This window comes from Oncorhynchus mykiss, chromosome 10, assembly GCF_013265735.2.
Source record: "Oncorhynchus mykiss isolate Arlee chromosome 10, USDA_OmykA_1.1, whole genome shotgun sequence".
NCBI lineage: Eukaryota > Metazoa > Chordata > Actinopteri > Salmoniformes > Salmonidae > Oncorhynchus > Oncorhynchus mykiss.
Window position 1 is genome coordinate 73,402,014 of NC_048574.1, and position 71,278 is coordinate 73,473,291.

At 42.0% G+C, this 71,278-nt stretch overlaps 5 protein-coding genes across 7 annotated transcripts; 2 read left to right on the forward strand and 3 right to left on the reverse strand.

Annotated features, from left to right (window-relative positions):
• Positions 1 to 5,602: 5,602 nt before the first annotated feature.
• LOC118936754 (ecto-ADP-ribosyltransferase 5-like) lies at positions 5,603 to 16,509 on the forward strand. Of its 3 annotated transcripts, XM_036933940.1 has the most exons (5): positions 5,603 to 6,211; positions 7,411 to 7,547; positions 13,763 to 13,815; positions 13,907 to 13,989; positions 14,574 to 16,509. In XM_036933940.1, exons 3-5 carry the CDS (start codon positions 13,788 to 13,790, stop codon positions 15,354 to 15,356), a joined length of 894 nt encoding a protein of 297 aa, XP_036789835.1. In that variant the 5' UTR covers positions 5,603 to 6,211; positions 7,411 to 7,547; positions 13,763 to 13,787; the 3' UTR covers positions 15,357 to 16,509. The 3 variants fall into 3 exon arrangements, with proteins under 3 accessions (XP_036789835.1, XP_036789834.1, XP_036789836.1); XM_036933939.1 differs by lacking the exon at positions 5,603 to 6,211 and having other exon boundaries at positions 7,316 to 7,547; XM_036933941.1 differs by lacking the exons at positions 5,603 to 6,211; positions 13,763 to 13,815 and having other exon boundaries at positions 7,316 to 7,547.
• Positions 16,510 to 27,975: 11,466 nt separating this feature from the next.
• On the forward strand, positions 27,976 to 29,822 carry LOC110534784 (ecto-ADP-ribosyltransferase 5). The gene is made up of 2 exons (XM_021619734.2): positions 27,976 to 28,199; positions 28,831 to 29,822. Exons 1-2 carry the CDS (start codon positions 28,122 to 28,124, stop codon positions 29,575 to 29,577), a joined length of 825 nt encoding a protein of 274 aa, XP_021475409.2. The 5' UTR covers positions 27,976 to 28,121; the 3' UTR covers positions 29,578 to 29,822.
• A 12,117-nt stretch (positions 29,823 to 41,939) lies between these two features.
• Positions 41,940 to 44,876, reverse strand: LOC110534778 (CD209 antigen-like protein E). The gene is made up of 6 exons (XM_036933942.1): positions 44,637 to 44,876; positions 43,443 to 43,541; positions 43,095 to 43,340; positions 42,833 to 42,975; positions 42,632 to 42,732; positions 41,940 to 42,325 (listed from the first exon to the last, which is right to left on the reverse strand). The coding sequence occupies exons 1-6, from the start codon at positions 44,776 to 44,778 to the stop codon at positions 42,184 to 42,186; spliced, it is 873 nt and encodes a 290-aa protein (XP_036789837.1). The 5' UTR covers positions 44,779 to 44,876; the 3' UTR covers positions 41,940 to 42,183.
• A 6,555-nt stretch (positions 44,877 to 51,431) lies between these two features.
• On the reverse strand, positions 51,432 to 54,713 carry LOC110534518 (C-type lectin domain family 4 member E-like). Its single transcript, XM_036933956.1, has 5 exons — positions 54,536 to 54,713; positions 54,210 to 54,431; positions 53,966 to 54,108; positions 53,741 to 53,844; positions 51,432 to 51,740 (listed from the first exon to the last, which is right to left on the reverse strand). The coding sequence occupies exons 2-5, from the start codon at positions 54,367 to 54,369 to the stop codon at positions 51,590 to 51,592; spliced, it is 558 nt and encodes a 185-aa protein (XP_036789851.1). The 5' UTR covers positions 54,370 to 54,431; positions 54,536 to 54,713; the 3' UTR covers positions 51,432 to 51,589.
• Positions 54,714 to 61,474: 6,761 nt separating this feature from the next.
• Positions 61,475 to 64,182, reverse strand: LOC118936758 (CD209 antigen-like protein C). Its single transcript, XM_036933952.1, has 4 exons — positions 63,810 to 64,182; positions 63,566 to 63,708; positions 63,341 to 63,444; positions 61,475 to 61,888 (listed from the first exon to the last, which is right to left on the reverse strand). Exons 1-4 carry the CDS (start codon positions 64,141 to 64,143, stop codon positions 61,738 to 61,740), a joined length of 732 nt encoding a protein of 243 aa, XP_036789847.1. The 5' UTR covers positions 64,144 to 64,182; the 3' UTR covers positions 61,475 to 61,737.
• Positions 64,183 to 71,278: the final 7,096 nt, after the last annotated feature.

Here is a 71,278-nt window from a genome sequence, read left to right on the forward strand (position 1 = left end):
AAATAAACTGTAACAAACAGATTATTAATATTCAAAAACAGAATACAGTGTGTCTTCCAAATGAAGGTACCTTACTTCACAAAGGAAAATTGTTAAAATTACATACTTGTGGAAATGAATACATGAAATGTTAAGTACTACATCTCCTAAATGAAACGTTGTTCCTTTAAGACGAGAATTTAAATGATCTGAAATGTTCGAGGCTCTGTATTTTAGGATGTTTACTAACTGCTGAAACATTCATTATCATGTTCATAAAGTTCTATGTAACTCGCTACTGTGTATTTCCAACCTGGTCTCAGAGCATTTTGTATTTTCCTGTATGTAAATCTGAGACACCCATTTAGTATGATATGTTTCTTTTCATATGGTATGTATCAATTTGTGGATGCCCATCATCCATTTTGTATAATATGTTATGAATTACAATGTGTCTGATATGTTAACAATTACAATATGTCTGATATGTTACGAATTTGCTGAACTTACAAAATGTTGTGAATTTGCTAAAAATATGATATGGCATGAATTCTACTTACTTTAACTAAATGGAAAACGGTGGCAAGGCTAGGGGTTAACTGTAACTGGCCACTATATTTCCTGTTAATGTGAGAAGCTGTATCTTTAACAACTACAAGTCACTCTCAACAGGAAGAGAGATGGGGTGAGAAAACATCACTTTAAATACAGCTCTTCTTCCTCCATTTACAGATGAAACAACAGAGATGCTTCAAACTTTGGGATCATTTGGGGTGAATCCTATCTTCCACTTAAGTCAAATTTAGACAGTGTTTTAACCCTGTAGGTTCTGGTATTAACTACGATATCTGACTGTTATTAACCCATAGGTTCTGGTATTACCTACGATATCTGACTGTTATTAACCCTGTAGGTACTGGTATTAACCATGATATCTGACTGTTATTAACCCTGTAGGTACTGGTATTAACCATGATATCTGACTGTTATTAACTCTGTAGGTACTGGTATTAACCATGATATCTGACTGTTATTAACCCTGTAGGTTCTGGTATTAACCATTAACCACTGTTGTTAACCCTGTAGGTACTGGTATTAACCATGATATCTGACTGTTGTTAACCCTGTAGGTACTGGTATTAACCATGATATCTGACTGTTTTAACCCTGTAGGTACTGGTATAAACCATTAACCACTGTTGTTAACCCTGTAGGTACTGGTATTAACCATGATATCTGACTGTTGTTAACCCTGTAGGTACTGGTATTAACCATGATATCTGACTGTTGTTAACCCTGTAGGTACTGGTATTAACCATGATATCTGACTGTTGTTAACCCTGTAGGTACTGATATTAACCATGATATCTGACTGTCTTTAACCCTGTAGGTACTGGTATTAACCATGATATCTGACTGTTTTAACCCTGTAGGTTCTGGTATTAACCATGATATCTGACTGTTATTAACCCTGTAGGTACTGGTATTAACCATTAACCACTGTTGTTAACCCTGTAGGTACTGGTATTAACCATGCTATCTGACTGTTGTTAACCCTGTAGGTACTGGTATTAACCATGATATCTGACTGTTGTTAACCCTGTAGGTTCTGGTATTAACCATGATATCTGACTGTTATTAACCCTGCAGGTACTGGTATTAACCATTAACCACTGTTGTTAACCCTGTAGGTACTGGTATTAACCATGATATCTGACTGTTGTTAACCCTGTAGGTACTGATATTAACCATGATATCTGACTGTCTTTAACCCTGTAGGTTCTGGTATTAACCATGATACCTGACTGTTTTTAACCCTGTAGGTACTGGTATTAACCATGATATCTGACTGTCTTTAACCCTGTAGGTACTGGTATTAACCATGATATCTGACTGTTTTTAACCCTGTAGGTACTGGTATTAACCATGATATCTGACTGTTTTAACCCTGTAGGTTCTGGTATTAACCATGATATCTGACTGTTATTAACCCTGTAGGTACTGGTATTAACCATTAACCACTGTTTTTAACCCTGTAGGTACTGGTATTAACCATGCTATCTGACTGTTGTTAACCCTGTAGGTACTGGTATTAACCATGATATCTGACTGTTGTTAACCCTGTAGGTTCTGGTATTAACCATGATATCTGACTGTTATTAACCCTGCAGGTACTGGTATTAACCATTAACCACTGTTGTTAACCGTGGAGGTACTGGTATTAACCATGATATCTGACTGTTGTTAACCCTGTAGGTACTGATATTAACCATGATATCTGACTGTCTTTAACCCTGTAGGGTCTGGTATTAACCATGATACCTGACTGTTTTTAACCCTGTAGGTACTGGTATTAACCATGATATCTGACTGTCTTTAACCCTGTAGGTACTGGTATTAACCATGATATCTGACTGTTTTTAACCCTGTAGGTACTGTTATTAACCATGATATCTGACTGTTTTTAACCCTGTAGGTACTGGTATTAACCATGATATCTGACTGTTTTAACCCTGTAGGTACAGGTATTAACCATGATATCTGACTGTTTTTAACCCTGTAGGTACTGGTATTAACCATGATATCTGACTGTTTTTAACCCTGTAGGTACTGGTACACAAAGACCAGAGTCCTCTAAAGATATGTCATGTGACTGGAAGCTCAACTGGATTTGTGAGAAAAGAAATGTAATGTGAACATGACAACATACTGTAACATATACAGTAGCCTACAGTGCACATAACTTCCTCCTTAATTTCTCTCTCTCTCTCTCTCTCTCTCTCTCTCTCTCTCTCTCTCTCTCTCTCTCTCTCTCTCTGCACTGATGTAGATCTGTATCTACAGTATCTGCACTGACATAGATATCCACAATCCTCTCCTCCATCTCACCTCTGTCAAACTTGACCTTCTTGTTCATATCTGTCTCAGCATAGATGACCTTTGACATCTTTAAAAATGCCTTCGTCTTTCTTTCTATGTATGTCTACTATACATTAATTCTCTTATTCTAGAATTAATGTGGTCGTCTTCCAACATGGCTGCCCGGAGGCGTCGTACATCAACTGCAGGCCCTCTATACGTTAAGTCTCTGCTTCTAGTGATATCTCTGTCTCTGAGTCATGTGTGTGTCTCTGTCTGTGTGACTAATGTAGGTGTTAACTCTAGCGAAGTATGAACAAAATGACTCAGGTAGTGGTGGCCATGCTAATACAAAAAACAGAAGAAGTTTGCATACTTGTGTATATGTGTGCGTGTGTGTGAGAGAGCTTGTTTCAGTGGTTATTGTTAAACCATTTTCTGAAGCACAATATAAATCATGCCCTGTCTCTACATGGTCACCTTGTCCAAAGTATATCTCAACACAGTCCTCCTGTCCAGGGAACAGTGATGAAGGACAGAACACTATCATACCTGGATGATATAAGATACAGGAACAGAGTCAAAGGTGGCCCTCTGGTGGATGCAATACTAACTACAGGTACAGCTGTAGTGTTGGTGACAGAGACCTGGGTGGATGTAGTACTAACTACAGATACAGCTGTAGTGTTGGTGACAGAGACCTGGGTGGATGTAGTACTAACTACAGGTACAACTGTAGTGTTGGTGACAGAGACCTGGGTGGAAGTAGTACTAACTACAGGTACAGCTGTAGTGTTGGTGACAGAGACCTGGGTGGATGTAGTACTAACTACAGGTACAGCTGTAATGTTGGTGACAGACCTGGGTGGATATAGTACTAACTACAGGTACAACTGTAGTGTTGGTGACAGAGACCTGGGTGGATGTAGTACTAACTACAGGTACAGCTGTAGTGTTGGTGACAGAGACCTGGGTGGATGTAGTACTAACTACAGGTACAGCTGTAGTGTTGGTGACAGACACCTGGGCTGCAGAGTTCCCAACCACCCCACCGAGTCCTTCACTGAGCCCAGACACACACCCACGTTGCCTGCCCTGTCCACTACCACAGCTCTACCTTCTTTGAACAACAGTTGGCGCTGTAGGCTACCCGGGTCACGTTCTTGTCCCTGGGGCCCACCACCGTAGAAGTTTTCAGGGTCTCATTGCCCTGGCATATTGTGACTTGGTCGATGCCCTTCCCGTTGCTACCATCGGTGAGGTTGGCAGATGCTGCCAGTAAGAGGCACTACAGTCATCCGGGCAGTTGGACGAGACACTGATGACCCCGCACTGGGGGGGAGACAGTGGAAGAGGGAGTGAATGAGTAAGAGAGTGAGAGAGTGAGAGAAAGAGAAGAGCATAGTCAGACATCAGAGGTAGTGGTGGTAGTGGTGGTGGTGGTAGTGGTGGTGTTTGTGGTAGTTGTGGTAGTGGTGGTAGTGCTGGTAGTGGTGGTAGTGGTGGTTGTGGTTAGGGTAGTAGTGGTGGTAGTGGTGGTACTGGTGGCGGTATTAGTGGTGGTGGTTGTAGTGGTAGTGGTGGTTGTGGTGGTACTGGTGGTGGTAGTGGTGGTATTATTGGTGGTGGTTGTGGTAGGGGTAGTTGTGGTAGTGGTGGTAGTGGTGGTGGTAGTGGTGGTATTAGTGGTGGTGGTTGTTGTGGTAGTGGTAGTGGTGGTATTAGTGGTGGTGGTTGTGGTGGTTGTGGTAGTGGTGGTTGTGGTGGTACTGGTGGTGGTTGTGGTGGTACTGGTGTTCGTAGTCGTGGTATTAGTGGTGGTGGTTGTGGTAGTGGTGGTAGTGGTGGTAGTGGTGGTAGTGGTGGTACTGGTGGTGGTTGTGGTGGTACTGGTGTTCGTAGTCGTGGTATTAGTGGTGGTGGTTGTGGTAGTGGTGGTAGTGGTGGTAGTGGTGGTAGTGGTGGTAGTGGTGGTACTGGTGGTGGTTGTGGTGGTACTGGTGGTGGTTGTGGTGGTACTGGTGTTCGTAGTCGTGGTATTAGTGGTGGTAGTGGTGGTAGTGGTGGTGGTAGTGGTGTTAGCAGTAGCACCATCTCTGACCAGTAGAGCAGGTATCTTACACAAACCAAGTCCTTTCAAATCAGTGACCAGAGAGACGATATGTGGAAAGGAGGCCTTTTTTTTATTTTTTATTTTGGATCATAAACTTTAAAAAGGAAGGAGGACCAAGGCACTCTTCATATACTAATTAAAATGCCTTTATTCGTATGGCATGTACAATAGCAACAACGTTTTAAAATCCGACTCTTTTCGGCTGCATGGTCTTCTCCCCTCAGACGCACCACAAACTCCCACTGCAGGACCCTGGCCATGGTAACCAGGAAGTCGCCGCCACCGGTGCCACCTAGCGACTGCAGGGTTCCGTTGACTTCTACCCCTGACCCCGAGGCCTTTGTAGGTCAATTTCTTCAACAAATGATCAGGTCTATATAATTATCAAACATACATTAGTAATGGAAAGGAAACACAGCCTCTTTGTTTAAGTATTAAAAAATGCTCCTCTAGTAATAAACTTGTAGGCAGAAGTTGGTAAAGAGTGTAGTATAACAGCATATGATAGCTCTCCCCAGGTTCTGCATAATGTCTAAGACATCCTGTAACTCATATAGCCTCCCCAATTCCCCTGACGTAACGTTCCCTGACAACAACATTTTAATAAATCCAACCTCCCCTGACAGCAGGAACCATCTTATCAGCAAGAAAAAACTCAGAAGTGGGTTTGACCAAAACCTTTCATCACAGGTACAGGGTCCTAACAAGGTGAACAAGTGTAAGCATCTTCTGACAGGGGGCTGGTTTCATCAGGTCTGTGGCAGCCTTCTCTTGTCAGAAAACCAGATAACCACGGTGGGATCCGGACAGGAGGAGTCTGAACGTAGAAGCCTTCTGATAGTGTCTGAAGGTCACAACACTCAGAACAGGTTTTAACACACACACAGAGGTCTCCTGAAGAGGAGACCTTACAGCTTATCATAAGATCATATATTAACACTATAAGGCCTTGGTTTAACCCTCTTTACCTCGACCAGGGCCAAGATGAAGTTACTTCTGGGATTTTTTGTTTCCTGTTAGAGGACGGCCCTCTTTGACCACTGAGCTGGAGGACATTGGTCAATACCCTGTAAGTCAAGACAGTACCATATCTGTGCTGCAGCAGAGGTGTCCTCGATGACGCTGGTGGACCGGGGCAGATCCTCCTTGGTGACCTCAATGGCCTGATGTCAATGTCCTGACTCCATCCACAGAATGCCTACGACAACGGCAACTGGAGCGTGGTTATTATTCAACATGAAGGTCACCTGAGGAGGAAAGGTAGAGACAGGAGAGGCAGAGAGAGGAAATGAGAGGTAGGGAGAGGAGAGGTAGAAAGAGTAGAGGAGCTGTAGAGTGAGGAAAGGTAGAGCGAGGAAACGAGAGGTAGAGAGGAGAGGTAGAGGAGGAGAGGTAGAGAGAGTAGAGGAGAAGGAGAGGTAGAGAGGGGAGAGGTAGAGAGAGGAGAGGTAGAGAGAGAGGAGAGGTAGAGAGGGCACAGGTAGAGAGGTCAGAGGTAGAGAGGTCAGAGGTAGAGAGGTCAGAGGTAGAGAGGTCAGAGATAGAGAGAGGAGAGGAGAGGAGAGGAGAGGAGAGGAGAGGAGAGGAGAGGAGAGGAGAGGAGAGGAGAGGTGGATAGGTAGAGAGAGGAGAGGTAGAGAGAGGAGAGGTAGAGAGGGCAGAGTTAGAGGGGAGAGGAGAGAGGTAGAGAGGAGAGGTGGAGAGAGGAGAGGTAGAGAGAGGAGTGGAGAGGTGGAGAGAGGAGAGGAGAGATACAGATATAATAGGAGAGGTAGAGTGGAGAGGAGGTAGAGGGAGGAAAGGAGTGGTAGAGAGAGGAGAGGAGAGGTAGAGAGAGGAGAGGTAGAGATAGTGATAGGAGGTAGAGAGAGGAAAGGAGTGGTAGAGAGAGGAGAGGAGAGGAGAGGAGAGGAGAGGAGAGGAGAGGAGAGGAGAGGAGAGGAGAGGAGAGGAGAGGAGAGGAGAGGAGAGGAGAGGAGAGGAGAGGAGAGGAGAGGAGGAGAGGAGAGGAGAGGTAGAGAAATGTTCATGACAGAATAAAGGATGGATGTGTAGGATAGTAATGAAAATATGAGAGAATGGAAAGAAGATACATAGAAATGCAGACAGCGAGCGAGAGAGATAAAGAGAGAGAGAGAGAGAGAGAGGGAGAGAGATACAGTGAGAAAGATAAAGGAAAGATAGAGAGATACACAGTAGTGAAAGCCCAAGCAACCACAGACTTGGTTCTCTCAATGAGGCTGGTGACAGTCAGTGGAGGATGGTGGGAGGAGCTATAGGAGGATGGGCTCGTTGTAATGGGGTTTCCATATATTTTATGTGTTTGGTACTGTTCCATTTATTCCATTCCAGCCATTACAATGAACCTGCCCTCCTATAGCATGTCAGACCAGCCTCCAGTGGTCTGTGTGTGTGTGTGTGTGTGTGTGTGTGTGTGTGTGTGTGTGTGTGTGCTCCAGTGCATTGTCTTTAGCAGGAGCATCAGTGAACACGTAGATCTCAGAGGAGGGTGGCGCCACCGTGAGGGCCAGCTGGGAATTACAACACACACATCAGAGAGTCAGACCACACTGGGATCAAGTACTGGAACTCTATGGTAAATAACATGTTCAGTCTAACTAACCAGCTCTGGCAGAGTTACTAAAACAGGCAAACACATTTCAAAAGCAGCCGTTCAAATCCAGCCTTCATATTGGGAATGTGAAAGTAACATTTGCTCTTCAAATCAAATGTATTTATTTTGCCCTTCTTACATCAGCTGATATATCAACGTGCTGTACAGAAACCCAGCCTAAAACCCCAAACAGCAAGCAATGCAGGTGTAGAAGCACGGTGGCTAGGAAAAGCTCCCTAGAAAGGCCAAAACCTAGGAAGAAACCTAGAGAGGAACCAGGCTATGAGGGGTAGCCAGTCCTCTTCTGGCTGTGCCGGGTTGAGATTATAACAGAACATGCCAAGATGTTCAAATGTTCATAAATTACCAGCTTGGTCAAATAATAGTAATCACAGTGAACAGGTCAGGGTTCCATAGCCGCAGGTAGAACAGTTGAGAGTTGAGAGAGTGGAACCGGCCAGGCAGAGACAACAAGGGTGGTTCGTTGCTCCAGTGCCTTTCACCTTCACACCCCTGGGCCAGACTACACTCAATCATAGGACCTACTGAAGAGATCAGTCTTCAATAAAGACTTAAAGGTTGAGACCGAGTCTGCGTCTCTTCACATGGGTAGGCAGACCATTCCATAAAAATGGAGCTCTATAAGAGAAAGCCCTGCCCCCAGCTGTTTGTTTAGAAATTCTAGGGACAATTAGGAGGCCTGCGTCTTGTGACCGTAGCGTACGTGTAGGTATGTACGGCAGGACCAAATCAGTGAGATAGGTAGGAGCAAGCCCATGTAATGCTTTGTAGGTTAGCAGTAAAACCTTGAAATCAGCCATTGCCTTAACAGGAAGCCAGTGTAGGGAGGCTCATGACATCGCCTGAACACACACACACACACACACACACACACACACACAACCACACACACACACGCACACGCACACACACACGCATACGCACACGCACACACACACACACACACACACACACACACACACACACACACACACACACACACACACACACACACACCTGTAGTCCTGACAGACACAGCTCTCCTCCTCCTGTTGCTGTCGCAGAGTTAACAAACACTGTTTGAAAATGTCTGCATTTGTTGTGATGATCAGAGGCCCAAATCCTGCACACACACACACACACACACACACACACACACACACACACACACACACACACACACACACACACACACACACACACACACACACACACAAACACACACCTCAAAGGACTGATTGTGTAAGATTTGATCAGAAGTAAAAATATATTCCACACAAGTAAAATTACTTTGGGTTAAAACAGTTATCCGGCTCCAATTTCAGGGAAGCATTTGTCATGTGATGTAACAATAATGTTGGTGTTGGACAGCACTAACAGATCTGGGACCAGGCTAACACCCACCTGTGTCCTTGAGGGGACCAGGATGTATGTTCCTGCTGATCTGGGAACAGGCTAACACCTACCTGGGTCTGTGAAGGGGACCAGGATGTATGTTCCTGCTGATCTGGGAACAGGCTAACACCCATCGGGGTCATTGAAGGGGACCAGGATGTATGATGAAGGTTCCTGCTGGGTTCCTCTCTTACTGTCCATGATGGAGAAGGACACTCTCTTAGCCTCAGTGATGTCATCACTCATACTGCCTGTGGTGTTGTTGACAAAACACAACACTGATGACTGGGTGATGTCCATTAACCTGGGAGGGAGGGAGGGAGGGAGGGAGGGAGGGAGGGGGATGATAGAGAGTTGTAAAGAGGGAGGGAGAGAGAGAGAGAGAGGTATGACAGAAGAGATAATGAACGTGTGAATGAAGGTTAGTCATAGCTGCTGTATATTTCATACAATCTGTATATTTTGGTATCGAGGTATCTGCTGTCTTCTCAGAGGTGGTGATGACAGACACTACATATTGTTTGGGTATGGAGGTATCTGCTGTCTACTCAGAGGTGGTGATGAAAGACACTTCATGTTGTTTGCGTATGGAGGTATCTGCTGTCTACTCAGAGGTGGTGATGACAGACACTTCATATTGTTTGGTTATGGAGGTATCTGCTGTCTACTCAGAGGTGGTGATGACAGACACTTCATGTTGTTTTGGTATGGAGGTATCTGCTGTCTACTTAGAGGTGGTGATGACAGACACTTCATATTGTTTGGGTATGGAGGTATCTGCTGTCTACTCAGAGGTGGTGATGACAGACACTTCATGTTGTTTGGGTATGGAGGTATCTGCTGTCTACTCAGAGGTGGTGATGACAGACACTTCATGTTGTTTGGGTATGGAGGTATCTGCTGTCTACTCAGAGGTGGTGATGACAGACACTTCATATTGTTTGGGTATGGAGGTATCTGCTGTCTACTCAGAGGTGGTGATGACAGACACTTCATGTTGTTTTGGTGTGGAGGTATCTGCTGTCTACTCAGAGGTGGTGATGACAGACACTTCATGTAGTTTGGGTATGGAGGTATCTGCTGTCTACTCAGAGGTGGTGATGACAGACACTTCATGTTGTTTGGGTATGGAGGTATCTGCTGTCTACTCAGAGGTGGTGATGACAGACACTTCATGTTGTTTTGGTATGGAGGTATCTGCTGTCTACTCAGAGGTGGTGATGACAGACACTTCATATTGTGCATGAGTCAGAGCATTCAGAACATACTTCCCCAGTCCTGGAACAATACATAAACAACCAGACTAACTGTCACGTAAAGACCATGGAACAACACAGTCCACAACCAGACTAACAAGAATAACCTGTAGAAATAAATTTTAACTATAATTAAATACACAAATAGACTACCAGTTACAGGAACAGAGTGGAGAATCAGGGCTGTAGCCTGACAACACAACATCAGGAACAGAGTGGAGAATCATGGCTGTAGCCTGACAACACAACATCAGGAACAGAGTGGAGAATCATGGCTGTATCCTGACAACACAACATCAGGAACAGAGTGGAGAATCATGGCTGTATCCTGACAACACAACATCAGGAACAGAGTGGAGAATCATGGCTGTATCCTGACAACACAACATCAGGAACAGAGTGGAGAATCATGGCTGTAGCCTGACAACACAACATCAGGAACAGAGAGGAGAATCATGGCTGTAGCCTGACAACACAACATCAGGAACAGAGTGGAGAATCATGGCTGTATCCTGACAACACAACATCAGGAACAGAGTGGAGAATCATGGCTGTAGCCTGACAACACAACATCAGGAACAGAGAGGAGAATCATGGCTGTATCCTGACAACACAACGTCTTACAATACCTTTTTGCATAGTATCACATGGAAGTTAAACATGTCTTCTAACTAGGTGATATACAGTATTGTTACATACTGTACTCTACACACTGTGATTTCATCAGGACTGATACTGTAGCTGAAAATACGTCATTTTTTCATGATACCTTTTAACGGAAGTCTGTTATTAACATAACAATTTTAGCAACCTCTTTAATACAAAGTGATTTACAGTACAGTGAATGTATACATTTTGAGTTTAGGATATGTGACTCCAGCGGGAATCAAACCCACCTCCCTTACATTGCTAGGACCACGCTGTTATCAACTAATCCAAACCGGACCTCAATTCTCAACCCAGGAAGCACCGTCAATGTGTTTCACCTTTGCTAGATTACACGGCACCAGCAACACTGTATGACTTGTATGACTACAACATCAGTTACTGTAACTTTAGTGACCCAGGTCAGATGTACAACAATGGAACCATTTTATCCAAACACATCAGAATGTTTGCTGAACGTTGCTGGAATGCAGACATCCAACATTCTGTTCTCCAGAATTCTTGAGAGAACATTGACCCCCACTTCAGAATCTGTAGAAATATGTGATTGTGTGTCAATGTATCCTCCTTCTCAAGGCGTTTGCTGTTATGACACAATCACCCACAGGGACAACTGTTAACATCCACTCAATGTGCATACGTGTTTGGGTGTGTCCAGTGTGTTGGCATTCTGAACGACAGAATGTTATGTTATGGAGACAAAAGAAAGAGAGTGTGTGTGTGTGTGTGTGTGTGTGTGTGTGTGTGTGTGTGTGTGTGTGTGTCTGTATGTGTGTGTGTGTGTGTGTGTGCGTGTGTGTGTGTGTGCGTGTGTGTGTGTGTTAGAATGTGAGCTGTATTTATCTGTGCAAACAGACATCACTGTACATATACAGTGTAGTTGTTGGATTAGGTGCTGCCTCTGCAGTGGCTGGACGCCAGCTTTAACTACACAGTCAGCCGCTGTGATTCCAAACACACGTAGGTCACGTCCCAATCTGATTCATTCCTTTCCTTGTCCTCTTTCCTTGTCTCCGTCATCGTTCCTTTGTAACCACCACAGATCTGAAAGACCTTGCCATATGAAAGCAATATGATGGAGATGAAATAGAATGTAATGAGTCTCTGTGTGGAAAACATCTGGGTCTCACACTGAGAATAACAAGGTAAAGGAAACAACAATAGGAAGCTGTAAAAGAGTCATTGGGATTCTGCCTAAATCATCGTCTTGACATGAAGCACTGTGGGCACAAGAGATCAGAATCTCACCAGCTGAGAACATGATTGGCAGACGAAGCTTAGAGACAACTGACACTCCCTGCCAATGTAGTTACCCTGGTAACCTTTGACAATTCCCCCTCTGGCTACATACAAATACAATAATACTCTGAGCAAAATTATGTCTAGTATGACTATAACTCACTATCACACAGGTAGTAGTTGTGGAATTGTTAGGTTAGATTACTTGTTGGTTATTACTGCATTGTCGGAACTAGAAGCACAAGCATTTCGCTACACTCGCATTAACATCTGCTAACCATGTGTATGTCACAAATATAATTTGATTTGATTTGAATATATTACATTGTAATGAAGAAAATGAAGTTAAAGATTTATCCAAATTGAAAGAGAAAGTAACTTTAAGGTTGTCTTTCAGTCGAGACCTCAACGTCACCGTGGGGTGGATCATCATTATCACAGCTATTTAATGAAACACATTACTGGGATGACAGAGAGAACTGATCCACCGTAAGAAGAGTTTGATTGAAGAGATCCTTGCATCACCAGTCACAGTACTAGTAAAAAGTACAGGTAATGATTCTCCATTTGACAGGATGTAGTACAGAGTACAGGTGATGATTCTCCATTTGACAGGATGTAGTACAGAGTACAGGTGATGATTCTCCATTTGACAGGATGTAGTACAGAGTACAGGTGATGATTCTCCATTTGACAGGATGTAGTACAGAGTACAGGTGATGATTCTCCATTTGACAGGATGTAGTACAGAGTACAGGTGATGATTCTCCATTTGACAGGATGTAGTACAGAGTACAGGTGATGATTCTCCATTTGACAGGATGTAGTACAGAGTACAGGTGATGATTCTCCATTTGACAGGATGTAGTACAGAGTACAGGTGATGATTCTCCATTTGACAGGATGTAGTACAGAGTACAGGTGATGATTCTCCATTTGACAGGATGTAGTAAAAAGTACAGGTGATGATTCTCCATTTGACAGGATGTAGTACAGAGTACAGGTGATGATTCTCCATTTGACAGGATGTAGTAAAAAGTACAGGTAATGATTCTCCATTTGACAGGATGTAGTACAGAGTACAGGTGATGATTCTCCATTTGACAGGATGTGATACAGAGTACAGGTGATGATTCTCCATTTGACAGGATGTGATACAGAGTACATGTGATGATTCTCCATTTGACAGGATGTGATACAGAGTACAGGTGATGATTCTCCATTTGACAGGATGTAGTACAGAGTACAGGTGATGATTCTCCATTTGACAGGATGTAGTACAGAGTACAGGTGATATTCTCCATTTGACAGGATGTAGTACAGAGTACAGGTGATGATTCTCCATTTGACAGGATGTAGTACAGAGAACAGGTGATGATTCTCCATTTGACAGGATGTGATACAGAGTACAGGTGATGATTATCCATTTGACAGGATGTAGTACAGAGTACAGGTGATGATTCTCCATTTGACAGGATGTAGTACAGAGAACAGGTGATGATTCTCCATTTGACAGGATGTGATATTTTATTCCAGTCTTACGAACAGGGATCACTTATTGTTGTTGTGTCACTTGGGTTGTTGAATTAAGAGTTAATTTCATTATTTTTTATGTTTTATTATACTTTGAACATGCTGTAGATTTGAGGTCAACAACTTCTGCAACATGGGTGGTGGAAATCTCTTAATTGATGGTGAGATGTTTTAATAATGTTTTATGATGACAACAGTTGTGTATGTATCTGTAACTTTGCATCCTTTCACTGGTTTTGTTCTCATCTTTAGATGTGACGAGCACTGAGAAGAAGACAAACAGAATCTTTGTCTTGATGTTGATTCTCTGTCTTCACTTTGGACTGGTGAAACAGGTACACTAAGAAAAATATAACCTCACACTTAATATTTCATTTACCTAGTTTAGTTTATTTACCCTGATTATAATACATTATTTCAAATCAGGAAATCAAGTTGAGTAAACCAAAAGCCAATAAAATATTTATTCATAGAACCTTACATTTAACACCAGCAGTGTTCATAAATAAAAAAAGTTGAACATGTACTCCTTTTACAGAGACATAAGAAGAGAAGATAGTGTCCCACTACTGTTGTTTCTAACAAGAAAAGAGAGTCCTTAAATGTTATGGGCAATGCCTGTGAATAGTCTTCATGTTGTTTTGACTACGCCCTGAGCTATGCAGAAAAAACTATTGTGGCTCATATCTTCGGCATCCTGCTTCAGGACTTGGGCGGTGGCTTTATGTTGTACTTTCATTGTGCACATTGACATAAAACAACAGACCAACACACAAGACTTAATACTCGTTTTCCTCACATTTAGCCTCACAAACAGGAAACTGCGTCCAATAAGGGATTGGTAAACAACTCATCACCCAAGTAGGAACCTGTTAGGTCTGTATCAGGAGAATGTCACTAAAGAATGTTACTGTTACAGAACAAGATTTTCCCACTGGACATGGCACCTGATTCCGTTGATGACAAATACGATGGCTGCAGAGACGAAGCCTTTCAGAGGGTGGATGACTACTACCTCCCACATGAGAAAAACACCACCACTAACTTCAGAAGAGCCTGGGACATGGCAGAGAAACATGCATCCATTCCAACAGATGGTCTGCAGAAAGTGCATTCCGTCTCTATGTATTTGTACACAAATAACAAACCCCAACCTCCTTTTGAATCCATCTACATAGACTTCAACAAAGCAGTTAGACAAGGCAGGTATGGTTATGGAACATCATTCCAGTACCATTCCCTGCACTTCTATCTGACTGACGCCATGCAGATTCTCAAACAAAGTCAAACAACATGTTGGACCACCTACCGTAGAACCAATGTAACTTTTGATCAGGATGTTGTCAACAAAGAAATGCGCTTTGGTTATTTTGTCTCAAGTTCTTTACATAAGACTTTATACGATTTTGGAGACACATCCTGCTTTGAGATCAACACATGTTTTGGTGTTGACTTGACATATTACTCTGCCTATGCAAACGAGGGGGAAGTTTTGATTCCTCCCTATGAGGTATTCAAAGTGACCAACATCCAGACAAAGTCAGCAGTCAGTAACCTGTGGTGTGAAGTCGTCTACACTCTAAAGAGCACTGGGAAATGGAAGAGTGACCTGAATTGTAAAGCAATAGATACAGGCTACTGCTACATGAAGCTACTAACTATGTTCATTGTCACAATAGTGTTCATATATTTACAACACTAAAATAGTTATTTTGTCAGACAGTATAGGCAGCAGCTCTATAGAGATGAGATGATGACATGGAATGACATACTGAAGTCATAAAATAAAACCAATGTAACAGAAATATTTAATTAAAGTAATGTGAATAAATGTTGGTTAAAACGTATTAAGTGATAACAAGTAATGGTCAGTCACTACCATCATGGGACTTTTACTAAGAGTTTTATCATGTGTTACATCATTTAACCTACATAACGCATAGTGTATTGTTTAAAAAATAATACAACTATTTTTTATTGTCAAACTGAAACCAAACCAACCTCAAAAAGCACTAATCGCTCAGCACTACCTCCTATCGTGGAACCAAAGTGTATTTTGAGCAGTACAAAATATCACTTTCGGTACCTTCACTTTGAGCACTATAGGCAAGAAAATAGGCAGAGATTCATTTGGAGCGACATCCTGCTTGAAGATCTCCACGTGTTTTGGAGCTGACATATCACATTACTCTGTATTTACAGGAGAGAGAGAAGTCATAATTCCTCCCTATGAGGTATTCACAGTGACCAACATCCAGAAGAAGTCACCAGAGAATAACCTGTGGTGTGAAGTTGTCTACACACTAGTGGCCACTGTAGTTTGGAAGAATTGAACAGCTCATACAGGCAACATAACGCTCTTTAATTATGTTCTGTAAAGTACTGATCATCCCATCACCAATGTACAACGGGAAGTCATCTGAAACAAAGATATCTTTCTCAGCTCTCAGGTGTAATGATCCTGTTAAATGGTTAATCTCGCATTACTTCCTCAGATTAAGAATACGATTATTTTTGTGAAATAAAAAATTGAATGTGATTTGTAATTTGATTATATTTTCAGCATGTGCCCTCCAGCTTTTGATAAATAAATAAAAAAATTGAGCATGATTAAATCCCATGTCCTATGTATCCACTACCTGTACATCAATTATAAAGATATGAATTTCATCTCACTTCAAGAAAATGTGTCTGTTCTTAGGTCATAATTAGAATGAACTACAAATATATTTAGATTTAAGGAAAGATTCAATGATATAGACAAAGGTAACCTGAAGCTTCATTGACTGTGCAGTTGGGCATCAGATTGCTATAGCATATTGATGTGGTTAGCTGATTTATGTTCCATATCTATCCAGGAGTTGTGAGATCTGGCAGGCGACTTCAATGTAGTCAGCGGGGTTGGACCTCATTAGCGGGGTTGGATGAGGGATGGGAAGGGACTCAGTTACCAAGAAGCTTTCAGCAGCCATCATGTTGACTAGCAGAGACAACAGAGGTCATAGGGTGGCAGTGAACTGTCATAACATCTACTGTCTATTCACAGGTTAACTGTCATAACTACCTACTGACTAAACGGGTTCTTTTGACAACTGTTTGCACTGAACTCAGCCTGATGATGACTGTGTCACACCTTCAAGACAGCCTCAGCCTTGATAGCAGGGGGTTTCTGAAGGTGGAAGATCACAAAAGTTACCTTGTTAGTGGGAAAGATATGAACAGAAGTCAGAAGTCACTCTGATGATTGACTGATGACTGGTATCGTTCCACATGTTATCAAATTAATAATATTTCATGAAATATTTAAATGGACAATAAAGATATTCTATTACATTCTATTGTGTGTACTTGTGTGTTTGTGCGTGCCTGGGGCTTTAGTGTTTGTGGTTTGAAGGGCACACTACTGTATGTGCACAAATAACTAACCCAAACCCATCTACCTACACTATATTTGAACAAAGATAACTAATCCAAACCCAGCTCCCTAGACTGTGTTGGAACACAGATACCTAACCGAACCCCATCTACCTAGACTGTGTTGGAACACACAACTAAACCCATCTATCTAGACTGTATTAGAACACACAACTAAACCCATCTACCTTGACTGTATTTGAACACAAATAACTAACCCAAACCCATCTACCTTTACTATATTTTAACACAGATAACTAACCTAAATCCATCTACCTAGACTGTATTTGAAGGCAGATAACTAACCCAAACCCATCTACCTAGACTGTATTAGAACACATAACAAAACCCATCTACCTAGACTGTATTAGAACACATAACTAAACTCATCTACCTATGTCACGTTCTGACCATCGTTCGTGTGTGTTTTCCTTGTTTTAGTGTTGGTCAGGACGTGAGCTGGGTGGGCATTCTATGTTGTGTGTCTGGTTTGTCTATTTCTATGTTTGGCCTGATATGGTTCTCAATCAGAGGCAGGTGTTAGTCATTGTCTCTGATTGGGAACCATATTTAGGTAGCCTGTTTGGTGTTGGGTTTGGTGGGTGATTGTTTCTGTCTTTGTGTTTGTGGCACCAGATAGGACTGTTTAGTTTTTTTTTCCTACATTTCTTGTTTTGTAGATTGTTGTATTTTCATCTTTATTAAAGATGTACAAAACTAACCACACTGCATTTTGGTCCGCCTCTCTTTCACCAGAAGAAAACTGTTACAACCTAGACTGTATTAGAACAGAGATAACTGTTGTGTCTTTACTATCATTAAATTAAAGACAGTTTTATCAAAGATTCCCTGTAATTAGTATAACGCGATCATGTAACTGTAATTAACTAGGAAATAGGGGTAACCAAGGAAAGTTTTCAGATTACAAAGTTATAATTTCCCAATATAACCTTTCAGATATTTTCATATCTGATCAACAGTCTTCTGATTAATGATTTATTTATTTTATCTCACGTTAGTCTCATTCCAAACATCGTAAATTGTTGGTTATCTGCACGAATCCAGTCTTGACTATGAGTCATCCATACATCAATAGTCTTAAATAATTGATTTATTATTAAGTAATTCACAGAAATGCATAAACAAACAGTAAATATGGTTACATGAAATGATAGAATGTGCCCGGTTGTCGTTCTTCGCGTTCAATGATGCCGAATTCCTAGCTGCAGACTAGTAATTAGTATGGAAAGACTTATTCTTATTCTGTCGGTATCGATAGTCTAAGAGTTTTTACCACGTGGTATGGTTAAAAGATTCAGCAATGGTCTACAACCTTTGTCCTCTTCCTAATGGAGAAAAACATGGTCTACTGATAATTTCTCAAAGTGTGGTTTTATCCAGAATGGCAGAAGAGGGCTGTCCCAGGATGTCTGACCCTAACTGGCCTAGGGGGAGTCCTCTGATTTAGTTCAAATCAAAAGGGAATTGTATTTTACTTCATTAAACAGTTCTCAATAATCTTACACCATTATTCAACCAGTATCATCCTCACTCATTCATCTTATACAACAATTAGATGTAAACCTCTTATCTGAGACTATTATATAAACAGCGTTATGGTAATGTGGCCACACCGTTTCTCATGAGCTTCCCAAAATGTGACAAACGCACCAGTTCGTAGCTGGATTCTTCACCGATCTTTTATACTTTCTCTGGAACATGAAATGTGTTCGTACCTCACGTTCTGTGAGGTGGAAGGATTTCCTTTGTCTCCATGAAAACCACTCTCTATAACTGTGTGTCCATGAGGCAGGGTCTTCCTTAGGAATTTACAACCTCACTCTGCCCACAGCAGTCTGGTTGTAGAAGCAGAGAGTGGGGGATGGTGCTCGATGTACTCAAAGAGGGCAACATCATGACATAACTAACACAAACACATCTACCTAGACTGTATTAGAACACATAACTAAACCCATCTACCTAGTCAAATGCTCCCTAAACCAGTTATGCGAGCAGGCCTTTCTAATTGACCTGGCCCGGGTATCCTGGAAGGATTATTGACCTCATGCTGTCAGTAGAGGATGCCTGGTTGTTCTTTATAAGTAATTTCCTCACCATCTAAAATAAGCATGCCCCTTTCAGTAAATTTAGAACTAAGAACAGATATAGCCCTTGCTTCACTCCAGACCTGACTGCCCTCGACTAGCACAAAAACATCCTGTGGCGTAATGCACTAGCATCGAATAGTCCGCGCGATACGCAACTTTTCAGGGAAGTCAGGAACCAATACACACGGCGAGTTAGGAAAGCAAAGGCTAACTAGCTTTTTCAAACAGAAATTTGGGTACTGTAGCTCTAACACCAAAAAGTTTTGTGACACTGTAAAGTCCATGGAGAATAAGAGCACCTCCTGCCCACTGCACTGAGGCTAGGAAACACTGTCACCATCGATAAATCCACGATAATCGAGAATTTCAATAAGCATTTCTCTACGGCTGGCCATGCTTTTCTCCTGGCTACCCCAACCCCGGCCAACAGCTCCGCACCCCCCGCAGCTACTTGCCCAAGCCTCCTTCGCCCAAATCCCGATAGCTGATGTTCTGAAAGTGCTGCAAAGCTGCAAAGAGCTGCAAAACCTGGACCTGTACAAATCAGCTGGGCTAGACAATCTGGACCCTCTATTTTTGTTGCAACCTCTCTTTGGTATCATGCGAGATTCCTAAAGATTGGAAGGCTGCCCCTGTCATTCCCCTCTTCAAAGGGGGTGACACTCAATACTAAAACTGTTAAAAAATCTATATCCATCCTGCCCTTCTTCGAAAGTCTTCGAAAGCCAAGTTAATAAACAGATCAATGACCATTTCGAATCCCACCGTACCTTCTCCGCTGTGCAATCCAGTTTCCGAGCTGGTCATGGGTGCACCTCAAGGTACTAAACGATATCATAACCGCCATCAATAAAAGACAGTACTGTGCAGCCGTCTTCATCGACCTGGCCAAGGCTTTCGACTTTGTCAATTACCGTATTCTTATCGGCAGACTCAACAGCCTTGGTTTTTCAGATGACTGCCTCGCCTGGTTCACCAACTACATCTCAGATAGAGTTCAGTGTGTCAGAGCCGGTTGTCCGGACCTCTGGCAGTCTCTATGAGGGTACGACAGGGTTAAATTCTCGGGCGGACTCTTTTCTCTGTATAAATCAATGATGTCGCTCTTGCTGCGGGCGATTCATTCATCCACCTCTACTCAGACAACACCATTCTGTATACATCTGGCCCTTCTTTGGACACTGTGTTAACAAACCTCCAAACGAGCTTCAATGCCATACAACGCTCCTTTTGTGGGCTCCAACTGCTCTTAAATGCTAGTAAAACTAAATGCATGCTCTTCAACCAATGTTGACGTTCCTACTCGCACAAACGTGTTGGAACATGACATTAATGTTGGAAATGCTACACCTATCAATAACACCCACATCGTATCAAAGCTTCCAAGAGGAAGATAATGAGGGATGAGGTGAAATATTTGTTGGAGAATGACCTGGCTACGCCAAATTCAAGCCCATGGAGTTCTCCTTGCATTCTGGTTCCTAAACCTGATGGTACATCCAGGTTATGTACGGATTATCGAAAGGTAAATTCTGTCACAATGCCAGATTCGTTCCCGTTACCCAGACTGGACGACTGTATCGACACTATTGGTGCTGCTAAGTATGTAACTAAGTTGGACCTCTTAAAATGTTACTGGCAGGTTCCGTTAACTTCACGTGCTTCTGAGATTTCTGCCTTTGTGACCCCAGACAACTACCCACAGTACACAGTCATGGCTTTTGGGATGTGAAATGCACCAGCCACTTTCCAACGACTAGTTAACTCCGTATTAGCTGGCGTTCCTAATTGTAGTGCATACCTTGATGACCTAGTGATTTATTCGTCTGAGTGGTCAGATCATGTTGACTCTCTAAGGGTAGTATGTGAACGGTTGGCAGCTGCTTCTCTAACCCTGAACTTGGCAAAGTGCAAGTTTGGGAAGGCTACTGTTACCTATCTAGCACGCAGGTATATCTTACTGGTCATCCCCAAAGTCACCTTCCTTACAGTTCTCTGCTGCCAATGATTGGAGTGAATTGCAAAAATCGCTGAAGTTGGAGACTTATATCTCCCTCACTAACTTTAAGCATCAGCTATCTGAGCAGCTTACTGATCACTGCAACTGTACCGCAGCCCATCTGTAAATAGCCCATCCAACTACCTACAATTTGTTAGGTACGCTATCCTTACTAATCAAATAGCATATCATTACAGCAGTTGGTTGTATGTACTGGTATGTTAGCTGGCTACCGAACATTAGTTGGCTACTAATACGTCAAACTTGACAGTATATTAGCTATATGCTATCTAACTAACTACCCAACATTTATTGACTTTATTATTCACGTCATGCTTAGCTTAGCTACGTGGTATAGTCATTGTGTGTTCTCAATGGACATTGTTAATGAAGTTGTAAGATGTCTAGCTAGTTATTTGTTAGCTATGCTAACAAGTTGGCAAGAAGTTGCCAAGAAACTGCATCAACTTCTAATAGACAAGCGAAGCGTTAGTACACTCAACTGAAAAGATACCGTTCGTTTACAGTATACCAAAATGAAATTATAGTATGTAGTATGTACTCATTAAGTATGTAGTATACAGTATGTAAGTATGGGTATTCGAACACAGCACTGGTTTCTTATTGAAATGAACTGTAACCTTCTACTTCCTTCTTTCAAGACGGAAATGAATAACATCGATAAAAAGAAGGCAATCACCTTTTCTGTTATTTTTCTACTAGTTTTGATGGTAATCTTTGCTTTGATCTTAGGCATTCCCCATTCAAATGTGAGATATTTTACATTTTAATTAAATAAAAAAAATATTTAAAAAAATGAATTGTTTGCTCCTACAGTAGATCAGTGTTCCCAAACTGTACTACGGGCTGCCATAAGTCTTATACATGGAAACCTTTCTAAAAAAAGAACTGTTACAGGATGGAGAAACTCAGAATGGAGGGATTCAAGATGGAGGGATTCAAGATGGAGGGATTCAAGATGGAGGGATTCAAGATGGAGGGATTCAAGATGGAGGGATTCAAGATGGAAGGATGCAAGAGATTCTACCTCTAGACATGGTTCGTTCTTCTGTTGATGACAAATATGATGGTAAAGAGGTTTAATGTTATGGGCGGTTGAAAACATGTACCTCTACGATGAGTTAAACACTAATCCTCAATTCAATACATCCTGGAACATAGCAAAACCACACGTTATACCACATGGAGACAGTTTGAATACAGAGCATTCTATTGCGTTCTATTTGTATACAAAAAACAAACCAGGAACAAATTCCAAATCGATCTATCTGGACTACAACAAAGCAGTTTAAGAGGGCCATTCTGCATATATGACATCATCATTCAAGTACCATGCACTGCATTTCTACCTGACTGACGCCATTCAGATTCTTAGAGAAAGACAAGAGACATGTAAGGAAACCTTTCACAGAACCAACAAGAAGTTTGATCAGTGTTCTCAACCACGAGATCCGTTTCGGCACCTTCGCCACAATCTCTTTAAGATCTGACTTAACCAACTTTGGGAATGTGTCTTGCTTTGAGGTCCACACTTGCTTTGGAGCTGAGCTAACTTCTTACTCAGCCTTTCCTGAAGAGAGAGAAGTTTTTATTCTGCCATATGAGATTTTTGAAGTCACCAAAATCCAGACAAAGTCACCAGTGAATAACCTGTTGTGTGAAGTCATCTACACACTAAAGAGCAAGGGAGTAGACAGTGATCTGAAATGCAAATAGGGTTAAAGTGGAGGAGAATCAAACATCATCAGAGCATCAGATACAGGCTACATTATTATGTTGATAACTACTGTATATTACTGATCACTACCACGACATCTACCAATGAGTGGGAGCCTGATCTGACACAGCAGCTGCACCAGCCCTAGCTTCACAGTAGAGATCCTGGCCTTGTCCCAGGTCAGCTACATTGCAGACGCATGCCTAATCTCACGCCTAGATAGGCTTTTACCAAATCAACTACCCACAGCATTTAGAAATCTGATGCCCTACAGTGATGTCGATGACCTGGCACACAACGCTTGATTGATGCAATGCAATGTATTCCGCCTTCACTGCAAGCCCTGTTAAGGCTTGATTTAACCTGCAATGATTGAAAATCCTTAAAATCACCACATATTCTTGACTGTCATGCCTTATGGCTGTACAAAGAAATGACACGTTAGTACTGGCTTTAAAGCTTGCTTCACATTACATGGTTTACAAAATCCTTCTTGACAGGTCTTGACAGGATTGCATGTGTCCCATCATGTCTAATCTGTAATGAATTATATCAGACAAACTCAATTGAACCTAAGGTCAGTTCGTAACGGGTTGTAAGAATAACAAGAGTGAGGAGAAAAACCAACTTGGAGAGCTCTCTGAGGCTGAGTGAGAGGGTTGGGTGAGAGAGCACTGAGAAGGGTTAGTCGTTAACTTTGAGAGCTCTCTGAGGCTGAGAGAGAGGGTTGGGTGAGAGAGCACTGAGAAGGGTTAGTCGTTAAGTTTGAGAGCTCTCTGAGGCTGAGTGAGAGGGTTGGGTGCGAGAGCACTGAGAAGGGTTAGTCGTTAACTTTGAGAGCTCTCTGAGGCTGAGAGAGAGGGTTGGGTGAGAGAGCACTGAGAAGGGTTAGTCGTTAACTTTGAGAGCTCTCTGAGGCTGAGTGAGAGGGTTGGGTGAGAGAGCACTGAGAAGGGTTAGTCGTTAACTTTGAGAGCTCTCTGAGGCTGAGAGAGAGGGTTGGGTGAGAGAGCACTGAGAAGGGTTAGTCGTTAACTTTGAGAGCTCTCTGAGGCTGAGTGAGAGGGTTGGGTGAGAGAGCACTGAGAAGGGTTAGTCGTTAACTTTGAGAGCTCTCTGAGGCTGAGAGAGAGGGTTGGGTGAGAGAGCACTGAGAAGGGTTAGTCGTTAACTTTGAGAGCTCTCTGAGGCTGAGTGAGAGGGTTGGGTGAGAGAGCACTGAGAAGGGTTAGTCGTTAACTTTGAGAGCTCTCTGAGGCTGAGAGAGAGGGTTGGGTGAGAGAGCACTGAGAAGGGTTAGTCGTTTCCTGTGTTTTTGAGGTCACTGGCCGTACCCCTCTCAGAGTAGGAGTGCTGATCTAGGATCAGTTTGGCCTTTTAGATCATAATGAATATGGTTATATGGACAAGGGATCCTAGATCAGCCCCTGAGCTCCGTACTGCTCAATCAACCAATCACAACCAGCAGAGAGAGTGGGAGGAGTGGGAGGAGGACACAAAACATAGATGAATGATACAGCTACAGTAACAATCCTAAATACCATGCAGCCTTTTCATGGGGGGTGATATTCTGTCGGTTTCATTAAGTACATTGTTCATCTGACAAAACTGGTTTGAGAGACTCAGTCAAGCATAACCGACACACGTTGATAACACTATAGTCTGGTATGTGATTCTACCATGACACTAAACACACTGGCCATGTCCGACTCCCCATACTAACTAGTAGGCTGATGAAGATGAGGAAATACAATGTTTTACACTATGTGAAGAGTCAGTCATTTCAGCCTTTTAATGTTTTTATTTTATTTATTTCTCCTTTATTTAACCAGGTAGGCTAGTTGAGAACAAGTTCTCATTTACAACTGCAACCTGGCCAAGATAAAGCAAAGCAGTACGACACAAACAACAACACAGAGTTACACATGGAATAAACAAACATACAGTCAATAATACAATAGAAAAAGTCTATTTACAGTGTTTGCAAATGAGGCAGGATAAGGGAGGGAAGGCAATAAATAGGCCATATTGGCAAAATAATTACAATATAGCAATTAAGATTCTTAATGCTATTGAGGAAGATAATTGTCACATCAGACCCAGATTATAATTAGCTGATAATAAGATAAGTGGATAGACTGTAGAAGACACATTCTCATTAGCATGCTGTACTAGGCTCACCCATACTATTTGTTGCTTATTGCATACATTTTATCTAGACTACATTGTAAATAGCGTAGTCATAACCAGACAGATAACCATGTAGCGTAATATTAATGTAAGAGATCCAGCCGGCTCACCAGGCTCTATTCTAAATAGTGTGTAGTATGATCTGTACACAGTAGTTATAGTCAGTTGTAGTCAAGACAGATGTCAGACATGGTCTAGGTGGTTTGTCTAAGAGATCCAGCCGGCTCACCAGGCTCCATTCTAAATAGTATGTAGTATGATCAGAACACAGTAGTTATAGTCAGTAGTAGTCAAGACAGATGTCAGACATGGTCTAAGTGGTTTGCCTAAGAGATCCGGCCGGCTCACCAGGCTCCATTCTAAATAGTGTGTAGATCAGAACACAGTAGTTTTAGTCAGTTGTAGTCAAGACAGATGTCAGACATGGTCTAAGTGGTTTGTCTAAGAGGCAGGTTGACAATAAACATCAAATAGTACAACAATCAAGGATATATTTTAGTCATTGACCTTTTATTAATTGATCTGATAAAGGGGTTTTCATATTCATATGACTGTCTCACACCTGCAAATGGGCCACACACTTATTTAGAAGTTGGATTCTGGGGGAACAAATGTTTTAAATAGATGGTTGACAGATCCTTCAGTTTAGGTAGGCTGCAGTGACATGGAGCATTGTTCACAGTTACCAGAAGAGGGAAGCATTTCACTTAACCAGCTAAAGGCCTGATTGACAGAGAAAGCTCAGACTAGGGTTATTCAAATCCAGTCTCACACAGTGGGGATCAGTATGCCGACAAAGGTGTTCCATAGGGATCAGTTCAGTGATTTGCCTAAATTCAACACATCTGTTCTTCCAGGTCGGTTAAATTAAAAACATGCCTGCTCCAGGACCACGGTTGCCTACAAGGTGCAGTACTTCCCAACCCTCTCCTCTGGGTTCACCAGACAGGCACACCTGCATCAATTAGTCAAGGGTTTGATGGTTAGTAGAATGAATCAGGTGTGTCAGATTAGGACCACTGAAAACCTAACACACACTAATGTACCCAGAGGCCTTTAGTTAAAAGACACAGCTCATTCTGCACAACAGCCAGAAGAGGGCAGTGTTTCACTCCACAAGCTAAAGGAATGATTGGCAGACTAAGCTCTGACTAGACAAACCTCTTTCTGCAGCACTCCAGGACCAGGGTTTTCTACTACACTGTAGGTGCAGTACTTTCCAACCCTCTCCGCTGGGTTCACCAGACAGGCACACCTGCATTAATTTGATGCACTACAGGGTTTGATGGTTAGTAGACTGAATCAGGTGTGCCAGTTAAGTGCTAAAACCAAAATGTGAAATGTCTGATGGTCCCTGAGGAGAGGGTTGGGAAACCCTGGACTGGGGGCCTCAATCTTCACTTTAGTGCTGCTTTCCATTATTCTGGGTGATTGATTGATTAAAGTTTTATATTGGCTATTAGTATTCTAGACCTGAATCAGTCCCTGATTAGAGGAGAAGGATGATGATGAGGTTTAAGGGTCTTTCTGTACTGTTACTATAGGAAACCTTTTCTCAGTATCAGCAGTGGTGTTGCTGGTGCTGGTCATGTCCACAAATAGATCTGTATGAAAGAAGTGTGAACAAACCATTCTCAGAAGCCATGTGGTGTTTCCTGCCTGTGTGGGTGTGTGTGTATATGTGTTAAAATGTGACCTCTATTGATCTGTGTGAACACACATCCCTCTACAGATATGTCTGCTGGATTAGATGCTACAGTATCTATATAGTGGCTGGACTCCAGCAGCTATGTTCCCAAACAGTAAGGTCACCTCCAATTAGTCTCAATCTGTTCCCTTACTTTACTTGTCTCATTTCCTTGTCTCCTTTGCTTTGTTAAAATCAAAGATCTGAAAGACCTCACCATATGAATGCAATGTGATGGAACTCTATTCATCTTCCAGGTCTCTCACATCTCAGTCTTAACAAAGGAATGGAACCCTGTCAACCTACCAGGCCTCTCACAGCTCAGTCATAACAAAGGAATGGAACCCTGTCAACCTACCAGGTCTCTCACATCTCAGTCATAACAAAGGAATGGAACCCTGTCAACCTACCAGGCCTCTCACATCTCAGTCATAACAAAGGAATGGAATCCTGTCAACCTACCAGGTCTCTCACATCTCAGTCATAACAAAGGAACGGAAACAACCATAACCAGCAGTATTAGAATATTGGGAAACTGTCTAAATCATACCCTGGACACTGGCATGAGAGACCACTGAAAACCAAACACACACTGATGTACCCAGAGGCCTTTAGTTATTTGACACGTTTCATTCTGCACGGCAGCCAGAAGAGGGCAGTATTGAACTCCACAAGCTGTAGGTGCAGTACTTTCCAACCCTCTCCACTGGGTTCACCAGACAGGCACACCTGCATCAATTAGTCAAGGGTTTGAGGGTTAGTAGACTGAATCAGGTGTGTCAGATTAGAGATAAAACAAACATGTTGGGAAACCCTGGACTGGGGGCCTCAAGGTTCACTGTAGCACTGCTTCCCTTTATTCTGGGTGATTGATTTATTAAAGTGGTATATTGGCTATTAGTATCCCAGACATAAATCAGTCCCTGATTAGAGGAGAAGGATGATGATGAGGTTTAATAAGGGTGTCTCTGTACTGTTACTATGGGAACCTTTTCTCAGTATCAGCAGTGTTGTTGCTGGTGTTGGTCATGTTCACACATAGATCAGCATTAAATACGTGTGAACAAACCATTCTCAAAAAGTCATTTGGTGTTGTGGGTGTGTGTGTGTGTGCGTGTGCGTGTGTGTGTTCACTGTGCTATGGTGTTTGAGGGGTACTTGTATCTGTATTTGCCTGTTGTCAGCAAGAGAGGAGGGACTGTGAACATAACCACAAGAGCTCTGTTATAACAAGGCCCCCTGAAAGTTGAACATTTGAATGCTGATTCTGTATCTTAAAAGACAATTCCTCTCCATTACAAGTTGACATTGGACCAATACATTTTGACATCATGGCAAGACACAAGATCCTAACCTTTACTGTGATGTTATTTGTCCTGGCTTGGATTTTGGGTGTGGACTCCAAGATGGTAAGCTGCTACACTATTTTGAGAGAGAGAGAGTCAAAGAGGAAAATAACAGGCAACATTTTATTATGGACAAAGTTAAGTGTCACGTGACTCGTCTGAAGGTAACAGATATCGGTTTTAAACCGAAGTATGAAGGTAGTTTTGTGCCTACCCCAAAAAAGGCATTATATACAGTATGTGTAAAGAAATATATATATATATATATATATATATACATTTCCTGAGTTTTCTTATATCTCCTAGCTTTAGGACAGACACTTCAAAACCTTGTTTTTTCTGATTCATTTTTTGACTGTCCTTTCTGCATTTGATGAATGTCTTATCCAATGAGTTTCTATAGGGTTAGAAGGAAAGGCCAAAAGCATTACATTTTTCATCAAATTATTATTACTAATTATTATATATTTTTTGATTCCTAAAGGGAACCAAAATTCAAAATCAAATAGATATATGATCCATAGTATGACCATCTTAAAACAATTCTATGTCAACTCAGAACCTCCCACCCACCCCAACATCTTAAACTCAAAATAAATAACTAACAGACTTACAGCTGTCTCTCATCATAATAATATTATCTGCATTTTCTTGTTTCACACCTGTTTCTCTATTTCTCTTCCATTCACTAAAGGTCAGTCTCCCTCTGCGTGATCCAAAATCCAACTTCCCCTTAGACATGGCTCCAGACTCTGTTGATGACTCCTACAAGGGCTGTGAGGAGAAGATGCTCAGGAAGGTGCATGACTATTACCTGCCAAAAGAGAGAGGAGAGAACAAAGATTTCAACCAGGCTTGGACCGCTGCTGAGGACCATTACACAAAAAAAGGAAAACTGTCTAAAAACTATTCCCTGGCAATCCAGGTGTATGTGAATGCAACATCCAACGTTTACAAGTCATTCAACGCTGCCACTCGTACCCAAAAGGAGAGCTACAAAACTGCGTTCAAGTACCACTCCCTGCACTTCTTTTTGGCCAATGCCTTACGAATGCTGAACAAGAACAAGAACAACAAGAATAAGACTTTCCAAACCTTCCGTGGATCTAAAGACTCTTTCGAGGGTGTCCAATATGATGAAATGCGATTCGGACAGTTCACGTCGAGCTCTTTAGACAAGAAAATCACTAAACACTTTGGAAATCGCTCCTGTTTTGAGATCACCACTTACCTTGGTGCCCCACTGGGGGAGTACGCATCTCAGATGGCTCATGAGAAGGAGGTGCTGATTCCTCCCTACGAGGTGTTCAGAATTACAGAGGTGCTGAAGAGAAAAGACAAGAAAGACCTCTGGTGTGATGTCGTTTACAAACTGCAGAGTACTAAGAAAGAAAAAAGTGACCTGAATTGCAGTTTGTTTAAGCAACTCCAAGGAGAATAAAATTAAACCAACAACACAGCTTTTCTGCATGCTGTCAAATTATGACATGTTGTGTTCTATTGTAGATAACCCTTAGTTTCCCCATCCATTGTTGCTCCCTCCCACAAATGCAGGAAATATGATTGTCAGATCTGTCCTGATATAAATGTTGGCCACATTGTTTGCTTAGATTGTTAAGATATCTTCTGCCAGTGAATTGGCGTGTGTGCATTGCAGCTTTTGTTAAAACCAATAAAGAAAAGCATTCAGCAATATTACATTTCCTGTCCTATTTATCCACTTCCTGTACATCTGTTATAGAGATCAATTTCAGCTCACTTGAAGAAAATGTGTTCTCAGTTTGATAATTAGAAGTGGATACAAAGGTATTTAGATTTCGACGAAGATAAATAAATAGTTGTAGAAATAAATTACACTTATCAACGGCTTCAAAATAAACTTTATGCATGGAGGGATGGAGAGCGGTAGCAGGGTTAGTAGTTTCCTGTGTCTGTGAGGTCAGAGCCCTGTACTGCACAATCTATCAACCACAAGAAGGACAGAACGGTCTCATTCCAGGCCAACTATATTGCAGTTGAGTTGCACGCAGCAACCAATGGGCAAAAGATTCCTATACCACACGATATGGTTAACGGATGTGTTAAACACCTGAGCTCAGCACTGCTCAATCTATCAACCTCAATGAGGAGAGAGCGGTCTCGTTCCAGGCCGACTATATTGCAGTCAGGCTGCACACAGCAACCAATGGGCATTCGTTTGCTATATCAAATGATGTGGTTCGCTGATATGTTAAACACCTATCCAGGTGTTGTGAGTTCTGGAAGGCGACTTCCATGTAGTCAGCCTGGAACATGGTCAACGTCATGAGGGGGGTTGGAAGAGAGATGGGAAGGGACTCAGTTATCAAGAAGCTTTCAGCAGCCATCATGTTGACTACCAGAGACAACAGAGGCCATAGGGTTTGCAGTGAACTGTCATAACTACGTACTGACTAAACTGGTGCTTTGACACTACTATAAAACACAATATATTTAAGAGATGGGAATGATAATGAATATCTTATAAGGTAATGATAACACCTGCACAGTTACTGAATGACATTTATCGTGGTCAGGTTGTTTGTGTTGTGGTTGTGGTTTGCATTAAACTCAGTCTGATGATGACTGTCACACCTTTGAGAGGGCCTCAAACTTTAGTGTTGGTTCTTGCCACCTCCTATGTTATTGTCACACCCTGATCTGTTGCACCTGTCTTTGTGATTGTCTCCAACCCCCTCCAGGTGTCACCCATGTACCCCATTATCCCCTGTGTATTTATACCTGTGATCTCTGTTTGTCCATTGCCAGTTGGTTTTGTTCATCATACCTACCAGCGGTTTTCACCTTGCCTATAGGTCCTGTATTTCTATTTTTCCCGGTTTTGACCTTTATGTCTGACCTGACCCTGAGCCTGTCTGCCGTCCTGTACCCTTGCCCCACTACTCTGGATTACCAACCTCTGCCTGACCCTGAGCCTGTCTGCCGTCCTGTACCTTTGCCTGCCAGTGTTCGATTTAATACACTTTTGTTACTTCAACACTGTCTGTACCTGGGTCTTAACTCCAAACGTGATAGTTATTGTTTGGTGTGAAAATGGCATACAATTGTCAAGACAGCACAAACAGATCTGGGACTGAGGCTTGGAAAGAGCTAAACAGCAGTGAGAAGTTATGAGTGAAGTCACCCTGGTGACTGACTGGTATCATTCCATATTTAGTTAATGTGATATATTTTAATAAACAATGAAGATGTTCTATTTTATTATATTCTGTTTGATTCAAAATGCTAAAATGAAACTGTGGTGTGAAGTCGTCTACACAGTAGTGAGCACTGCAGTTCAGAGTGACGTTAAGAGAGAAAATGTCTGCTCCAAGCTGTTGCGCATGCAAAACGCTGCTGGCACCCAGTCATACAATGACGCGATGTGATCTTTCTCGCTAATTTTTCAAAATAAAAGCCTGAAACTATGTCTAAAGACTGTTCACACCATGGGAAAGCCATAGGAAAAGGAATCTGGTTGATATCCCTTTAAATGGAGCGAAGGCAGGCAATGGAACAGAGAGCTTTCAGGAAAAACAGCACTTCAGGGTTGGATTTTCCTCAGGTTTTCGCCCGCAATATCAGTTCTATTATACACACAGACAATATCTTTACAGTTATGGAAACTTTAGAGTGTTTTCTATCCTAATCTGACAATTATATGCATATTCTAGATTCTGGGCCTGAGAAATAGGCAGTTTAATTTGGGTATGTTTTTCAACCAAACATCAAAGTACTGCCCCCTACACTCAACAGGTTAAATTACTATACAATATTCTTGCAACTAATAGAATGTTTTATATATATATATATATGGGGGATACAATCTTCTCAGATATGCAGATTTTGCTATGAGGAGGCAGAGTCATTAGATCATTTATTATGGTACTGTTCATATGTAGCTCGTTTTTGGTCACAGGTCCAGGAATGGCTGAAGAATTGCAACATTTGCCTAGAACTAACGCTGCAGATAGCAATACTGGGTGATTTGAAAAGCCATAGTCAATTAATCAATAATATAATAATTATTTTAGCAAAAATGTTTAACTTAATTTACAATCTGTAGAAGCTATTTGAATAGAAATATTCAGTACTTTTGTGAAACATCACAGCACAGTTGAAAAATATATGGCACATAGAAATCCAAAATGGATGGTGTTAAGAGATAGATGGGAGGGGTTGAATGGAGCTGAAGGGTGGGACTAATAACAAGATAAGGTCGCAGTTGTAAATCATAACTTGTTCTCAACTGGCCAACCTGGTTGAATAAAGGTGAAATAACAAAAGAAAAGAACCAATGTAAAACATACGGGTCTGTAAAATGTATATAGGTTCAGAGATTTTAGCACAGTTACAAATATAAATCAAACTGGATGGACATCATAAATAGAGAAAGGACAAAAAAATATATATAACTATTGTAAAATAGACTGTGTCTTTAAAATGTGTATAATATTGTGGCGAAATTATCCACGGAGCCGTCACTGTGCGCTGCCACTTTAAGAGCGCATGAGCAGTAAGGAAGGAGGAAATAAAGTAGTTTATAAAGTATTAAACTCAATCATCGTTGTGATCGCTCTACGTCGTGGTTATTTTTGTTTGGGGCCGCGCCGGTTGTGGATCGCATGGATTAGTAGCAACATTGTTGTGAAGCTTTAACCTACAAACCAACAAACCATCGGACAGTCAGACAGTACACCGTCATGCCTGAACACCACAGCTAAGATCTCTCTTGTTTCCTTTCTTTCTTTCTCTTCCCTCTATCGTTCCAGTGCTTTACCCTGCAACATAATCTCTATTTTCCTAATGCACTTCCCATTGAAGATCATTGGAGCTGGACTATTATTGCGCTGCCAGAAGTATTTGGGTGGACATTTTAGTTAAAAGGGGGGTTGCTTGCAAGTTGTGTATTGTTATTTGAACTGTATTGAGGTGGGGTGTACTAAGGACATGTGGCCGAGAAGATTGTGGACATTTTTTAAGGCCTTTGTGTCTATGAACACCCCCCACATTCATACCCTCTGCACTCCTCCACTGGAAGATAATACAGATTATTGAAAATCCTATGACTGGGTTCTTTCTGGTATGAAGTTGCTGTTCAATTGCTCTGCCATTATTATTATTATTGTATGAGGTATTCTTGGTGGGGTTACCCCTGTGATGTGGGTTTTATAGGGTGTGTATTCTCTTTTCTCTCCACTGGCTATCTGGTAAACAGGCTACACTCTAGGCAGTCTCTTCTGCTGATGTGTGTGGGTCTGGTAGTGGTACTCTCTCTATTCTACTCTTTTCCTATGGTTAATACCTGCCTGGCGCCCGAACAAAGTCCTTCTTTACCCCTCTCTAATAAATAACGATACAATATGTAGAAGCCTAAGTGTTATTGTTTGTTTACTCCAATTGGGGGAAGGGTGGTAGGGTTTGCGGGGAATAGAGGTATATTAAAAATATATATATATCTATATACTGTTACATTGGTGCCGTGACCTGGATCACTGGTTGCTGCAGAAAAGGAGGAGGTCAAAAGGGGGGTGAGTGTAACGGATGTGAAACAGTTAGCTGTGGTGCGCATTAAATAGCGTTTCAATCGGTGATGTCACTTGCTCTGAGACCTTGAAGTAGTGGTTCCCCTTGCTCTGCAAGGGCCGTGGCTTTTGTGGAGCGATGGGTAACGATGCTTCGTGGGTGACTGTTGTTGATGTGTGCAGAGGGTCCCTGGTTCGCGCCCAGGTATGGGCGAGGGGACGGTCTAAAGTTATACTGTTACATATGGGTATGAATACTTTCTGACGGCACTGAAGACCTTTTAAACAAATGTTTCAAGTGAGAATAAAGCAGGTCTGATTCTGAAAAATAAATACATTTTTGCAAAAAAAGTTATGTAGTTCCAGTAGTTAGCTACATGACAAACAAGTAATTAACGACTAAAAACACTACAAAGCTTTGAATTTTGTTAGACTACCACCAACCCAATGGGCACAGATGTTAGTTCAACCTCTAGTTGACAACTCAACCAAATGTAAATCAAAACTAACAGTGAATTCAATGTGAAATCAACAACAAATGTCATTGGATTTAGGTTAAAAGCTGGGTGATAAAAATATGAAACGCCCTTACGTTGATTACTTTTTGTAAATCCAATCAGTTATCCACGTTGATTCAACGTCATCACATATTTTTTTGTTTTGAAATCACGTGGAAACAAAGTTGATTCAACCAGTTTTTGCCCAGTGGGGAACAATTGCTAAATTTTGTTCAGAATGGAAACAGCACCTATAAATATGTTTAACCATTTACTAAAGAATGAATAATTCAAGTCTTGGTGATAATAATAAATAGTTAATCACTGTCTGTTGCCCACAACAAATGACAGGATGTTTCAAGGCTATCCACTAATAAGAAGGAGACTTGAATTGTGTCTTTAATGGCACCCTATTCTATATATAGTGCACTACATGGGGAAACAGGGTGTAATTTGTGACACACTCTTGTAGACCAGACAGTTTGGTGTAACATCCTCTTCATCCCTTGTTCATTCCGTTCCGTGATATTTATTATTTTATTCAGTGTTATTGTCCTAGAAATATAAGTGATTTGTCAACCCAAACACAAGTCATATTTGAATAAATGAATTAAGCTGATGCTGTGTTTGTTTGTTTATTAATTTGGGTTGAGTCATTGTGTGTTTAATTATACTTTTACATACTGTTCTCTAAATCTTAACAGAACTATAATTGGTTTCCCTTTTTGTTCTCTCTCTCTGATATTACCTTAATTTTCTTCTTCCTCTGCTATGGCTCATTCTGAATCCTAGATTCAATCCATAGAGCAGAAGATCTGCGCTATAGTGCTATTGAAATGTAAAGTTAATTTTCAATGAAGCTGACATATGTAGAGTTTACTGTGAATGCAGTCTTCACAAATGCAGGAACATTGCCTTTGTGTTGCGTTATAGCGCAGATCTTCTGCACTATGGACTGAATCTAGTACGTGTGAGAGAGTGGAGGAAGTTGTGTGCACTGTAGGCTGCTGTGTTTTACTGAATGTTGTCATGGTGATGTTAAACCACTTTCTCACAAATCCAGTTGAGTTTCCTGTCACATGACAAGTCATTCCTTTAGAGGACTCTGATCTTCCCTTATCTCAACACAGTCCTCCTCACCATTTTTCTGCTTGGCCCCCACAATTAGCAGGCTGTGGTTTATTTATACCAGTACCTACAGGGTTAAAAATCATCAGATATCATGGTTAATACTAGTACCTACAGGGTTAATTAAAAACAGTCAGATATCATGGTTAATACCAGTACCTACAGAGTTAAAACCAGTCAGATATCATGACTAATACCAGGACCTACAGGGTTAATAACAGTCAGATATCATGGTTAATACCAGAACCTACATGGTTAACAACAGTCAGATATCATGGTTTACCTGTTACTTTATAGCCCTAATCTAAAATGTATTAAATACAAAATTGTCCTTATCAATCTACACAAAAAAAAACATAATGACTAATCGAAAACAGGTTCTGAGAAATATTTGTAAATGTATTGAAAATAAAAAAACAAATACTTTATTTACATAGCTATTCAGACCCTTTGCTATGAGACCCGGAATTTAGCTCCGCTGCATCCTGTTTCTATTGATCATCCTTGAGATGTTTTTTTAAACTTGATTGGAGTCTACCTGTGGTAAACTCAATTGATTTGGAAAGGCAAACACCTGTCTATATAAGGTGTCATAGTTGACAGTGCATGTCAGAGCAAAAACCAAGCCATGAGGTCAAAGGAACTGTCCGTAGAGCTCTGAGACAGGATTGTGTCGAGGCACAGATCTGGGGAAGGGTACCAACAACTTCTGCATTATTGAAGGTCCCCAAGAGCACTGTGGCCTCCATCATTCTTAAAGAAACTTCCTAGAGATGGCCACCCGGCCAAAATGAGCAACAGGTGAAGGGCCTTGGTCAGGGAGGTGACCAAGAAACCAATGGTCACTCTGACAGAGCTCCAGAGTTCCTCTGTGTAGATGGGAGAACCTTCCAGAAGGACAACCATCTCTGCAGCACTCCACCAATTAGGGCTTTATGGTAGAGTGGCCAGACGGAAGCCACTCCTCAGTAAAAAGGCACATGACAGGCCGATTGGAGTTTGCCAAAATGCACCTAAACGACTCTCAGGCAATGAGAAACAAGATTCTCTGGTCTGATGAAAACAAGATTGAACTCTGTGGCCTGATTTCCAAGCGTCATGTCTGGAGGAAACCTGGCACCATCCCCATGGTGAAGCATGGTGTTGGCAGCATCATGCTGTGGGGATGTTTTTCAGTGGCAGGGACTGGAAGACTAGTCAGAATCGAGGCAAAGATGAATGGAGCAAAGTACAGAGGTCCTTGATGAAAACCTCAGACTGGGGAGAAGGTTCAACTCTCAACAGGACAACAACCCTAAACGCACAGCCATGGCAATGCAGGAGTGGCTTCGGGACAAGTCTCTGAATGTACTTGAGTGGCCCTGCCAGAGCCCAGACTTGAACCCGATTGAACATCTCCTAATAGAACTAAAAAAGCTGTGCAGCGACGCTCCCCATTCAACCTGACAGAGCTTGAGAGGATCTGCAGAGAAGAATGGGAGAAACTCCCCATCCAACCTGACAGAGCTTGAGAGGATCTGCAGAGAAGAATGGGAGAAACTCCCCATCCAACCTGACAGAGCTTGAGAGGATCTGCAGAGAAGAATGGGAGAAACTCCCCATCCAACCTGACAGAGCTTGAGAGGATCTGCAGAGAAGAATGGGAGAAACTCCCCAAATACAGGTGTGCCAAGCTTGTAGCGTAATACCCAAGAAGATTCAAGAATGTAATCCCTGCCTAAGGTGCTTCAACAAAGTAGTGAGTAAAGGGTCTTAATACTTATGTAAATGTGATATATTTCAGTATTGTATCTTGATTGATTAGGGAAAAACCATTATAACCAATTTTAGAATTAGGCTGTAACGTAAATGTAAATGTTGGAACAAGTTAAGGGGTCTGCACTGTATATCACTCAATAGCCATTGTCAATGTTAAGATTTATAGTTCACTATGTAGCATAGCATGTAGGCTGTACACTAATATCCAATCCTAAACACACATCAGCCGGCCTGTAGAGTCTTGGTCTTCCATCTGCAGAAGAACACACACCCACACACACGCACGCACGCATGCACACACGCACGCACACACACATACTTACATCACTAATGCTGACAACTGAACCAAGTGTAAATCTCAACTAGATGTTGAACTGATGTATGTGCCCAGTGGGATGATTTTACCAACTGAGAGACTCTGTCAAAACTTCACTAGTGTTGTTTTATTATATGGTATTAGTGTTTGTATGGTTGTGTGTGTGTGTGTCACAGGAGGTTGGTGGCACCTTCATTGGGGAGGATGTGCTTGTGTTAATGACTGGAGCAAACAGGTGGACAACAGCAGAATGAAGGGTTGGATCATAAATAACCTTCCAAAAAGATTAAAAGAGGAAGAAAGATGTCAGGAAACAGAATGAACAAGGGATGGAGACGTTATACACAACAGTCTGGTCTTTAAGGGTGCATCCCAAGTGGCATCCTATTTCCCTATGTAGTGCACTATATAGAGAATAGGGTGCCATTAAGGACACATGTCAAGTCTCCTTCTTATTGGTGGATAGAGCCTTGACACATCCTGTCACCTGCTGTGGTCCACAGACAGAGAACAGAGAGGGAGAGGGTGTTGACCCCATTCATTACACACCATGCATGAGTGTGTAACAGTCAGGTCCTCTGGTGCTTTTGTGTTGCCATTGGTTACCTACACGTTGTCCATTGTACAGTGAAGGTTGTGAGTCATTCTCACCTTTCATTAGCATTGTTTTTGTGTGTGTGTGTGCCCTCTCAGTATCCAATCACATTCAATCAGGAAGCTGGTAGACCTTGTTAATAAAAGACAATTGTTCCTTTTTTTTATTCAAAAGTGACTTTGTTATTCATATCACTGAAGTGATAAGCATTGGTTCATAATTGGTCCCACTTTTTTTTACTAAGCATAAGTCTATGGCAAATCACATGACATGTTTCTAATAAAACCAATGAAGAATCATTTTACAGAGTACAGTATGTCTACATACTCTCCTCTAAATCTAAACACAACAATTATTCATATTATGTTTGCGCTCTTCCTCACTCTCTTAATTGTCTTCCTCCTCTATGTCTCTCTCTGACACTAAGGCTATATCTCAATTATTTTTTCCTAGATTCCTCTCCTACCTCCTCTCCTCCTTTCAACCCTATTAGAGAAGGTCCAAGGTCAGTCTCCTTGGATTCTGTTCTCCAATGTGTTTTGAGACAGTCTCAATTTCACCTCTATGTTGAGTTCATCTCTCACTTTAACCAGAAGGTGGAATAATCACTTCTTCAGGCTAGGGTCTTTTTTTCTGAATTTCCGCCTGACTGACGTGCCCAAAGTAAACTGTTACTCCGGCCCAGAAGCCAGGCTAAGCATATAATTGGTACCATTGGATGGAGAACACTTTGAAGTTTGTAGAAATGTTAAAATAATGTATGAGAGTATCAAATCAAATCAAATCAAATCAAATTTTATTTGTCACATACACATGGTTAGCAGATGTTACTGCGAGTGTAGCGAAATGCTTGTGCTTCTAGTTCCGACAATGCAGTAATAACAAGTAATCTAACTAACAATTCCAAAACTACTGTCTTGTACACAGTGTAAGGGGATAAAGAATATGTACATAAGGATATATGAATGAGTGATGGTACAGAGCAGCATAGGCAAGATACAGTAGATGGTATCGAGTACAGTATGTACAAATGAGATGAGTATGTAAATAAAGTGGCATAGTTTAAAGTGGCTAGTGATACATGTATTACATAAGGATACAGTCGTTGATATAGAGTACAGTATATACGTATGCATATGAGATGAATAATGCAGGGTAAGTAACATTATATAAGGTAGCATTGTTTAAAGTGGCTAGTGATATATTTACATAATTTCCCATCAATTCCCATTATTAAAGTGGCTGGAGTTGAGTCAGTGTCAGTGTGTTGGCAGCAGCCACTCAGTGTTAGTGGTGGCTGTTTAACAGTCTGATGGCCTTGAGATAGAAGCTGTTTTTCAGTCTCTCGGTCCCAGCTTTGATGCACCTGTACTGACCTCGCCTTCTGGATGATAGCGGGGTGAACAGGCAGTGGCTCGGGTGGTTGATGTCCTTGATGATCTTTATGGCCTTCCTGTGACATCGGGTGGTGTAGGTGTCCTGGAGGGCAGGTAGTTTGCCCCCGGTGATGCGTTGTGCAGACCTCACTACCCTCTGGAGAGCCTTACGGTTGAGGGCGGTGCAGTTGCCATACCAGGTGGTGATACAGCCCGCCAGGATGCTCTCGATTGTGCATCTGTAGAAGTTTGTGAGTGCTTTTGGTGACAAGCCAAATTTCTTCAGCCTCCTGAGGTTGAAGAGGCGCTGCTGCGCCTTCTTCACGATGCTGTCTGTGTGAGTGGACCAATTCAGTTTGTCTGTGATGTGTATGCCGAGGAACTTAAAACTTGCTACCCTCTCCACTACTGTTCCATCGATGTGGATAGGGGGGTGTATAACACAATAGATATGGTAGGAGAAAATCCAAAGAAAAACCAAACAGAATGTCTTTTTTTTTGAGAGCCCATGCTCTTACAATGGAAGGTATAGGGTCATATACAAATCCAGCTCATAGATTGCAATTCCTATGGCTTCCACTAGATATCAACAGTCGTTGTTCAAGGTTTCAGTTTTGTTTCTTCCCAAACAAGGAATAATTTTGAGTTGTAGTACTGGGAGTCAGAGTTGGAAATCAGTCTGGTGCGTGACGAAGAGGACGCGGACCTGCTAATTATGCTTTTCTATTGGACATACTACTTTCCCTATGAAATGTTAGAGTTGAATTACATTTTAGGGTATCTGAGGATTCAATAGAAACGTATTTGGACTTGTTTTATCAAAGTTTAGCCGTAGCTTTTAGGATTCCTTTCTCTGCATGTTGAACGAGTGGATTACTCAAATCGATGGTTCCAACTAAACTGACTTTTTGGGATATAAAGAAGGATTTTTATCTTGCATAACGACCATACATGTTGTAGTTGGGACCCTTTGGATTGCAAATCAGAGGAAGATTTTTTAAAAGTAAGTTAATATTTAACCGATATTTGTGATTTTACAAAGCCTGTGCTGGTTGAAAAATATTTTGATGTGGGGCGCCGTCCTCAAACAATTGCATGGCATGCTTTCGCTGTAAAGCCTATTGTAAATCAGACAATGCAGTTAGATTAACAACAATTTAAGCTTTTAACCGTTATAAGATACTTGTATGTACCTAAATGTTTAATATCCATAATTTTGATGATTATTTATTTGAAATGCGCACCCTCCAATTTCCCCCGGAAGTTGTCGACAGGTGTCCAGCTAGCGGGATGCTTAGCTTTAAGTGATAACCATTCAGGACCAATTCCAACTATTAAAATAATAACTATATATGTGTGTGTGAGTGAGAGAGAGACTAGATCTTCTGCACAGATTCTGACAGTAAATCTCAGAAAGACCAAAATAATGGTGTTCCAAAAAAAGGTCCAGTTGCCAGAACCACAAATACAAATTCCATCTTGACACAGTTGACCTAGAGTACACAAACAACTATACATACCTTGGCCTAAACATCAGTGCCACAGTTGACTTCGACAAAGCTGTGAATGTTCTGAGAGACAAGGCAAGGAGGGCATTCTCTGCCATCAAAACGAACATAAAATTCGACATACCAGTTAAGATCTGGTTAAAAAGACTTGAATCAGTTATAGAACCCATTGCCCTTTATGGTTGTGAGGTCTGGGGTCCACTCACCAACCAAGAATTCACAAAACGGGACAAACACCAAATTGAGACAATGCATGCAGAATTCTGCAAAAATATCCTCCTTGTACAACGGAAAACACCAAATAATGCATGCAGAGCAGAATTAAGCCGATACCCGCTAACGATCAAAATCTAGAAATTATCCATTAGAATCTACAACCACCTAAAGCGAAGCAATTCCCAAACCTTCCATAAAGCCATCACCTACAAATAAATTCATCTGGAGAAGGATCCCCTAAGCAAGCTGGTTCTGGGGCTCTGTTCACAAACACAAACAGACCCCACAAAGCTCCAGGACAACAACACAATTAGACCCAACCAAATCATAACAAAACAAAAAGATAATTACCTGAGACACAGGAAAGAATTATCAAAAAAACAGAGCAAACCAGAATGCTATTTGGCCCTAAACAGAGAGTACACAGTGGCAGAATACCTGACCACTGTGACTGAACTAAACTTAAGGAAAGCTTTGACTATGTACAGACTCAGTGAGCATAGCCATGCAATTGAGAAAGGCCGCCGTAGGCAGACCTGGCTCTCAAGAGAAGACAGGCTATGTGCACACTGCCCAAAAAATGAGGTGGAAACTGAGTTGCACTTTCTAACATCCTGTAAATGTATGACCATATTAGAGACACATTTCCCTCAGATTACACAGATCCACAAAGAATTTGAAAACAAACCAGATTTTGATAAACTCTCATATCTACTGGATGAAATACCACAATGTGCCATCACAGTAGCAAGATGTCTTGTGGCAACAGGTCACACAAGGGCAACTAGTGAAGAACAAACACCATTGTAAATATAACCCATATTTATGTTTATTTATTTTCCCTTTTGTACTTTAATAATTTGCACATTGTTACAACACTGTATATACATAATATGACATTTGATATGGCTTTATTCTTTTGGAACCTCTGTGAGTGTAATGTTTACTGTTCATTTTTATTGTTTATTTCACTTCTGTATATTATCTACTTCACTTGCATTGGCAATGTTAGCATGTTTCCCATGCCAATAAAGCCCTTGAATTGAATTGAGAGAGAGAGACACAGAGAGAGACACAGAGAGAGAGAGTGTTTGTTACTGTGGGTTATTGTTATACCACTTTCTCACATATCCAGTCATGATATTTGTGACAATTTTCATCATTCCATGTCTTTACAGGGTCATCTTGTCCATAGTATATCTCAACACAGTCCTCTTCCCCATAATCATCAGGCTGTCCTTTCCCCCAGTACCTAAACAACACAGAGAACCAGACAGTCAGACACTGTGGTACCAACATTCTCCTCAATTATAGACATAGTCCTATGTTTTAAAGACACACTCTGTAAGATGATCATACCATTATCAAGAATGGGCTATCAACACATTTCGAGTACCTTTTCATATGTAAATATTGCCTGGTTTCTATAATACATCTATAGTTCTCATGAATGACATTCATGAGTGGAAACATACCTTTTTATGAACATGATTGGAAGCAATATATCTTTGTTGTTTTTTATCAACTTATCACAAGGTAAAATGGTCAAATCTCTCACCCTGTGGTCAGTGGGGTGCCGTCCACCCACTTCCAGATCCCCTCAGTAACAGAGTCAGTCAGACCAATCCAGGCTCTCAGGTGGAGGTTGAAGAGAAATGTCTGTTGTTGAAAAAGATAAAAAACAAACTTTTTAAATATATTTATAAAAAACTGCACACACATTAGTTTACTGATGAAAAGTATTCTCTCACTCACTCACCTGTTCCTCTCTGCTGTTTATGATCACCAGGTCTGCTCCTCTCCCCTGACAGTCCTGTCTGCTCTCCTCCCAGGTTTTCTTCTCAGTAGACAGGAAGTACAAACTGGAGTCAAAGTATCTCCATCCCTCCTGACAATGCTGCTCTGTTGAAGAGCAAAGGTGAACACATTGAGAAACTTAGCCAGTATCTTTATACTCATAAACCCAATGATATATAATTATTGTTGATTTTACTTCTAATTTATCACAGTTTATATATCACCTATCACAAAAAGCTTTAGCTGAATATGGCCTTTCTCTTCAGTCAGGTTGTTGTATCTGGTCTGTAGCTGGTCTCTCTCTTCAGTCAGGTTGTTGTATCTGGTCTGTAGCTGGTCTCTCTCTTCAGTCAGGTTGTTGTATCTGGTCTGTAGCTGGTCTCTCTCTGCAGTTGCGTTAGTCTTATAAAGGGAACAACTCTGTGACAAGTTGTTCCTTTTATCCTCAGAATCTTTGATGGCTCTGTTATCTACAAGGTATAAACACATAGTTACTAGGTAAAACACCAGTTAAATAGGCTTAGTAACCTACACTTCTTACAATTAAGCAATGAACTTGGAGACAAACTCACAGTAGACAGACAGGCCTGTTATCCCAGCCAGTAGAACACACAGCAGCCCCAGAAACACTGCAGCAACTAGGAAGAGTCTCTTCACTGAGCTATCAGGTTCTGTGGACACATACAATATACTGTTATGTTTTGTGTGTGTGTGTGTGTGTGTTTTACCTGAGTGCTGGTCTCCTGGTCCATTATTTTGAGCAGTGTCTGCTGTCTCTTCTCTCTTGGTGATGGTCTCACCGTCTCTCAGGGTGTCTGCACTGACGTAGATATCCACAATCCTCTCCTCCATCTCACCTGTCAAACTTGACCTTCTTGTTCATATCTGGTTCAGTATAGATGACCTTTGACATCTTTAACAATGCCTGGGTCTTTCTTTCTGTGTAGGTCTACTATACATGAAGTCTCTGCTTCTAGAAATAATGTGGTGGTCTTCCAACATGGCCACCAGGAGGCGTCGTACGTCAACTGTAAGACCTCTATACGTTAAGTCTCTGCTTCTAGTGATGTCTCTGTCTCTGAGTCATCTGTGTGTCTCTGTCTGTGTCACTGCTGTAGCTGTTAACTCTAGGGAAGTATCAACAGAATTACACGGGAAGTTGTGGCTATGCTAACACAAAAATGTTTACAAGTTTGAAAATGTGTGTGCTTAGTTGTGTGCGTAGTTGTGTGAGAGATTGTTACAGTGGTTATTGTGAAAGCATTTTCTGCGGCACATTTTAAACCATGTCATGTCTCTACATGGTCATCTTGTCCAGAGTACATCTAAACACAGTCCTCCTGCTCAGGGAACAGGACTTGCTATTTGTGATGATGGACAGGACACCCTCATACCAGGAAGATATAGATCATAGAGGGGAAGTGAAGAAAAAAGGCTAACTGTTAACATAAATTAAATATCATATGTAACAGTCAAACATGAGCATTTGATGTTGTGTTTATATGTAACTTGACAACAAAGACTGACTGTCAAAGATTATTAGAACACACAGCAGCCCCAGACACACTGCAGCAACTCCAGAGGGTCTCTTCCACCACTGAACATGCACTGAATAACACATTATTAAAGTAAGATCTTTAGTAATGTGTATTACTGTATCATCTAGGATTGGGACAAATAAAGGTATAGAAATACTGGGTAATCTCACCTGTTTAATATATTGTGTGTGTGTGTGTGTGTGTGTGTGTGTGTTCGTGGAATCGTACCTGAAGCAACAATTCCATCTCTTGGACTAGGCTTGAAGGCTCCTACATTGGAATATAATTGGCCATCGATGTCTGTGTTCTTCATAGCATCAGGCTCATCGTCATTAAATCCATCTGGGATTTCATAGACTCCCTTTGACATCTTAACACACTTGTGGTCAAATACAGTAACTTCTACTTCTTACCTCAACTCTAATGTGCATCTAGCTGTGTTGTCTCCCTGTGCTGTTCTGCGTCTGTGTGACTTTAGGTAGTGAAACTCCTTATCAGTCAACCACAGAGGATGACAAATTGTGAAATCAACACAACACTGGCCACCATGTGACTTCCACCAGCCTTAGTTTGATAATATACATTATGTGACTCTATATCATGATATGTGATGTATGTGTGAATTCACAGGGTCACAATTTTTCAAGTTCTAAAATCCTTGTTAATTGACATATGCACTACATATATCCTGACTGAGTTTACTGCAACCCCAGCCTTCACATGGAGAACACATTATGGCTCTCACTCTGTGACTGGAGGTGTAGAGGGGAGTTGCCCTTAGATGCTGATCTTGTTCCGTTTTATATTTATTCCACAAATGGTTAAGGTTGGGATTGAGGGAAAGTAACCTGATCCTAGATCTGTACTTAGGGGAAACTTCCCCCTGTGTTGTGACCGGCCACCAATGGCCATGTAGGGGTCTATGCTCTATCTATGCTGACTGTGAAGAGTTACTCAGAATGAAAAAGCAGAAGATCTGACAATATCTCCATAGTTTCAGTTTGACAGATTTAAGAGGAAGAAGAATAAAAACCCTTCACATGTTTTATGATAAAACGTTCATATTTCCACCCTGTCTTTCAAATCAAATCAAATCAAATGTTATTTGTCACATACACATGGTTAGCAGATGTTAATGCGAGTGTAGCGAAATGCTTGTGCTTCTAGTTCCGACAATGCAGCAATAACCAAGGAGTAATCTAGCTAACAATTCCAAAACTACTACCTTATACACAAGTGTAAAGGGATAAAGATTATGTACATAAAGATATATGAATGAGTGATGGTACAGAGCGGCATAAGCAAGATGCAGTAGATGGTATCGAGTACAGTATATACATATGAGATGAGTATGTAAACAAAGTGGCATAGTTTAAAGTGGCTAGTGATACATGTATTACATAAAGATGCAGTAGATGATATAGAGTACAGTATATACATATACATATGAGATAAATAATCTAGGGTATGTAAACATTATATTAAGTAGCATTGTTTAAAGTGGCTAGTGATATATTTTACATCAATTCCCATTATTAAAGTGGCTGGAGTTGAGTCGGTGTGTTGGCAGCTGCCCCTCAATGTTAGTGGTGGCTGTTTAACAGTCTGATGGCCTTAAGATAGAAGCTGTTTTTCAGTCTCTCGGTCCCAGCTTTGATGCACATGTACTGACCTCACCTTCTGGACGATAGCGGGGTGAACAGGCAGTGGCTCGGGTGGTTGTTGTCCTTGATGATCTTTATGGCCTTCCTGTGACATCGGGTGGTGTAGACAGACAGGCCTAGGTGTCCTGGAGGGCAGGTAGTTTGCCCCCGGTGATGCGTTGTGCAGACCTCACTACCCTCAGGAGAGCCTTACGGTTGTGGTCGGAGCAGTTGCCGTACCAGGCGGTGATACAGCCCGACAGGATGCTCTCGATTGTGCATCTGTAGAAGTTTGTGAGTGCTTTTAGTGACAAGCTGAATTTCTTCAGCCTTCTTCACGATGCTGTCTGTGTGGGTGGACCAATTCAGTTTGTCTGTGATGTGTACGCCGAGGAACTTAACTGACTACCCTCTCCAATACTGTTCCATCGATGTGGATAGGGGGATGTTCCCTCTGCTGTTTCCTGAAGTCCACAATCATCTCCTTAGTTTTGTTGATGTTGAGTGTGAGGTTATTTTCCTGACACCACACTCCGAGGGCCCTCACCTCCTCCCTGTAGGCCGTCTCGTTGTTGTTGGTAATCAAGCCTACCACTGTTGTGTCGTCCGCAAACCTGATGATTGAGTTGGAGGCGTGCGTGGCCACGCAGTCGTGGGTGAACAGTGGGTCTGGCGACGAATATGTAGCGAGGGCGAGCCGACTAGAGCGAGCCGACTAGAGCATACATGTCGCAGTGGTGGGTGGTATAAGGTGATTTGGTAACAAAACGGATGGCACTGTGATAGACTGCATCCAGTTTGCTGAGCAGAGTATTGGAAGCTATTTTGTCGATGACATCGCCAAAGTCGAGGATCGGTAGGATAGTTAGTTTTACTAAGGTAAGTTTGGAGGCGTTAGTGAAGGAGGCTTTGTTGCGAAATAGAAAGCCGATTTCTAGATTTGATTTTGGATTGTAGATGAGTCTGGAAGGAGAGTTTACAGTCTAACCAGACACCTAGGTATTTATAGTTGTCCACATATTCCAGGTCGGAACCGTCCATGGTGGTGATGCTATTCGGGCGGGCGGGTGCGGGCAGCGAACGGTTGAAAAGCATGCATTTGGTTTTACTAGTGTTTAAGAGAAGTTGGAGGCCACGGAAGGAGTGTTGAATGGCATTGAAGCTCATTTGGAGGTTAGTTAGCACAGTGTCCAAGGAAGGGTCAGAAGTATGCAGAATAGTGTTGTCTGCGTAGAGCAAGAGCAGCAACATTGATATATACAGAGAAAAGAGGCGGCCCGAGAATTGAACCCTGTTGTACCTCCATAGGGACTGCCAGAGGTCCGGACAACATGCCCTCCGATTTGACACACTGAACTCTTTCTGCAAAGTAGTTGGTGAACCAGGCGAGGTAGTCATTAGAAAAACCAAGGCTATTGAGTCTGCAGATAAGAATACAGGGATTGACAGAGTCGAAAGCCTTGGCCAGGTCGATGAAGACAGCTGCACAGTATTGTCTTTTATCGATGGCAGTTATGATATCATTTAGTACATTTTTTATTTGTATCTTTATTGAACTATGCAAGTCAGTTATTAAGAACAAATTCTTATTTTCAATGACGGCTTAGGAACAGTGGGTTAACTACCTTGTTCAGGGGCTGAGCGACAGATCTTTATCTTGTCAGCTCAGGGATTTGAACTTGCAACCTTTCGGTTATTAGCTCAACGCTCTAACCACTAGGCTGCCCCATTGAGCGTAGCTGAGGTGCACCCGTGACCGGCTCGGAAACAGGATTGCACAGCGGAGAAGGTACGGTGAGATTCGAAATGGTCATTGATCTGTTTATTAACTTGGCTTTCGAAGACTTTAGATGGGCAGGATCGATATAGGTCTGTAACAGTTTGCTTCTATGGTGTCACCCCCTTTGAAGAGGGTGATGACCACGGCAGCTTTCCAATCTTTAGGGATCTCGGACGATACGAAAGAGAGGTTGAACAGGCTGGTAATAGGGGTTGCAACAATGGCGGCGGATAGTTTTAGAAAGAGAGGGTCCAGATTGTCTAGCCCAGCTGATTTGTAGGGGTCCAGATTTTGCAGCTCTTTCAGAACATCAGCTGACTGGATTTGGGAGTTACATCACAAACGATTAACAAATTTGACAGGATTGCGTGCTTCTACATCTGCATTGCTTGCTATTGGAGTTTTAGGCTGGGTTTCTATATAACACTTTGACATCGGCTGATGAAAAAGGGCTTTATAAATACATTTGATTGAAATTTGATTTCCCACCGACCGTTTCTACATTCTCAAAAATAGAATTATTGTTTAATTCTTCAATTTTGTGGATGTAGGCGTTTTGGCAGGGGAAGATCCTTGTCTCACATAGGTTTCTTTCCCCTCACACTTGCCAAACCCAAAGTTTCTACAAGGTATTTATGACCATCATAAAACCTGTGATGGGAGAGAGAGTGAGAGAGAATGGCTGTGATATACACACAAAAGGGCACCCTGTGACACCTTTGGCATATTGAGCAAGGCCTGGGTCTTTCTTTCTATGTAGGTCTACTATACATTAAGTCTCTGCTTCTAGAATTAATGTGGTGGTCTTCCAACATGGCCACCAGGAGGTGTCGTACATCAACTGCAAGACCTCTATACGTTAAGTCTCTGATTCTAGTGATATCTCTGTCTCTGAGTCATCAGTGTGTCTCTGTCTGTGTGACTGATGTATCAAATCAAATTGTATTTGTGACATACACATGGTTAGCAGATGTTAATGCGAGTGTAGCGAAATGCTTGTGCTTCTAGTTCCGACAATGCAGTAATAACCAACGAGTAATCTAACCTAACAATTCCACAACAACTACCTTATACACACAAGTGTAAAGGGATAAAGAATATGTACATAAAGATATATGAATGAGTGATGGTACAGAACGGCATTGGCAAGATGCAGTAGATGGTATCGAGTACAGTATATACATATGACGTGAGTATTGTAGGGTATGTAAACATTATATTAAGTGGCATTATTTAAAGTGGCTAGTGATACATTTTTTACATCAATTTCCATTATTAAAGTGGCTGGAGTTTAGTCAGTATGTTGGCAGCAGCCACTCAATGTTAGGTCTAATGGCCTTGAGATAAAAGCTGTTTTTCGGTCTCTCGGTCCCTGCTTTGATGCACCTGTACTGACCTCGTCTTCTGAATGATAGTGAGGTGAACAGGCCGTGGCTCGGGTGGTTGTTGTCCTTGATGATCTTTATGGCCTTCCTCTGACATCGGGTGGTGTAGGTGTCCTGGAGGGCAGGTAGTTTGCCCCTGGTGATGCATTGTGCAGACCTCACTACCCTCTGGAGAGCCTTAGGGTTGTGGGCGGAGCAGTTGCCGTACCAGGTGGTGATACAGCCCGACAGGATGCTCTCGATTGTGCATCTGTCGACGTTTGTGAGTGCTTTTGGTGACGAGCCAAATTTCTTCAGCTTCCTGCCAGCTTCAGCGTTTCTTCACAACGCTTTATGTGTGGGTGGACCAATTCAGTTAGTCCGTGATGTGTATGTCGAGGAACTTAACTTACTACCCTCTCCACTACTGTCCCTTCGATGTGGATAGGGGGATGCTCCCTCTGCGTTTTCCTGAAGTCCACGATCATCTCCTTTGTTTTGTTGACATTGAGTGTGAGGTTATTTTCCTGAATCCACACTCCGAGGGCCCTCACCTCCTTCCTGTAGGCCCTCTCGTCGATATTGGTAATCAAGCCTACCACTGTAGTGTCGTCCGCAAACTTGATGATTGAGTTGGAGGCGTGCATGGCTAAACAGTCGTGGGTGAACAGGGAGTACAGGAGAGGGCTTAGAACGCACCCTTGTGGGGTCCCAGTGTTGCGGATCTGCAGGGTGGAGATGTTGTTACCTACCCTCACCACCTGGGGGCTGCCCGTCAGGAAGTCCCGTACCCAGTTGCACAGGGCAGGGTCGAGACCCAGGGTCTCGAGCTTGATGACAAGTTTGGAGGGTACTATGGTGTTAAATGCTGAGCTGTAATCGATGAAGAGCATTCTCACATAGGTATTCCTCTTGTCCAGATGGGTTAGGGCAGTGTGGTTGCGATTGCGTCGCCTGTGGACCTATTGGGGCGGTAAGCAAATTGGAGTGGGTCTAGGGTGTCAGGTAGGGTGGAGGTGATATGGTCCTTGACTAGTCTCTCAAAGCACTTCATGATGACGGAAGTGAGTGCTACGGGGCGTTAGTCGTTTAGCACAGTTACCTTAGCTTTCTTGGGAACATTAACAATGGTGGCCCACTTGAGGCATGTGGGGACAGCAGACTGGGATACGGATTGATTGAATATGTCCGTAAACACACCAGATGTAGATGTTAACTCTAGAGTATTATCATCAACATGACACGGGTATGCCAATACAAAAATACATCCAGTTACATACTTGTGTGCATTTGTGCATGTGAGAGATTTTTACAGTGGTTATTGTAAAACTATTTTCTGCAGCACAATATACATCATTCCATTTCTCTACATGGTCAGCTTGTCAAGAGTATATCTCAACACAGTCCTCCTGCCCAGGGAATGGGACTTGCTATTTGTGATGATGGACAGGACACTATCATACCAGGAAGATATAGATCACAGAGGGGAAGTGGAGAACAAAGACTAGCTGGTAACATATATTAAAAATCATATGTAACAGCCCCAAGATAATTCAGGGAGTTTCCAGAACTCCCCCTTCCTTTCTGCTGATTTGGACCCTCTGTTTACTACCAAATATACATCAACATGTTCAGGAGGTCCAGGACTACAAACATGGGTCATTATAATGTCCAGACAATAGATTTGACACTACAAACTGTTCCAAGTGGATATTGAGGGTGGGAAGGCTTAACCAGTGAGGATGAGATGTTGAGTGACATCTGTTTGAACAACTGAAAACATCCACTTCACTCTTTTGGGACCCTTATAAGGGAACATCAGTCAAATATGAGCATTTGATATTGTATGTGACTTGACAACAAAGACTGACGGTCAAAGATGACTTAGTAACATAATTTGAGATCCTTTCATATCTCTACTACACTCATTGATTGGTGATACAGTCAACTCCTTCCTATACAGTGTATGTAAAGGTGGTTTGGTACTGTTGAGAGTGTTATCACCAGGCCACAATTAGAATATATTCTTTAGAATTATTTGAATTGGAATTTATGTTTTTGCACAAAGTCAACTGTACTAATTTCAAATTATATCTGATGACGTGTGAAACAAATTGAATAGTACACAGGAAGGTACAATCAGGAAATAAGTAGGACTTTTATTAATAAGATACTACAAACAAATACAATAATAGGTGCATTTGCATGTGTGTGTGTACGTGCATATGTGCTTGCGTGTGTGTGAAAATCTGTGTAAGGGTGTGTTTGGGATTGAGGCAGAGTGTGTGAGCGAGATCAAGACAGAGGCTCTATCTGTGTGTGTGTGAGAGAGAGAGAGAGAATGAAGGAGGAAGTTGTGTGCACTGCAGGCTACAGTATGTTGTCAGGATGATGTTAAACCACTTTCTCACAAATCCAGTTGAGTTTCCAGTCACATGGCATGTCATTCCATGCCTTAAGTGGAAAGATCCAATCTTTATGTATCTCAACACAGTCCTCCTCCCCACTAGGATCTCCACTATCAGGCTGATGGTCATTCCAGTACCTACAGGGTTAAAAACCATCAGAAGCCATGTTTAATACCAGTACCTAAAGGGTTAAATACCATCAGATATCATGTTTAGAACCAGTACCAACAGGGTTAAAAACAGTCAGATATCATGGTTAATACCAGTACCTACAGGGTTAAACACAATCAGATATCATGGTTAATACTAGTACCTACAGGGTTAAAAACAGTCAGATATCATGGTTAATACCAGTACCTACAGGGTTAAAAACAGTCAGATTTCATGGTTAATACCAGTACCTACAGGGTTAAAAACAGTCAGATATCATGGTTAATACCAGTACCTACAGGGTTAAAAACAGTCAGATATCATGGTTAATACCAGTACCTACAGGGTTAAAAACAGTCAGATATCATGGTTAATACCAGTACCTACAGGGTTAAAAACAGTCAGATATCATGGTTAATACCAGTACCTACAGGGTTAAAAACAGTCAGATATCATGGTTAATACCAGTACCTACAGGGTTAAAAACAGTCAGATTTCATGTTTAATACAAGTACCTACAGGGTTAAAAATAGTCAGATATCACAGAACATCACAATCCTAAATAATATACTGACATTATTCAGCTTAATTCAGCTTTGTTGAATACCACCATCAATGACAATAACCTGTAGGGATAGAGGTTGAATGAACTGAACATTGGAGACTTATTGTCATAGTAGTTATCATCTCTTACTTCGTGGTCAGTGTTGGTCTATCAGTTGAGTATGAAGAACCTAGAGTATGAACAACACAGAGAATCAGTCCTACTCCTTACACTGTGGTCAGTGTTATTAGAGCAGTAGTCTCTTACCTTGGGTTGGTCAGTGTTTTTATAGAGCAGTAGTCTCTTACCTTGGGGTGGTCAGTGTTATTATAGAGCAGTAGTCTCTTACCTTGGGGTGGTCAGTGTTATTAGAGCAGTAGTCTCTTACCTTGGGGTGGTCAGTGTTATTAGAGCAGTAGTGTATTACCTTGGGGTGGTCAGTGTTATTATAGCAGTAGTATATTACCTTGGGGTGGTCAGTGTTATTACAACAGTAATATATTACCTTGGGGTGGTCAGTGTTATTACAGCAGTAGTATATTACCTTGGGGTGGTCAGTGTTATTATAACAGTAGTATATTACCTTGGGGTGGTCAGTGTTATTACAGCAGTAATATATTACCTTGGGGTGGTCAGTGTTATTATAACAGCAGTATATTACCTTGGGGTGGTCAGTGTTATTATAACAGTAGTATATTACCTTGGGGTGGTCAGTGTTATTACAGCAGTAATATATTACCTTGGGGTGGTCAGTGTTATTACAGCAGTAGTATATTACCTTGGGGTGGTCAGTGTTATTATAACAGTAATATATTACCTTGGGGTGGTCAGTGTTATTACAGCAGTAATATATTACCTTGGGGTGGTCAGTGTTATTATAACAGTAATATATTACCTTGGGGTGGTCAGTGTTATTACAGCAGTAATATATTACCTTGGGGTGGTCAGTGTTATTATAACAGTAGTATATTACCTTGGGGTGGTCAGTGTTATTACAGCAGTAATATATTACCTTGGGGTGGTCAGTGTTATTACAGCAGTAGTATATTACCTTGGGGTTGTCAGTGTTATTATAACAGTAGTATATTACCTTGGGGTGGTCAGTGTTATTATAACAGTAGTATATTACCTTGGGTTGGTCAGTGATATTACAGCAGTAGTATATTACCTTGGGGTTGTCAGTGTTATTATATAGCAGTAGTCTCTTACCTTGGGGTGGTCAGTGTTATTATAGCAGTAGTATATTACCTTGGGGTGGTCAGTGTTATTATAACAGTAGTATGTTACCTTGGGGTGGTCAGTGTTATTATAACAGTAGTGTATTACCTTGGGGTGGTCAGTGTTATTATAACAGTAGTATATTACATTGGGGTGGTCAGTGTTATTACAGCAGTAGTATATTACCTTGGGGTGGTCAGTGTTATTATAGCAGTAGTATATTACCTTGGGTTGGTCAGTGGGGTGCCGTCCACCCATTTCCAAGTCCCCTCACTAACAGAGTCAGTCAGACCAATCCAGACTCTCTTCTTGAGTTTGAAGAGAAACTCCTGTTGTTGAGAGAGATAAGTATATATTAATATGTTTGATCATATCTACCCCTGCAATGCCATTTCTTCTCTCTCTCTTTCTGTCTCTGTCTCTCTCTCACTCTCACTCTCTCTCTCTCACCTGTTCCATATCACTGTTTATGATCACCAGGTCTGCTCCTCTCTTCAAACAGTCCTGTCTGCTCTCCTTCCAGGTTTTAGTCTCAGTAGACAGGAAGTACCAACTGGATTCAAACTTCTGCCAGCCTTCAGGACAGGTTTGTTCTACAAGATGAAAACATGCATTTCCTTCAATGTATCACGCTGGACACTTAATGACTGAATACAGACATACAATAATGTGCTTGGGATGAATGTTAACTCACTACAATTGGTAAGCTGGTCTCTCTCTTTAGTCAGGGTGTTGTAACTGGTCTGTAGCTGGTCTCTCTCTTTAGTCAGGGTGTTGTAACTGGTCTGTAGATGGTCTCTCTCTTTAGTCAGGTTGTTGTTACTTGACTGTAGCTGGTTTCTCTCTTCAGTCATGGCATTGTAACTGGTCTGTAGCTGGTTTCTCTCTGTTGAGTTGTGATGACCAATGACTCCATCTGTATAAGGGAAGAGTTATTCAAACATGTAACTACCAAACCATTTATGGATAAGTATGATTAAGTAGGCTACTTAAGTCTCAGTGACAACATACTAAACTTACAGTAGACAGACAGGCCTATGGTCCCAGCCAGTAGGAGAACACACAGCAGCCCCAGATACACTGCAGCAACTCCAGAGGGTCTCTTCCACCACTGAACATGTACTGAATCACAAATGATTAAAGTAAGATCTTTAGTAATGTGTATTACTGTATCATCTAGGAATGGGACGAATAAAGGTATAGAAATACTGGGTAATCTCACCTGTTTAATATATATTGTGTGTGTGTGTGTGTGTGTTCGTGGAATCGTACCTGAAGCAACAATTCCATCTCTTGGACTAGGCTTGAAGGCTCCTACATTGGAATATAATTGGCCATCGATGTCTGTGTTCTTCATAGCATCAGGCTCATCGTCATTAAATCCATCTGGGATTTCATAGACTCCCTTTGACATCTTAACACACTTGTGGTCAAATACAGTAACTTCTACTTCTTACCTCAACTCTAATGTGCATCTAGCTGTGTTGTCTCCCTGTGTTGTTCTGCGTCTGTGTGAGTTTTTAGGTAGTGAAACTCCTTATCAGTCAACCACAGAGGATGACAAATTGTGAAATCAACACAACACTGGCCACCATGTGACTTCCACCAGCCTTAGTTTGATAATATACATTATGTGACTCTATATCATGATATATGATGTATGTGTGAATTCACAGGGTCACAATTTTGTATCTGCTAAAATAAATTGGGATCCTGTTAATTGACATATACACTACAAATATCATGACTGAGTTTACAGCATCCCTAGCCTTCAAATGAAGAACACATTATGGATCTCACTCTGACTGGAGGTGTAGAGGGGAGTTGCCCTTAGATGCTGATCTTGTTCAGTTGTATATTTATTCCACAAATGGTTAAAGTTGGGATTGAGGGAAAGTAACCTGATCAAAGATCTGTACTTAGGGGAAACTTCCCCCTGTGTTGTGACCGGCCACCAATGGCCATGTAGGGGTCTATGCTCTATCTATGCTGACTGTGAAGAGTTACTCAGAATGAAAAAGCAGAAGATCTGACAATATCTCCATAGTTTCAGTTTGACAGATTTAAGAGGAAGAAGAATAAAAACCCTTCACATGTATTATGATAAAACGTTCATATTTCCACCCTGTCTTTCAAATCAAATCAAATCAAATGTTATTTGTCACATACACATGGTTAGCAGATGTTAATGCGAGTGTAGCGAAATGCTTGTGCTTCTAGTTCCGACAATGCAGCAATAACCAAGGAGTAATCTAGCTAACAATTAAAAAACTACTACCTTATACACAAGTGTAAAGGGATAAAGATTATGTACATAAAGATATATGAATGAGTGATGGTACAGAGCGGCATAGGCAAGATGCAGTAGATGGTATCGAGTACAGTATATACATATGAGATGAGTATGTAAACAAAGTGGCATAGTTTAAAGTGGCTAGTGATACATGTATTACATAAAGATGCAGTAGATGATATAGAGTACAGTATATACATATACATATGAGATAAATAATCTAGGGTATGTAAACATTATATTAAGTAGCATTGTTTAAAGTGGCTAGTGATATATTTTACATCAATTCCCATTATTAAAGTGGCTGGAGTTGAGTCGGTGTGTTGGCAGCTGCCCCTCAATGTTAGTGGTGGCTGTTTAACAGTCTGATGGCCTTGAGATAGAAGCTATTTTTCAGTCTCTCGGTCCCAGCTTTGATGCACATGTACTGACCTCACCTTCTGGACGATAGCGGGGTGAACAGGCAGTGGCTCGGGTGGTTGTTGTCCTTGATGATCTTTATGGCCTTCCTGTGACATCGGGTGGTGTAGACAGACAGGCCTAGGTGTCCTGGAGTAGGTGTCCTGGAGGGCAGGTAGTTTGCCCCCGGTGATGCGTTGTGCAGACCTCACTACCCTCAGGAGAGCCTTACGGTTGTGGTCGGAGCAGTTGCCGTACCAGGCGGTGATACAGCCCGACAGGATGCTCTCGATTGTACATCTGTAGAAGTTTGAGTGCTTTTGGTGACAAGCTGAATTTCTTCAGCCTTCTTCACGATGCTGTCTGTGTGGGTGGACCAATTCAGTTTGTCTGTGATGTGTACGCCGAGGAACTTAACTGACTACCCTCTCCACTACTGTTCCATCGATGTGGATAGGGGGATGTTCCCTCTGCTGTTTCCTGAAGTCCACAATCATCTCCTTAGTTTTGTTGATGTTGAGTGTGAGGTTATTTTCCTGGCACCACACTCCGAGGGCCCTCACCTCCTCCCTGTAGGCCGTCTCGTCGTTGTTGGTAATCAAGCCTACCACTGTTGTGTCGTCCGCAAACCTGATGATTGAGTTGGAGGCGTGCGTGGCCACGCAGTCGTGGGTGAACAGTGGGTCTGGCGACGAATATGTAGCGAGGGCGAGCCGACTAGAGCATACATGTCGCAGTGGTAGGTGGTATAAGGTGATTTGGTAACAAAACGGATGGCACTGTGATAGACTGCATCCAGTTTGCTGAGCAGAGTATTGGAAGCTATTTTGTAGATGACATCGCCAAAGTCGAGGATCGGTAGGATAGTTAGTTTTACTAGGGTAAGTTTGGCGGCGTTAGTGAAGGAGGCTTTGTTGCGAAATAGAAAGCCGATTTCTAGATTTGATTTTGGATTGTAGATGAGTCTGGAAGGAGAGTTTACAGTCTAACCAGACACCTAGGTATTTATAGTTGTCCACATATTCCAGGTCGGAACCGTCCATGGTGGTGATGCTATTCGGGCGGGCGGGTGCGGGCAGCGAACGGTTGAAAAGCATGCATTTGGTTTTACTAGTGTTTAAGAGAAGTTGGAGGCCACGGAAGGAGTGTTGAATGGCATTGAAGCTCATTTGGAGGTTAGTTAGCACAGTGTCCAAGGAAGGGTCAGAAGTATGCAGAATAGTGTTGTCTGCGTAGAGCAAGAGCAGCAACATTGATATATACAGAGAAAAGAGGCGGCCCGAGAATTGAACCCTGTTGTACCTCCATAGGGACTGCCAGAGGTCCGGACAACATGCCCTCCGATTTGACACACTGAACTCTTTCTGCAAAGTAGTTGGTGAACCAGGCGAGGTAGTCATTAGAAAAACCAAGGCTATTGAGTCTGCAGATAAGAATACAGGGATTGACAGAGTCGAAAGCCTTGGCCAGGTCGATGAAGACAGCTGCACAGTATTGTCTTTTATCGATGGCAGTTATGATATCATTTAGTAAATTTTTTATTTGTATCTTTATTGAACTATGCAAGTCAGTTATTAAGAACAAATTCTTATTTTCAATGACGGCCTAGGAACAGTGGGTTAACTACCTTGTTCAGGGGCTGAGCGACAGATCTTTATCTTGTCAGCTCAGGGATTTGAACTTGCAACCTTTCGGTTATTAGCTCAACGCTCTAACCACTAGGCTGCCCCATTGAGCGTAGCTGAGGTGCACCCGTGACCGGCTCGGAAACAGGATTGCACAGCGGAGAAGGTACGGTGAGATTCGAAATGGTCATTGATCTGTTTATTAACTTGGCTTTCGAAGACTTTAGATGGGCAGGATCGATATAGGTCTGTAACAGTTTGCTTCTATGGTGTCACCCCCTTTGAAGAGGGTGATGACCACGGCAGCTTTCCAATCTTTAGGGATCTCGGACGATACGAAAGAGAGGTTGAACAGGCTGGTAATAGGGGTTGCAACAATGGCGGCGGATAGTTTTAGAAAGAGATGGTCCAGATTGTCTATCCCAGCTGATTTGTAGGGGTCCAGATTTTGCAGCTCTTTCAGAACATCAGCTGACTGGATTTGGGAGTTACATCACAAACGATTAACAAATTTGACAGGATTGCGTGCTTCTACATCTGCATTGCTTGCTATTGGAGTTTTAGGCTGGGTTTCTATATAACACTTTGACATCGGCTGATGAAAAAGGGCTTTATAAATACATTTGATTGAAATTTGATTTCCCACCGACCGTTTCTACATTCTCAAAAATAGAATTATTGTTTCATTCTTCAATTTTGTGGATGTAGGCGTTTTGGCAGGGGAAGATCCTTGTCTCACATAGGTTTCTTTCCCCTCACACTTGCCAAACCCAAAGTTTCTACAAGGTATTTATGACCATCATAAAACCTGTGATGGGAGAGAGAGTGAGAGAGAATGGCTGTGATATACACACAAAAGGGCACCTTGTGACACCTTTGGCATATTGAGCAAGGCCTGGGTCTTTCTTTCTATGTAGGTCTACTATACATTAAGTCTCTGATTCTAGAATTAATGTGGTGGTCTTCCAACATGGCCACCAGGAGGTGTCGTACATCAACTGAAGTCTCTGATTCTAGTGATATCTCTGTCTCTGAGTCATCAGTGTGTTTCTGTCTGTGTGACTGATGTATCAAATCAAATTGTATTTGTGACATACACATGGTTAGCAGATGTTAATGCGAGTGTAGCGAAATGCTTGTGCTTCTAGTTCCGACAATGCAGTAATAACCAACGAGTAATCTAACCTAACAATTCCACAACAACTACCTTATACACACAAGTGTAAAGGGATAAAGAATATGTACATAAAGATATATGAATGAGTGATGGTACAGAACGGCATTGGCAAGATGCAGTAGATGGTATCGAGTACAGTATATACATATGACGTGAGTATTGTAGGGTATGTAAACATTATATTAAGTGGCATTATTTAAAGTGGCTAGTGATACATTTTTTACATCAATTTCCATTATTAAAGTGGCTGGAGTTTAGTCAGTATGTTGGCAGCAGCCACTCAATGTTAGGTCTAATGGCCTTGAGATAAAAGCTGTTTTTCGGTCTCTCGGTCCCAGCTTTGATGCACCTGTACTGACCTCATCTTCTGAATGATAGTGAGGTGAACAGGCCGTGGCTCGGGTGGTTGTTGTCCTTGATGATCTTTATGGCCTTCCTCTGACATCGGGTGGTGTAGGTGTCCTGGAGGGCAGGTAGTTTGCCCCTGGTGATGCATTGTGCAGACCTCACTACCCTCTGGAGAGCCTTAGGGTTGTGGGCGGAGCAGTTGCCGTACCAGGTGGTGATACAGCCCGACAGGATGCTCTCGATGGTGCATCTGTCGACGTTTGTGAGTGCTTTTGGTGACGAGCCAAATTTCTTCAGCTTCCTGAGGTTGAAGAGGCGCTGCTGCTTCTTCTTCACAACGCTTTATGTGTGGGTGGACCAATTCAGTTAGTCCGTGATGTGTATGTCGAGGAACTTAACTTACTACCCTCTCCACTACTGTCCCTTCGATGTGGATAGGGGGATGCTCCCTCTGCGTTTTCCTGAAGTCCACGATCATCTCCTTTGTTTTGTTGACATTGAGTGTGAGGTTATTTTCCTGAATCCACACTCCGAGGGCCCTCACCTCCTTCCTGTAGGCCCTCTCGTCGATATTGGTAATCAAGCCTACCACTGTAGTGTCGTCCGCAAACTTGATGATTGAGTTGGAGGCGTGCATGGCTAAACAGTCGTGGGTGAACAGGGAGTACAGGAGAGGGCTTAGAACGCACCCTTGTGGGCCCCAGTGTTGCGGATCTGCAGGGTGGAGATGTTGTTACCTACCCTCACCACCTGGGGGCTGCCTGTCAGGAAGTCCCATACCCAGTTGCACAGGGCAGGGTCGAGACCCAGGGTCTCGAGCTTGATGACAAGTTTGGAGGGTACTATGGTGTTAAATGCTGAGCTGTAATCGATGAAGAGCATTCTCACATAGGTATTCCTCTTGTCCAGATGGGTTAGGGCAGTGTGGTTGCGATTGCGTCGTCTGTGGACCTATTGGGGCGGTAAGCAAATTGGAGTGGGTCTAGGGTGTCAGGTAGGGTGGAGGTGATATGGTCCTTGACTAGTCTCTCAAAGCACTTCATGATGACGGAAGTGAGTGCTACGGGGCGGTAGTCGTTTAGCACAGTTACCTTAGCTTTCTTAGGAACATTAACAATGGTGGCCCTCTTGAAGCATGTGGGGACAGCAGACTGGGATACGGATTGATTGAATATGTCCGTAAACACACCAGATGTAGATGTTAACTCTAGAGTATTATCATCAACATGACACGGGTATGCCAATGCAAAAATACAACAAGTTACATACTTGTGTGCATTTGTGCATGTGAGAGATTGTTACAGTGGTTATTGTAAAACTATTTTCTGCAGCACAATATACATCATTCCATTTCTCTACATGGTCAGCTTGTCAAGAGTATATCTCAACACAGTCCTCCTGCCCAGGGAATGGGACTTGCTATTTGTGATGATGGACAGGACACTATCATACCAGGAAGATATAGATCACAGAGGGGAAGTGGAGAACAAAGACTAGCTGGTAACATATATTAAATATCATATGTAACAGCCCCAAGATAATTCAGGGAGTTTCCAGAACTCCCCCTTCCTTTCTGCTGATTTGGACCCTCTGTTTACTACCAAATATACATCAACATGTTCAGGAGGTCCAGGACTACAAACATGGGTCATTATAATGTCCAGACAATAGATGTGACACTACAAACTGTTCCAAGTGGATATTGAGGGTGGGAAGGCTTAACCAGTGAGGATGAGATGTTGAGTGACATCTGTTTGAACAACTGAAAACATCCACTTCACTCTTTTGGGACCCTTATAAGGGAACATCAGTCAAATATGAGCATTTGATATTGTATGTGACTTGACAACAAAGACTGACGATCAAAGATGACTTAGTAACATAATTTGAGATCCTTTCATATCTCTACTACACTCATTGATTGGTGATACAGTCAACTCCTTCCTATACAGTGTATGTAATGGTGGTTTGGTACTGTTGAGAGTGTTATCACCAGGCCACAATTAGAATATATTCTTTTGAATTATTTTAATTGGAATTTATGTTTTTGTCAACTGTACTAATTTCAAATTATATCTGATGACGTGTGAAACAAAATTAATAGTACACAGGAAGGTACAATCAGGAAATAAGTAGGACTTTTATCAATAAGATACTACAAACAAATACAATAATAGGTGCATTTGCATGTGTGTGTGTGTACGTGTATGCATGTGTGCTTGCGTGTGTGTGAAAATCTGTGTAAGGGTGTGTTTGGGATTGAGGCAGAGTGTGTGAGCGAGATCAAGACAGAGGCTCTATCTGTGTGTGTGTGAGAGAGAGAGAGAATGAAGGAGGAAGTTGTGTGCACTGCAGGCTACAGTATGTTGTCAGGATGATGTTAAACCACTTTCTCACAAATCCAGTTGAGTTTCCAGTCACATGGCATGTCATTCCATGCCTTAAGTGGAAAGATCCAATCTTTATGTATCTCAACACAGTCCTCCTCCCCACTAGGATCTCCACTATCAGGCTGATGGTCATTCCAGTACCTACAGGGTTAAAAACCATCAGAAACCATGTTTAATACCAGTACCTAAAGGGTTAAATACCATCAGATATCATGTTTAATACCAGTACCAACAGGGTTCAAAACAGTCAGATATCATGGTTAATACCAGTACCTACAGGGTTAAACACAATCAGATATCATGGTTAATACTAGTACCTACAGGGTTAAAAACAGTCAGATATCATGGTTAATACCAGTACCTACAGGGTTAAAAACAGTCAGATTTCATGGTTAATACCAGTACCTACAGGGTTAAAAACAGTCAGATATCATGGTTAATACCAGTACCTACAGGGTTAAAAACAGTCAGATATCATGGTTAATACCAGTACCTACAGGGTTAAAAACAGTCAGATATCATGGTTAATACCAGTACCTACAGGGTTAAAAACAGTCAGATATCATGGTTAATACCAGTACCTACAGGGTTAAAAACAATCAGATATCATGGTTAATACCAGTACCTACAGGGTTAAAAACAGTCAGATTTCATGGTTAATACAAGTACCTACAGGGTTAAAAATAGTCAGATATCACAGAACATCACAATCCTAAATAATATACTGACATTATTCAGCTTAATTCAGCTTTGTTGAATACCACCATCAATGACAATAACCTGTAGGGATAGAGGTTGAATGAACTGAACATTGGAGCCTTATTGTCATAGTAGTTATCATCTCTTACTTCGTGGTCAGTGTTGGTCTATCAGTTGAGTATGAAGAACCTAGAGTATGAACAACACAGAGAATCAGTCCTACTCCTTACACTGTGGTCAGTGTTATTAGAGCAGTAGTCTCTTACCTTGGGTTGGTCAGTGTTTTTATAGAGCAGTAGTCTCTTACCTTGGGGTGGTCAGTGTTATTATAGAGCAGTAGTCTCTTACCTTGGGGTGGTCAGTGTTATTAGAGCAGTAGTCTCTTACCTTGGGGTGGTCAGTGTTATTAGAGCAGTAGTCTCTTACCTTGGGGTGGTCAGTGTTATTAGAGCAGTAGTATATTACCTTGGGGTGGTCAGTGTTATTAGAGCAGTAGTCTCTTACCTTGGGGTGGTCAGTGTTATTAGAGCAGTAGTATATTACCTTGGGGTGGTCAGTGTTATTAGAGCAGTAGTCTCTTACCTTGGGGTGGTCAGTGTTATTAGAGCAGTAGTATATTACCTTGGGGTGGTCAGTGTTATTACAGCAGTAATATATTACCTTGGGGTGGTCAGTGTTATTACAGCAGTAGTATATTACCTTGGGGTGGTCAGTGTTATTATAACAGTAATATATTACCTTGGGGTGGTCAGTGTTATTATAGCAGTAGTATATTACCTTGGGGTGGTCAGTGTTATTACAGCAGTAATATATTACCTTGGGGTGGTCAGTGTTATTACAGCAGTAGTATATTACCTTGGGGTGGTCAGTGTTATTACAGCAGTAGTATATTACCTTGGGTTGGTCAGTGGGGTGCCGTCCACCCATTTCCAAGTCCCCTCACTAACAGAGTCAGTCAGACCAATCCAGACTCTCTTCTTGAGTTTGAAGAGAAACTCCTGTTGTTGAGAGAGATAAGTATATATTAATATGTTTGATCATATCTACCCCTGCAATGCCATTTCTTATCTCTCTCTTTCTGTCTCTGTCTCTCTCTCACTCTCACTCTCTCTCTCTCACCTGTTCCATATCACTGTTTATGATCACCAGGTCTGCTCCTCTCTTCAAACAGTCCTGTCTGCTCTCCTTCCAGGTTTTAGTCTCAGTAGACAGGAAGTACCAACTGGATTCAAACTTCTGCCAGCCTTCAGGACAGGTTTGTTCTACAAGATGAAAACATGCATTTCCTTCAATGTATCACGCTGGACACTTAATGACTGAATACAGACATACAATAATGTGCTTGGGATGAATGTTAACTCACTACAATTGGTAAGCTGGTCTCTCTCTTTAGTCAGGGTGTTGTAACTGGTCTGTAGCTGGTCTCTCTCTTTAGTCAGGGTGTTGTAACTGGTCTGTAGATGGTCTCTCTCTTTAGTCAGGTTGTTGTTACTTGTCTGTAGCTGGTTTCTCTCTTCAGTCAGGGTGTTGTAACTGGTCTGTAGCTGGTCTCTCTCTTCAGTCAGGGTGTTGTAACTGGTCTGTAGCTGGTCTCTCTCTTTAGTCAGGGTGTTGTAACTGGTCTGTAGCTGGTCTATCTGTGTTGACTTGTGATGATCAATGGCTCCATCTGTAAAAGGGAAAAGTTCATCAAACATGTAACTAAAACACCATTAATGAGTAAGTATGATTAAGTAGGCTACTTAAGTCTCAGTGACAACATACTAAACTTACAGTAGACAGACAGGCCTATGATCCCAGCCAGTAGGAGAACACACAGCAGCCCCAGACACACTGCAGCAACTCCAGAGGGTCTCTTCCACCACTGAGCATGTACTGAATCACAAATAATTAAAGTAAGATCTTTGGTATTATGTTTTACTGTATCATCCAGGATTGGGACAAAAAAAAGGTCTAGTACAACAGGGTAATCTGTTTTAATGTATTGTGTGTGTAATTTATGTGTGTGTCACATCTGCTCCTGCACCGCCCTCTACTGGCCATCTTGTGTCTCGACCTGCCGCCTCTCCCAGTATTCTCTCCCGATCTGTGTGTGTGTGTGTGTATGTTCATGTGTGCATGTGCGTGTGTGTGTGAGAGCATGAGTGCAATCTTACCTGAAGCAACAACTCCATCTCTTGGTCTGGGTTTGAAAGCTCTTACGTTGGCATATAATTGGCAATCAATGTCTGTGTTCTTCATTGCATCAGGCTCATCGTCTTCAACTCCATCTGAGTTTCCATAAACTCCCTCTGACATCTTAACACACTTTTGGTCAAATACAGTAACTTCTACTTCTGACCTCAAATCTAATGTATGTCTGTGTCTTCACCCTGCACTGTCCTGCGTCTTCTCCCTGCAATGTCCTATCTTCTCACTGCACTGTCCTGCGTCTTCTCCCTGCACTGTCATGTGTCTTCTCCCTGCACTGTCCTGTGTCTTCTCCCTGCACCGTCCTGCGTCTTCTCCCTGCACTGTCCTGCGTCTGTTTGACTTATGGTAATGACTATTTCTTAAACAGTCATCCACTGTGAAGGGGAAACTGTCAAATCGACACGTCACTGGCCACCACATGACCCACTATAGACCCACTATAGCTTCTATTAGAAATATGTTTTAAATGATTCAAGATAACTGAAGTGATCATGTATTTTAGCAGATAAAAGATTGGACTTAGTGAATTTGCACATAGATCATATATCATTACTGAGGCTTTGACACCCCAGCCTTCAAACAGAGGTCACGTTATGTCTACTCTGTGACCGGCCACCGATGGCCATATAAGGATATTTTTTATCTGTATGTGTGACATCAGTGTGAAGACTTATTCGGAGCTGGTGGGGGAAATCTTTTGTCTGCATCTTTATCAGAGGTTTAAAAGGGGAACTTTAAGTGTGTGTGTGTGGCTGCGTGTGTCGTGCAGTGTGTGTGTCCTCTCATACTAGACATCATCACTTAACCATTCATCATGACAATCAACATGATAACTACTAGACATCATCACTTAACCATTCATCATGACCATCAGCATGATAACTACTAGACATCATCACTTAACCATTCATCATGACCATCAGCATGATAACTACTAGACATCATCATGACCATGGTCAGTGTTATTATAGAGCAGTAGTCTCTTACCTTGGGGTGGTCAGTGTTATTATAGAGCAGTAGTCTCTTACCTTGGGGTGGTCAGTGTTATTATAGAGCAGTAGTCTCTTACCTTGGGGTGGTCAGTGTTATTATAGAGCAGTAGTCTCTTACCTTGGGGTGGTCAGTGTTATTATAGAGCAGTAGTCTCTTACCTTGGGGTGATCAGTGTTATTAGAGCAGGAGTCTTGGGTTGGTCAGTGGGGTGCCGTCCACCCATTTCCAGGTCCCCTCAGTAACAGTAATTCAGACCAATCAAGGCGTAACTGACTGATGTAACCCCATTGATAAACATATTTTGTTGTCTCACAGAAAACATTGTAATACAAAGTATTGCCTTCACGCATTTCCAAATCCCCTTTGTCTCTCTGTCATTCAGACCGATCCAGACACTATCAATGTTCCTGTTTTAATTCAGTGAGGGATTTGTTGTTGAGAAAGATAAAGAAGTCAATTACATATGAGTATTCATTATTTACCTCTCTCTCTCTCTCTAGCTCTCTCTCTCTCTCTCATGTTGATAGTTGGATACAGTACTGAATTGTTAAGTGATGCTTCCACCTAGTGGTTAAAATGAGAGATGAACTCACCATAGAGAAGAAATAGTGGAATTACAGAAGTGTCAATGGGATCTTTCTCAATTCATCATTCCTCAATTCCTCCTCACATCCTCTCTCCTCCACTCCATTCTCCTCTAATATGGTTGAGTGTGTGTTTTACCTGAGTGCTGGTCTCCTGGTCCATTTTTAGACGAAGGAGACCACCTCTCTTGGTGCTGGTCTCACCGTCTCTCAGGGTGTCTGCACTGATGTAGATATCCACAATCCTCTCCTCCATCTCACCTCTGTTAAACTTGACCTTCTTGTTCATATCTGTTTCAGTATAGATTACCTTTGACATCTTTAACAATACCTAGATCTTTCTTTCTATGTAGGTCTAACGTGCGCTGCCACTTTAAGGGCGCATGGAGCGGTAAGGAAGGAAGAAATAAAGAGAGCTCATTCAGCTCTTTGGGGAGGGGCTCTTGGGTGGCGCGACGGTTTGATTGTGCCGTGCTGCAGAAGTTTTGTTTGTTTTCAGCGCGTGTAGTTTATAAAGTATTTAACTCAATCATCGGTGTGATCGCTCTACGTCGTGGTTGTTTTCGTTTGGGACCGATGCAACTTGTGTATTGTTATTTGAACTGTATTGAGGTGAGGTGTACTAATGACATGTGGCCGAGAAGATTGTGAACATTTTTATGGCCTTTGTTGTGTCTATGAACACCCCCCACATTCATACCCTCTGCACTCCTCCACTGGAAGATAATACAGATTATTGCAAATCCTCTGTTGATGGCTGGGTTCTTTCTTGTATGAAGTTGCTGTTAAATTGCTCTGCCATTATTACTATTATTATTATTATTATTATTATTATTGTATGAGGTATTCTTGGTGGGGTTACCCCTGTGCTGTGATGTGGGTTTAATATGGTGTGTATTCTCTCTCCACTGGCTATCTGGTGAACAGGCTACACTAGGCAGTCTCTTCTGCTGATGTGTGTGTGTGTCTGGTAGTGGTTCTCTCTATTCTACTATTTTCCTTTCGGCATGGTTAATACCTGCCTGGCGCCCGAACAATCTTTCTTTACCCCTCTCAAATAAACACCACTACAATACATTAAGTCTCTGCTTCTAGAATTAATGTGGTGGTCATCCAACATGGCCACCAGGAGGTGTGGTACGTTAACTGCAAGGCCTCTATACGTTAAGTCTCTGCTTCTAGTGACATCTCTGTCTCTGAGTCATCAGTGTGTCTGTCTGTGTGACTGCTGTAGGTGTTAACTCTAGGGAAGTAACAACAAAATGACATGGGTAGTTGTGGCTATGCTAATACAAAAATACAAGTTTGCAAGCTTGTGTGAGAGATTTACAGTGGTTATTGTTAAACCATTTTCTGTGGCACAGTATAAATGATTCCATGTCTCTACATGTTTATCTTGTCCAGAGTACATCTAAACACAGTCCTCCTGTCCAGGGAATGGGACTTGCTATTTGTGATGATGGACAGGACACTATCATACCAGGAAGATATAGATCATAGAGGGGAAGTGGAGAACAAAGACTAGCTGTTAACATATATTAAATATCATATGTAACAGCCCCAAGATAATTCAGGGAGTTTCCAGAACTCCTCCTTCCTTTCACCTTTCTGCTGATTTGGACCCTCTGTTTACTCCCAAATATACATCAACATGTTCAGGAGGTCAATAACTACAAACATGGGTCATTATAATGTCCAGACAATAGATTTTAGACTACAAACTGCTCCAAGTGGATATTGAGGGTGAGTAGTCTTAACCAGTGAGGTTGAGATGATTACAGTAACCACCATGTCTCTCCTCTACATTTACAGTTTAGTCATTTAGCAGACTCTCTTATCCAGAGCGGCATACAGGACCAATTAGGGTTAAGTGCCTTGCTCAAGGGCACAGCGACAGATTTTCACGTAGTCGGCTCGGGATTTTGATGCAGCAGCCTTTCGGTTTCTGGCCAAACAATCTTAACTGCTAGAAGACCTGCCTCCCTCTCTCTTAATGAACCTGATTGGTCGAGGAGATTGAGTGACAACTGGTTGACTGACTGAAAATATCCATTTCACTTCCCTCCTTTTGGGGCCCATATTGGGAAACAACAGTCAAATATGAGCATTTTACATTGTGCTTATCTGTAACTTGACAGTAAAGATCCTAAGGTTAGAATCAGGGGAGGGGAACCTGATCCTAGATCTGTACCTAGGGAAATTTTCCCCTGAAGTTTGACCGGCCACCAATGACCATAGGGGTCTTTGTTCTATCTATGCTGACTGTGAAGAATTACTCAGAATGAAAAAGCAGAAGCTCTGACAACATCTCCATAGTTTCAGATTTAAGGGACGGCAGGGTAGCCTAGTGGTTAGAGCGTTGGACTCGGAACTGGAAGGTTGTAAGGTCAACCCCCTGAGCTGACAAGGTACAAATCTGTCGGTCTACCCACTGTTCCTAGGCCGTCATTGAAAATAATAATTTGTTCTTAACTGAAAAATATTTTTAAAAAGATCCTAGTTAAATAAAGGTTAAAAAAATATATTTAAAAAAAGGGAAATGAAAGAAGAACAAAAACCCCTCACATGTTTTATGACAAAACGTTCATATTTCCACCCTGTCTTTCAGTAAAACATAACATATACATACTAGTTACATCTAATGACACAACTCTCTCTGCACTGATTCCACTGTTCCACTTGACATCTACCTACATGAACTATTATACAAATCTATAGCTCTACAGCTCTACAGCTCTACAGCTCTACTCTATTGAGAAAGCATCACACAGACCCTTAGATACAGGGACAGAGTCAAAGGCGGCCGGCCCTCTGTTGGACGTAGTACTAACTACAGGTACAGCTGTAGTGTTGGTGACCGAGACCTGGGTGGATGAAGTACTTACTACAGGTACAGCTGTAGTGTTGGTGACAGAGACCTGGGTGGATGTAGTACTAACTACAGGTACAGCTGTAGTGTTGGTGACAGAGACCTAGGTGGATGTAGTACTAACTACAGGTACAGCTGTAGTGTTAGTGACAGAGACCCGGGTGGATGTAGTACTAACTACAGGTACAGCTGTAGTGTTGGTGACAGAGACCTGGGCACTATTGAAAAATAGGATGATACGGTAATAATTATGGACTTAGCCATTAGAATGGAAATGGGGCCCTGGGATGTAGAGCTCACATCCACCCCAACAGAGTTCTTCACTGAGCCCAGACACACACCTACGTTGCCAGTCCTGTCCACTACCACCAGTTCTAACTTTGAACAGCAGTTGGAGCTGCAGTCCACAGGGTCATTTTTTTCGGCCCTGGGGCCTACCGCCCTAGACATGTTGAGGGTCCCGTTGCCCTGGCATAGGGTGACGCAGACAATGCCTGTCTCATTGACACCGTCAGTGAGCGCTGCCAGTTTGAGGAGCTGCATGCTAACGGGCAGTCAGAGGAGAGTCAGAGGTATAATAAGAACCCGTTGTTATCAAGGTAATCAGGTGTATATCCAGGATGCATCCGGTTTACTCAGCCCAACATCACATGCACACTAGCACTCAGTTCACACAGGGAGCAGCGTGAGCAGCGATGTCGTCATTATGTCATCTTAAAACATGGAAGACATTGGATGAATTTACTTTTTTTTTTTTTTTTATCTGCCCGTTTTTTTTATCTGTGATAATTGTCCAAATAATTCAATGGATATTTTGTGCACAAAGGTGATGAATAAAGTGTCTTCTTACACATTTTTCAAATCTGACTTCTAGGCCTAGCATCCGTTAAACTGCAGAACCGAAACATAACTATTGGAGCAATCGAAACCATGCTTCTAGACCATTAACCCTGGCCCATTGGAGGAGAAGCCTGGTAGCACTCAATGGGGAGTGGTAAAACCTGTCACCTTGAGGGGGGAAGGAGGGAGGGAGGAAGGAGGGAGGGAGAAGGGGTGGAGAGAGAGAGAGAGAGAGAGAGAGAGTAATGGCGATATCGGCAGATTTGGTGGACTGAGACGCATCCCATGCAAAAAAAACCTGACATCTCCATCTTAAATTGCCAGATTTTGATGGGGATATTTTTATCCTTAGATTGACTCACCAGTCAATATACTCTATGGGTTTTCTAATATTTGTGGAAAGTACGAATAATATATTTAAAATGGAAATGATGAAATGCACCACATGTAGAGTGTGGACAAAGTCAAATGTACTAATGTAATGTTGATTTGTCAAACAACTACTGGTGTACAGGAAGCTAGAATCTGTGGAAATAACTACTGATATAAAGAGGAAATAATATTGGTAATATGCTGGTTTCTCTCCTCAGTGTTGTAACTGGTCTGTAGGTGGTCTCTCTCTTCAGCCTGTTCTTCCAGGTCGGTTAAATTAAAAACATTCCTGCGGTAATCCAGGACCACGGTTGCCTACAAGGTGCAGTACTTCCCAACCCTCTCCTCTGGGTTCACCAGACAGGCACACCTGCATCAATTAGTAAAGGGTTTGATGGTTAGTAGAATGAATCAGGTGTGTCAGATTAGGACCACTGAAAACCTAACACACACTAATGTACCCAGAGGCCTTTAGTTAAAAGACACGGTTCATTCTGCACAACAGCCAGAAGAGGGCAGTATTTAACTCCACAAGCTAAAGGAATGATTGGCAGACTAAGCTCTGACTAGACAAACCCCTTTCTGCAGCACTCCAGGACCAGGGTTTTCTACTACACTGTAGGTGCAGTACTTTCCAACCCTCTCCACTGGGTTCACCAGACAGGCACACCTGCATTAATTTGATGCACTACAGGGTTTGATGGTTAGTAGACTGAATCAGGTGTGCCAGTTAAGTGCTAAAACCAAAATGTGAAATGTCTGATGGTCCCTGAGAAGAGGGTTGGGAAACCCTGGACTGGTAGCCTCAATCTTCACTGTAGTGCTGTTTTCCATTATTCTGGGTGATTGAATGATTAAAGTGGTGTATTGGCTATTAGTATTCTAGACCTGAATCAGTCCCTGGTCAGAGGAGAATGATGATGATGAGGTTTAAGGGTATTTTTGTACTGTTACTATGGGAACCTTTATTTAGTATCAGCA

Excerpts from the sequence above, each read along its gene's own strand:
- LOC118936754 (XM_036933940.1), top strand. The coding sequence starts at position 13,788 with ATGGGTGGTGGAAATCTCTTAATTGATG. Across the intron at positions 13,816-13,906 it reads TGGAAATCTCTTAATTGATG|ATGTGACGAGCACTGAGAAG; the intron begins GTGAGATGTTTT and ends TCTCATCTTTAG. Across the intron at positions 13,990-14,573 it reads ACTTTGGACTGGTGAAACAG|AACAAGATTTTCCCACTGGA; the intron begins GTACACTAAGAA and ends TTACTGTTACAG.
- LOC110534784 (XM_021619734.2), top strand. The coding sequence starts at position 28,122 with ATGGCAAGACACAAGATCCTAACCTTTACTGTGATGTTATTTGTCCTG. Across the intron at positions 28,200-28,830 it reads TGGGTGTGGACTCCAAGATG|GTCAGTCTCCCTCTGCGTGA; the intron begins GTAAGCTGCTAC and ends CATTCACTAAAG.
- LOC110534778 (XM_036933942.1), bottom strand. The coding sequence starts at position 44,778 with ATGTCAAAGGGAGTCTATGAAATCCCAGATGGATTTAATGACGATGAG. Across the intron at positions 43,542-44,636 it reads AGATGGAATTGTTGCTTCAG|AACCTGATAGCTCAGTGAAG; the intron begins GTACGATTCCAC and ends ATGTGTCCACAG. Across the intron at positions 42,326-42,631 it reads GGCACCCCACTGACCACAGG|GTACTGGGGGAAAGGACAGC; the intron begins GTGAGAGATTTG and ends TGTGTTGTTTAG.
- LOC110534518 (XM_036933956.1), bottom strand. The coding sequence starts at position 54,369 with ATGACTGAAGAGAGAAACCAGCTACAGTCAAGTAACAACAACCTGACT. Across the intron at positions 54,109-54,209 it reads AGACCAGCTTACCAATTGTA|AACAAACCTGTCCTGAAGGC; the intron begins GTGAGTTAACAT and ends TTCATCTTGTAG. Across the intron at positions 51,741-53,740 it reads ACCCCACTGACCAACCCAAG|GTACTGGAATGACCATCAGC; the intron begins GTAATATACTAC and ends TTAACCCTGTAG.
- LOC118936758 (XM_036933952.1), bottom strand. The coding sequence starts at position 64,143 with ATGTTTGATGAACTTTTCCCTTTTACAGATGGAGCCATTGATCATCAC. Across the intron at positions 63,445-63,565 it reads TAAACAGTGATATGGAACAG|GAGTTTCTCTTCAAACTCAA; the intron begins GTGAGAGAGAGA and ends TCTCAACAACAG. Across the intron at positions 61,889-63,340 it reads ACCCCACTGACCAACCCAAG|GTACTGGAATGACCATCAGC; the intron begins GTAATATACTAC and ends TTAACCCTGTAG.